Here is a 72,089-nt window from a genome sequence, read left to right on the forward strand (position 1 = left end):
GCCTCCCGCAGTTTGGTCAGACTCATGTTGGTAGCTTTGAGAACACTGTCCAACCATCTCATCCTCTGTCGTCCCCTCCTCCTTGTGCCCTCCATCTTTCCCAACATCAGGGTCTTTTCCAGGAAGTCTTCTCTTCTCATGAGGTGGCCAAAGTATTGGAGCCTCAGCTTCAATGCTATTTTGGCCTCTCCTATTTTATATCTCAGTGGCTGTTTGGCTCCATTGAACTGCATGATCAATTTGCCTTTAAGTTATGGAAGGAAGATTTCCAGTTATCAGTTGATCTATATGTTCTGCGTAAGTTCCCCATGCCATTTTGTGTGGTTTTATTTCTACGGTTAGCTAGCTTATGTTTATTTGTCATCAGGGTCTATCATGCATATTTTGCCTTTTCCGTTTCTGTTTGTGTAAAACTGGATGCGTCAGCAATTGCTTGGGTATATTACAGTCATCAATCAAGGCATTCTCCAGTTTTCTATGCGAAGAGAAGAAACAAGTCCATAATAAAATTATTGGGAGCCTAATTGAATATGTTTCCTTACTGTCGACCCACTTTTTGGAAGGCCTTGGGATTATTCTCCTGTAACAATTTTCTAGCTGTTTTGCTCTCCCTATCTCTGATCTGACTTGTGGGAATCGCAAGATGGTCGAGACACCTGCTCGCACTATTGCTATAATAACTCACATGAAGGGATATTCGCAGGTTCGTAGCCTTTTCCCAAACTGAAAATCAGATTGAGCAAAAAAAAAAAAAGCCTTCATGCCTGCATACTTTCACAAGCAATTTAGAAATGGGGACAATCTGATAATGATAATATATATAAATCACTTTTAAAAAGTTGTAAGAAAGGAGCCTCTACCTAATTAACAGTGCCCGCTCTGCTTTTCCACCCTTATGCAAAGTACTTTTAAATCAGAGGGATTATGGTATCAGTAATATCTCCACTGACTCTGGGGTGACATTAAAAGCTTATTAAGTCCTGCACTGTTGTGCCATTATGGCACTCTTTTAATCGCCTGAATGATTCTGTGTATTTCTTCACCTTGTAGCGAGATCATTGCCTTTCACCATTTTAGAAGAGAGCTTTTGCAGGGTGTGGGACATTTCCCCCAACCCAGTCTTTCCTGAGGATCCATGAGCCTTTTTCCTCACCCATTGTAGGCCACTTACCTGAATGGTGAAGTCTGCCATTGCAGGAGAACTACTGCAGTTATCATTGTGAAATTTGGCAGGCTTTATCCCCTCAGACTCGGTGGCCATGCCTGCAGATTGCATCTGGAAAAAGAATAAAATAAATTTACAGACTTTTCCTTTGTTTTGTTTTTAAAATAAAACTTTAAATGTGTCCTGCACAAAGAACCCTGGATTCAACTGCCTGTCAGTGGACTAGGGAAACTAGGCTAGTTTCCTAAATGTTTCCTGGTGCCTTCTTCCTGAAGCCCAGGAAGCTTCTGCTCAGCTTAGAGAGAGAAGTGTGATGCCCACACATGCAACATCCACACCCCCATCACCCTTGCACGCTGGTGGCTCTGGCCCTAACTGTTCCCCTATGAAAAATTCCACCTCACACCACTGCTGGCTATCATTTGGTAGGCTTAGTCTACTCTGGAGGGGCTGCTATGTCTCTCCACTTCTGCAAGAAAGGAGAAAAAATGTTGTGGTTGGATTTATTTTTCTGATTATTTTGAACGGGGAGAAAGTAGAGCTTTGTTTTTAACTGACCTAATATGGTCTGAGATAAGGCGCCAAAGTGGAAAGACACAGAGAAGATTCAATACAGATTGAGCTGTTTCCCAAACCTAAAGATACAAGTCAAATCTTGTGAATTTCCACACACACACACACACACACACACAGAGAGAGAGAGAGAGAGAGAGAGAGAGAGAGAGAGAGAGACCCATCCTCCATCAAGGCAAAGAAAAATTATTACCACACAGCTTGAATATTCCTGAGGATCACAGGAAGAGGGCTTTATTTGACCCCTTGACCTGAAGTTCTCTAGCTCTGCGATATGTGGTAAAATGATACTAACGACCAAGTCACTTAGGACGAAAGGGTTCATTCCAGGACAGCATGGGCTCAAAGCAGGATTCTTCTTCCCATCCCAGTAGAGCAGCCTCCCCCAACTTGGTGTCCCTCAGACGCTGCTGAATTTCAGCTCCAGCCAGCATGACCAACGTTCGGGGGAAGGTAGGTGTTGTCCAAAACATATGGAGGATGGCAGGCTAGGTAAGGCTCCCTTACACAGATCCCTCCCACTGTCACAAGCAGCACTACTTGTCCCACTCTTCTGTTGATAGGATTCCGCTTGCCTCTCAATCTTCATTTCAGGAAGAAATGGAAAAAAGGGGAAAGCCTGGTATTATTCCAGTAAGTACCTCAGTTGAGATTTTCCCTAGCGTTAAAGATGCAGACATATTTCTCCTCTTCTTCTTTTCAGGTTAGACATATGTGTGTACTTGGACTGTAAAGATTGTCACAGGCATTATGCTATTACTACTCATTAGGTTTTAGGTTTTTCAGGTGGGAATCATGACTGCAATGAGGGAGGCAGGAATAATTTATGGGCTTGAAAGTTTGCCAGCTTTTATTAATTCATTCATAACTCCACACATTTGAAAACAGTGCCCTGGGCATTTGCTCATACAATTCTGTGTTTAGCTCCTAAGCAGAGTTATTAAGTCTCCGCTGTCCAACAGCTGTAAGAGAATTCTCTATTTTTATTGATTTGTTTGTTCTCCAGTGCTTCCAGTCGGCAGGTAATAAAATAGGGCATTGAAAAGGTGCATTTACAATGAGCACCTAAGATGGCTGGGAATTATTCCAGGTCCTCAGTATCAAATCTGAATCTAGGTTATTCAGTCCATTAAATTATCATTTAAAGCTAAATCAGCAGTATAAGCATAAGGTACATAAAATTACAATCTAAGAAGGCTAATTAACTGGACAGCGCCGGGTCATAACTTTTAATATGTCATTTCGAGTAATAGCCCTCCCATTATGCAATTTAATTTTCTCCCCTCCCTATTTTCTCTGAATGAATCCTTTCCGTAGGCTAGGGCAAGCGGTCAAAAAAGTAAAAGCATCAGCCCTAAAATTATTGCTCTTTCATGCCTCCATTGTAGCGGCCACAAGTACTATAATTAGTGCTTAATTTAATTCAGCATGATTCCCCCCTCAAAAAATAAACAACAGAAGAGTTGGGACACAGTGTGTTTGTGTGCTTTGCGAAAGATATATTCAGACCCGCTAAAGGAAAACATCAGGACTTCTCTTGCAGTTTGCCTTCTGTGGATCAGTTCTATTGTGTGCGCTAAATACTGCTTTGAGTGTGATAGTGGGGCAATAAAGACATCACAGAACCATAGATGGAAAAGGGCATGTTTCTGAAAAAATAAGACCCAAAGTCTGCCATCTATAGGGCTGCCATACATCTGTGCTTTTGTGAACACATCTGGGCGGATTTTTGCCGAATTGGCATAATGTCCAGGAAAACATGGACATATAACTTCGCACTGGATGTTCTGTATTGGGAATATGTCAACCCTAGTCATCTAGTGATAGAAACTAAAAATGGGCAGTGCAATGGATGTTGTACAGTGGGCTGCACATTCCAATCATGCAAAAACGGGATTGGGGTGTTCTCAACTGCTCATAGCACTGGGAAATGTAATTCTTGATTGAGATTGTGTCCAAAGGATCCAAGTAAAAGCAGATCTGTAGAGAGGAAACAGTTATTTGCTTATTAAAATGGCTGTATCTGCCTTTTGAACCATGTTGCTCTGCAAGGTGGCAGAAGAAGAAGAAGAGTTTGGATTTGATATCCCGCTTTATCACTACCCGAAGGAGTCTCAAAGCTGCTAACATTCTCCTTTTCCCTTCCTCCCCCACAACAAACACTCTGTGAGGTGAGTGGGGCTGAGAGACTTCAAAGAAGTGTGACTAGCCCAAGGTCACCCAGCAGCTGCATGCGAAGGAGCAGAGACACGAACCCGGTTCCCCAGATTACAAGTCTACCGCTCTTAACCACTACACCACACTGACTCTCTTAACCACTACACCACACTGGCACATAAGCAAAAAGGTCATATTAACACATATTAAAACAAAACACAATCAGAAAACAAAATATTCCCACGGACGTGATCTTTTGCTGGGACAACATGCCAGTGCACTTGCTCTGTCAGTTCAGCTCACGCTTGCCCGGACCACAGGTAGGAATGTTTGAAATCCTATTTTATTTTATTTTGAAGAATTTGGCTCTCTTAAGAAATTGCTCAGTTATTGTATTTGAGGAGCAACTTGTAAATTGCCTTTGAAGTTTGTTGAAACAAAGTTCAACAAACCAATTAGGGAAAACCTTGGACATTGGTGGACTTGCAGAAAAAGTGAAAGGCTATTGGGAAATGACCTATATGAATATATATATATTAAATGTTTAAAGTGATGATGCCCAAAGAAGCTGAGACCTTTCTCAGGTATAATTGAACTAGAGCTTCTGAAGGAATTGTTTAATTTATTTATGTATGCTACGACAGCGGCAATAATAGTCTATGCACAAAAATGGAAAGAAGAGGAAGTCCCAATGAAAGAAGAATGACTTAAGAGGATGGTGGAGAATTCTGAGATGGCTAGATTAGCTATGAGAATTAAAGAACAGAATGAAGGAGAAAAAATCTTGAAGAATAGAAATATTTTGTAGAATATTTGAAAAAAATATTATGGTTATGTTAAAATGTATGCAGGATTTGAAGTATAGCAGCTGATGAGAAGTGGTAGTTTAATCATATAATGGGTAAAATATAACTAATATTGCAGCTTTATAAGGTAAGAAAAGAACACCATAGAAGGGTGGGTGGGAAGTCAACGGATATTAGACGTATGTTCTGATGGTTGTTTAAATTTACTCACACGTAAGTTCCACTGAGTTCTGCCAGGGATGCGGGTATAGAACGGCAGCTTTAAGCAAAGTTTGCCTCTTTCTTCGTGTCCCTTTTAAACAGCTCTCCAACCGGAGGTCTGCTGTAATCCAGTTAAGCCTTGTGAATGCAAGTAAGCAGTGTGTTTGCAGCTGTTTATCTGGCACACACTTTTTTGTATTTTCCAGCTTACAAGCCAACCAACCATCCACAAACTGAAGCACAGCTGTCTATGCCCCATCATATGTTTATTATTTTTTTCTCACAGTGTTTGTTTCCATGGTGAGTTGGCATCTTTCTCCCTCCCTTGATATGAAGACTTTTAATTTATTTTTTAAAGAAGATATTGGGAGACAGAGGAGAAATGCTTACTCCAGCTAGTTTGCAGAGGTAAAAGTTGAAGATCTCTTAAAACAGATGTTACCAAAGTGCTCCTAGAATCCTCTGGAATCACATTAATGCCCAAAGGTCCTGCCCTTTTATCACATATCTCATCCATTTTACTTGGAATCTGAAATAACAGATGCCCTATTGAACACTGCAGAAGTTCGCCAAGGCTGTGTTCATTTACAGCACAAAGAAGGAGAATTCCTCAGTGCAGAATCATGCATGCTCATCTTCAACATGCTGCCTTCAATCTAGATTTATTCTATAACCTGCCATCCATAAGGATGAGTGTGGTTGCTTGAGACAAGTTTGAAAACTCTCCTCTTGATTAGACTGTCCATGCCCTGTCTTCCCTGCCCATGTCCCAGGTGAATCAAGAAGGGGGGTGATAATTGAGATCTTGGTATATGTCAACCCACAATGTATTGGGGGATGTATGGATACATCCACCATTGCTGGTACTGCCTCCATCTGTTTTCACACTAGGGGTGTGGGTGGGGAATGCCAAACCAATCTGAATCAAGCTTTTGTGTGACCAGGCTGGGGCAGCCCCAGCCCCCAGGAATCATAAGAAAGGAATAAAGACCCTGACAACGTGTTATGGAATTAAAATTAGTCTACAACTTTATTAAACTTCTGAATGTAGGAAGACCTTGGCTTAGGCCTTGGGCATGTATCCCTCCAACCTCTCCGGCCGGGGGAACTGGGGCACATCAGGGTAAACCCACCCCATATCCCCCCCCCACAGGGTAGTTCACTGACAACTTTTCAGTGTATGGCCAGTGACACCCATATTACAACCCCTTTAAGAGGGGACCCTGGAATTCCTGCTAGTAATAAAACCATCAAGATTAGTCTTAACTGTTTCATTATCCTTGGCATATATGTACAAATGGATTTCCTTTGAATCCAAATACATATATTTGTGATGCTAAATAAACGTTCCGTAACATTAGCCTTCGTTTACGGTTATGACTTGCCGTTGCCGTTTCAGTCTGTATTTACAAAGTGAATGTTATTGCTCCTGTTTCATTTTGCTTCAGTCAAACACTCCATTAAACTGGGATTATTAATTGCTCTGCTGCTGCTATAAAAAACAAAGTGATTTGTGCATGTAGGCATTCCTTAGCTTTTCAATTTGGGGTGTACACATACATTCTGAAATGAGAGGGGGCAGGGTAGGAGATGACCCACTGCCCTTGCAGAACAATTCAGAAGCATTTTTTTTTAAAAAAAGTTATTTCTAAAAGTCTAATAATAGCCAGCCGTACACTCATTGTTTTTACATTGGCATGTGATCATAGGAACCCCCTGGCCCTACTTGCACACAATCATCACATTATAAAATGCCACCATTTTTTTAAAAAAATCTCCTAATAATACTTGTATACATTCCCTGCATGGTCCAGCAGCAATTGAAAACCTGCAACTGTGATTGTGACTGAGCCACGTTTTATTTAGGAAGATACCATATCACAGCTGGAATTACTTGATACTGAAGCAGAAGGTATGGAATCATTATTACTGCTTGCTGTATTAAAGATTTTATTCTTTCAGAGCACAGCCCCTGGTTTTTACACTTCAAAATATTCATATGCTTGGATTTAGAATCTCTTTTAAGATCAGGGCTACTCCTATTGCCTAAAGGATTGGTTAAAATAGACAAGCAATACATTTAAATCATTGTTCTGGTGAAATTCTGGGCCATTGTTAACTCTGTCCTTTGTTGTTGTTGTTGTTGTTGTTGTTGTTGTTGTTGTTGTTGTTGTTGTTGTTGTTGTTGTTGTTGTTTTATGTTGCCCCTTTGACGTGGTTGCTCCAGCCAATCTGGATGGCTTCCAGCAAAATATAAAAAACACAATAAGACGCCAAACATTAAAAACTTCCCTATGCAGGGCTGCCTTAAGATGTCTTCTGTATTTCACATTAACAAGGTGAGCTTGTGGAATTTGTTGCAACTCTCAATTCCTTCTGTTTCTTTGCGTCTCCCTGCACCTTCTCTCTAATAAAACTGTTGTGAAGCAGGCAGAGAGCTGGCAACATCCTTGGAGCAGGGATGGGGAATCTGTGGCCCTCATAGCTGCCAAGTTCTCCCTTTTTTTAAGGGATTTTCCCTTATGCTGAATAGGCTTCCTCGCGAGAAAAGGGAAAACTTGGCAGCTATGGTGGCCCTCCAATTATTGATGGGCTTCAACTCCTTTCAGCCTCAGGCAGAATATGCAGTAATCAAGGATGATGGAGTTGCATTCCAGCCACATCATCTGGAGGCCCACAGATTCCCCATCCCTGCCACGAAAACTTGGGTTGCCAGCTTGACAATGCAATCCCAGGGGGTAGTAAGAAGTCCCTTTGCATTCAACGGGGCTTACGCCCAGGTAAGTGTTCATTGAATTCTAGCCTCAGGGGCGGCTATGGCATGCTTGCTGTCAATGATCAGGTTTCCCAAGATGAGCCATTAAAAGAAAAAAATATTTGCTGAGTAATATATATATAATTGACTTCTCAGGAGAAGGAAACAGCATATTGATTTAGTGCTATCATTAATATCATTCTAGTACGTTACCATTTGTCTGCCTTATTAAAGTGCAAGTCCATTATTAATCGCTATCTACCTTCGATGGTATGGTAAGGCGGTGAGTAAAGAAATCCAGCGCCTTGTCAATGAAAAAGTAAAACGAAATCTGAAAACACATAAGGGAGCCCTAATGTGCTGTTAGCATTGATGCTGGATGTCTTCCTCATCTTGCACAGTATACAACTGTCAGGTTTTCCGTATTCTTTTATCGGTCTTACTATTTCCCCCTGTATCCAGTTGCTTAGCAGAACCAAATTGATCAAAAAAGGGCCATACTTTATAGTTGGCATAAATCCATATTTAATTTCATCAGGAGGAGCAGGTGTAAGTATTTCAATGTACCTCTTTGCCCATAAATGTCATGATAAAGAAAAATGGGAAGCATCTCGTTAGGCTCTCCAGAGCTAACCACCTGGAGTCTCTCTCTCTCTCTCTCTCTCTCTCTCTCTCTCTCTCTCTCTCTCTCTCTTTCTCCCTCATATATACACAAACACACAGATATATATGATGCAGTTTTATAGACAAGTGTTTACCATTAGCTAAGCCCTCAAGTCCAATGCCCTTTGTCCAAAGCCTACACAATATTCCACTGTCTCAAGCATCAGTCAGTTAAAATGTCCCATTCCTTTCAGCTTAATTTGGATTGCGTTGTTATTTTTGTTTTTGTTTTAGTTGAACCTTCGACCACTTAAATGGCCTGTTTGTTGTTTGAATAACAAACAAGCAAGAAATGAGAAATGAATCAATGCCATGCACAATTGCAAGCAGGCCAGCCCACACAGTGAATAAGGCACAATTGCCCACTGCCAGCACAAGCGCAATTTGATAACATTTTTTTTTAAGAACAAAGAGAAAGAGGTGCCAGAACTCACCAGGAATGCTTCACTTGTTCTCTTTTAATGGCAATGGCATCCACCTGAAAAAAACAGCCCTGCAAGTATCTCAGGAAGGAAGGAAGGAAGGAAGGAAGGAAGGAAGGAAGGAAAACAGAAGTAAGTAAGTAAGTAAGTAAGTAAGTAAGTAAGTAAGTAAGTAAATGCATTTGTGGCTTGAAATGGAAAGCACCCATTTCTACTGGGTTTGAATTAATAGCAAAATAACTATTTTAAAAAAATTGCTTTCACAAAAAAATACTTATTTGCCATTGAATGATCTGATAAATGTTCTAGACATTGGCTCACTCCTGCCTGCCTGCCTTCTTTTCCATCCGTAAATAAGAAGGTGTCACATTTCCTCAAAGGAGATGGCTATAGGAATCCCCTGCAAACAGCTGGGTACCCATTTATCATTTGACAACAGAATAGATCCTGTTATGAGGTCATATAGACCTCATAACCCACCTACATTCAGCAACCAGGAATGTCATAACCAGGCATTGGAGAGACCTGTCAGGAGTAGGCATGGACCAATGGTGCCAAGGAGTATGGGAAACAGCCTTACTAGAAAAACTAACCAACAAGCTGAAACTGGCACGGGGACAAATAGAAGAGGATGCCTTCACCCCTGTATGGTTCCCCTTTATCACACACACACAGCCCAACAAGATAATGACAAAAATTTACCACCAGCATACAAATCAGTATGGCTAACCTGACCCAAAAATACCCACCCACCTCACTCACACATGAAAACAAAGACCATCATAGTCAATCACAAATGAACAACTACACCCTTGGCCAACCCAAATCTCTCTCACCATGAAAAGAACACAAGCGAATAAAGGAGTACCAACACAAACAAAGCTCACATCAAGCCCTACATATATTAAGCAAAACATAAACATTGACGCCTACTCTCGCCCCCAACCACCCTCCCATCCCCAATCTACCTCGTTTTCCCTCTTTCTTCTTAGTGTCTTAACAAATGAAACTGATTTGCAAAAATGATACATGTTAAAATATGAGTGACACTGGACACACCTTTGTAATTCAAGAAATCTTTAATAAAAAATATTTTTTAAAAGAAAAGAATAGATCCTGGATAGGACCAGTCTGCAAATGCTAGAGATTTCTCTCCACGGCATACATATTTGAAAGTAACCTGCCTACAAGAAGAAAGCTAAGCTCCCAAAGAAATATATTCTAGCCAATCTTTCTATACTATATTTCTTCTTGCAGGGAGTTTTGGGGTATGTGTTTTTTAGGGGACTGTGGCAATATGCTTCCCCCCCCCCAGAAACAAAATTTACAATTATGGTAAAATATTTTTGGACACACAAACTTTTAAACATTTTTCTCTTTATTGGCATATTTTTGTTTTGTTTTATATATGGCAATATACTAACCCAGTTAGTTGGAGTTGGATTCTTTTATAGCATCAGCTGAACCTAGAACAGAGGCTGTGCCACTTAATATGTTGACAAGCTTTTCTTAATGATGGCTGAGTGTCATGTTCACAATTAAGGATCCCAGAAGCTTCTTGTGACAGACTGTAATGGAAACTTGGAGGAAATGGAGTAGGTTTTACTGCTTGATTTTAAATGAGAACGAGGAGGAGGTGTGTCCTGATAGTCAACTATGGGTGGAAAATTAATAAAAGAGGCTATAGCAATCAAGGTACGCCACCTGCGCAGGACAAGTCAGGAAAATAAACATTTAATTTATGTTATGCTTTAATTTGTACTTAGATTAGATATTGTGGGTCAAATGTTTTTCTCAAATATCTTTTAGGTTATTGATACATTCATGTAAGCAGTAAACACCTGTCCTTTTTGGCTTGGCTTTGTGGCATCAGCACACCTCAAAATAGTCCACTTGATTCTTGCTTTGCAAAGATAAGGACTGGAAGAAAGCACTTGGTGATACTCACAGGCAATGTGTAAGTGGATAGGGCAAAGTTTTCAAAGAGTCCTGCACGATTGGGGGGAATCCTGGGCGTGTCATCCACCAGCCACCCAATCCGGTCGGCTGGGGTGTGTGGCCTGCCTGATTCAAGCAGACCGCGGCAGGATTTCTCCCTCTTGCCCTGCTCCCAGCTACTCCGGTTTTTCGCCCAAGGATCGTCGCTCCGAGGACGATCCCCGCCACCTTCAAATGCACGTTTTGCAGCTCTCTCTACAATGGGCTGAAAATGTGGCTGGCAGCTGGAGAAAAGGAGGGATTAAGGCTCCAATATCTCTCTGAACCCCAAGGAGATATAGGAAAGTGATGGCACGGAGGAAAAGCCGGGTGTCGGCAAAAGAAACTGCACGACGCAGAGGGCTTTGGTAAACGCTGACAAACCGCCCCAAGCCAACAGCGAGCCCAGGACTGAGGCATGCTCAGGACCAGATTTGCATAAAAACAAGCTTCGGAAAGGGAAAACCTGAGCGGTGAAACTGCTAGAACAGGGGTTCCCAACAAAATTTTCTCGAGGACCCCTCATCGAGCCGCTATTGTGACAAGGACCCCCATTAATTCCTAATCCTAAAATTAAAAAGTGAGAGCCAAATTAAGAGTCTTTTATATACGTTTTTTACAGTTACAACAGAGTACTCCATCAGTATACAGTTAGTTTTAATTTTCAGTTCTTAATGAGATGAGTTAAATCTGTCCTTTGAGTTCATTATTTCTGAAATATTAGGTTCCAAACTTGAAACTTTCACTCTGAAATCTGACTGCAAATCTCTACCTGCCTACTAGTCAGCAGAAAAAAACTTTTGGCTCCATTAGCACCTTTTTATTAAACAATTTTGGCTGAGTGAAATATATCCAGCGCCGTGGTGCGAAGATCCCTCCGGCGCCCCCCCAAAAAAAAATTCCCAAGAATTGACAACCTTTTTTAGGCGGGGGACCCCCAAAGTTGTTGACCATTTTTAGGAAAGGTTCCCAAGAGAAGAAGCTGACAAGAAGCAGCGGGTGGAAATTAGCAAATGCTAAGGAAAGAAGGGGTGAAAGAGAGAGGGAGGGAGGGAGGGAGGAAGGAGTCAGAGAAAGAAAGAGAGGGAGAGAGGGAGGGAGGGAGGGAGGGAGAGCCGCGCCCAAGCGGCTCTTGCTTTTCTTGCTGGTACAGCGAGCTGGGAGAAGGGACAGACTGACAGGAGCTCCCGTCCACCACCACCCCTCCCAGCTCGCAGCAAAGCAAGCGGAGCAGGCTTGGTAACTGGCAGCAGGGGGGAATGGGGCATCCCAAAAGTGCTCCTCCTGCCTTCCGTGCCTGCGTTCCAACGGAAGGCAGGCAGGGAAGGCAGGCGGCTCAGCCCGGGAGAGGCTGTTGCTTTTGCAAGCAGAGCTGCAGCCTCTTCGGGGCTAGAGTGCCTGCGTTCCGTGGGCTCCTCTAAAGCAATTACCGTACTTCGCTTGCTTTAAGGAGAGGCAACAGAAGGCAGGCAGGCGGCTCAGCCCGGGAGAGGCTGTTGCTTTTGCAAGCAAGGTGACAGCCTCTTCGGGGCTAGAGCGCCTGCATTCCATGGGCTTCTCCCACCCAGTCACCCCTCTGTGCAAAGGGGGCTGATTTGTAAGGCGCCCGCACTGCTCCCTCACTGACAGAGGGGGTAAGACCACCACCCCAAAAAACAGTGGCCCCCTCTCTCTCTGGGGGTGGGCGGTGGAATGGGGTGGGGGAGGGGAAGGCGCAGCTGCCGAGGTGAAGAGGCGACCTCGCGCCCGCTTCAAAGCCTCCCACCGGGTCCTGAATTGAGGGAGCAGGGGCGCCCAGCAGCGAGTCCGCCGCCCTCCGCCGACTCGGGAGTCTCCTTGGGTCTCCTCGGAGGAGGCGGAGCCACGCCAAAAACTCCACAGAACAGCGTCTGGAGCTGCTGGCCACAGGCAGGGAGAGGGCGGGAAGGAGGCAAGCGAGCTCTGGGGCTTTCGGCGTGGTGCCTCCTCCTCTGAGGAGACCCAAGGAGACTCCCGAGTCGGCGGAGCGGATTGCTAGGGGTGCCACGCCACGGCAGCAGTGTGTGGCGCGCGCGCCGCTCGGTACGCACATCTTGGGGAGGTGATCTTGTGGACCCCTCTGGCATAGCTCACGGACCCCTGGGGGTCCGCGGACCACTTGTTGGGAACCACTGTGCTAGAAAAAGAAAGTATTTTAAATACCTGTTTAAAACTGGAGGGGGTGTGTGCTTCCCCTGCCTCCCCAGTAAAATAATATGCTATTTCACAGCACCCCACACAAGTTAAATAATATCAAGACCAACAAATGAAACCGACTGACAGGTGAACAAAGAAGTCACTAAGCAGGTAAGTTAAATAATTAGTTTTTGGTTTATTAAATACAGTTATATATTACAATTATACATTTGTGTTATTTAAACCATAAATATCGTGAAATTATGGTTTTTTTCTCGAAGTGACACACCACCCGAGTTATGCTCGGTTTTTTGGCGAATTTTGACACACCAAGCTCAAAAGGTTGCCCATCACTGATCTAGCAGATCCCTTTGCTGGGAACCAAAGGGTTGCTTCTGCTGGCGAGAGCATCCCCTGAGCAGAGTTGCAATGCTTCTTGTGTGGTGAGGCCCTGTGTCCACCCTTAACCCCAAGATGCAAATAACTAGACAACACACAGCATAGTGGGTTTTGGGATCAAAAAGGCCACAACTTTATTGGTTAGAGATGTGAAAGGCCATAGGCACTGAGGTAAGCAACGGTGTATGTCATTCCCATTCGTCTGCTGGTGAAGGGTGAAGCCAGTGGGGGAGGGGGGAATGCCCTATGACTTACATCAAATTGGGGCATCTCCCAAGCAGTCCCCATTGGAGGAGTGGTATGGCCCTAGCCCCCACCTGGGCATCAGACAGGAGTCACTCCTCCCGGATCCTTTTAACAGGATACCCTTACCTGTGGAGGGGCAGGCGGAGGCTACAACCTTCCCTCCAACCAAGGCTTGACTTACCCAATGCTTATCCGCCTTACGAAGTTGTGGCGATTGCTATGAGGTAGGCGAAAACCCAAATGGCGGAGTCAATTTGCCAGATGGGAAAAATTCCTGCCCAGCCCCTGAATACGGCAACCAACTCTGTCCATAGCAAGGTCATACCACTGGTAAAACACCCTAATCTGAGGGTGGGTGGGTGGGTGGGAGAATTGGTGTGGCGAGAGAGAGGCCGAAAGACCCTGCTGTCCAGGTATTTATCCATCCTTGGGCATGGTGCTACTGGTCAGTTGGCACCGCACCATTGGCCAATTTGGCAGTAGGAGTATGATTTGGCCAACAATAGGCCACTTCACAGGGGAGGCGTGGGGCCTGCCTGCAAAGCCATCCGCCTGAGGAGGGCAAACAAACTTCCAGTGCAGAGTGGGTGACGGGTGACACTCTCCATGTCCCTCTTTTCTCTACAACCCCTGAAAAAATGCAGATCCTCCAGGGTGAGGGGCAGCACAGTGAGCTACATGAATAAGGGAAACTGGTGAAAATGGCCTCTCCCGCTTCCATCAGTAGGATTCTCCCCTGGATCTTGGTCCTATCTGTGAACCAAAGCCCATCAATTCATGGAAGACTAGGTGGAATCCAAACCTTTGTGTAGTATGGACTGCAGGGATTATAAAATACTCTTCGATAACAAGACTTCTGCTTTAGCTAAGCAGTCATGGAGGTCATAAGATCTCAGGTTTAAATCCTGACCTGTGTAGCTGAAGATGGTCAAGTAGCATGGCAGGAAAAGACTTCTTGAAGCTTTGAAGAGCTGTTGTCAGTTGACATTATTGAACCAAAATAGTCCCAAGGCCCACATGCGTTTCCTTCCCATTCCTTTCAGAAGCATTCACCAATGTTTAGGCACTATCTGAGAGGTTCTAAATATTGAATAAGTGTATTGTGGGGATTCTTTGCTGTCTTGTGAAGACATATTAGTGATTCTTATATCTGCTATGTGTGCTGCTAAGGGTACATCTTAAGGGTTTTTTTTATTACAGTGAATATTGGTGAAGGGAATTCTATCTACTAAACTACGATTGCGTCCTCTATTCATTTATTTTAACTAACAAGACCTTGGAGGCAAAACCAGCAGTTGAGAGATTGTGGGATCATCCTACTCAGCAGTAAATCTACGGCTCTGCAAGAGTGATGAAAATTGCTTCTGAATCATCCCCCCAAAAAACATTTCCCATCAGTTAAGGGGAGATAGAACATGGTGAGTGGCCACTGATAGACTTATCCTTCGTGAATTTGCCCGGTCCTTTTTTTAAAGCCGTCCAAGTTGTTGGTCATCGGTGCCTCTTGTAGAAATGAATTCCACAGTTTAACAATGCATTGCATGAAGAAGTGTGTTCTTTTGTCTGTCCTGAAACTTCCATCTTTTCTCTTCATTGAATGTAACCAAGTTCTGGTATTATGAGCGAGGGAGAAAAACTTATTTCTACCCACCTTCTCCACGAGTTCTGGCATTATAATTGGAACATGCCCTGCTAATGAGGCAGAAAAGCAAAACGCTCTTTTGCACGGGAAGAGAAATTTTCAAGAAATTTTGAGGGCAGGTATTGGCACAACACTAATCTGAGCCAATCAGACCTGGGGTGCTTTGTGCAGTCCTGGACATCACACTTTAAGAAAACAGACCAGAAAAATGCAGTTTTCTCTGGACTCCTTTGGAGGAAGGTGTGGGGTGTAAAACATATTGATGATGATGTGTTTTAATGCTATTTTCATCAACATGTGCATTTTTATGAACATGTGCATTTTTATGAACACTACACCTTAGTATATGTTTTTGTACATATTACGGTATGTAGCTGGAGAACTGTAGTGCAAAATTCAGAAAAGTGTGAATCTTGAACAATGACTGTTTCAGTTTATGTGTAATTTCAGACAGTGCAAATTAAATAAGTTCACCCTATTTATTGAATTAAATTTCTCGCCCATCCCTACCCAAAACTAAGCCATCACTTTTTATTCTTCTTATGAAATATCCTTAGCGGAGCTATTCCTATGGGATTTAGCTATAACCTGTCATCACGTGCTGAAGATGAAAAATAAGGCTTCTTGTTGTGACTGCTGTGCACTCATACTACAGTTCACGTGTTTGTATAGCATTTTATACAGTTTCAAGGTGCTCTTAGAATTCATATTTTCATGTATGCTTTTGTAGTCCAGTAGAGCAAGGTTGCAAACCTTTATGTAATGTGACACATTTTCTACTCAGGGAAAATCTCTCAGGAGCCTCAGGTGAGGCTAAGGTCAAACTGTTGGCGGCCTTCTTTTTCTTTCTGCCACCCCTTTCTGCCTGACTTTCTCTCACATCCCTTCTCCCTTTCTTTTGCTCTCTTCCCCCCTTTAGCTTTCTTTCTCCTTTCTCTCATGGTGTTTCCCCTTTGGTCTCACATTCCCCCCCCCAAGCCTAAGTGCTATACTGGGGGTGGATTTTGGAGTGCAGCAAGAGGATTAAATCATTTCTCCAAGCTGACATCCCACCCAATCACCCGAAGAATGAAAGGAATTGTATAAATGGAAGCTCTATTTTTTTTGTAGGCCTGGCTGCTAGGAGGTTGGTTGGGTGTGGCTGAGCTTTGGCACCTGAAAGCTGGATTCAAAGGCCCTGTGGACCACATCTGGCACACGGACCAGCACTTCCTTGACCTTGCAGTAGGTGTGTGAGAGAGAGCAAGAGAGATTCAGAGAAAGAACCCATCCTATATATAACTCATGGGATATATTGCATTCTCTTATTTCTTCTGTAGATTAAAACCACTTTATGTGGATTAAAACCATAAAAGTCTCACTGGTGTTGGCTATGGCTTTTACTCCTAATGTGTGTGGTTAGAGTGTTGGACAATGACCTGGGAGACTAGGGTTCGCATCGTCACTCATCCATGAAGCTTACTGGGTAACCTTGGGCTAGTCACTGTCTCTTAGCCTAACCTTCCTCACAGCTTTTTAATGAGGATAAAATGGGAAGGGGAGAACCATGTTCACCACTTTGCGATCCTTGGGAGAAAATGTATATAAAATGGATGAATAAGAAAATGAAAGGAATCTTACACTAAGTGGATGTGATAGTGTTAGTAATGGCAACAAACATTTATTTATCACCTATTATTGCTGTTGGTCTAGAAATGGTTAACATTGGTCTGTAAAGTGGTCTATCTCATCCTTCTTTCTCCCTATCACCCAAAAAGGTAACTCACTATTATTCCCATTTATTGGGGCTTATTAGGTTGTTTTTGTCATTTTGATGTTGATTATGTACTTTGTGGTTTTATATTCTGATTTTATCCTGTGAACCGCCCTGAGACCCGTGGGTATAGGACGGTATATAAATAATAATAATAATAATGCTGAACCAACATACCAGCTGGTAGTTTCACAATGAATAAAATATGTAGGAAACTAAACTACTGCTGTTAAATTTAGACTAAATGCATGAATTAATAAACCACTGTGTCTAATGATAGATTTTTAAGCAAGATGGTCCCTGTGCAAAGGAAACACGGAGCTGCAGACATAGACATGTAATTGTACTGGTAAGATATGTGCCCCCAATCCTATGCACACTGTGCCAGAAGTAAGCTCACTGTGTACAGTGGGATTTACTCACAATTAAATGCACATAGGATAATAGACTGGTTCTGTTGTCTCACTCAGCTGTGGACTGCAGTGGACATATGAGGGACTCTCTAAGTACTCAGATCATTGTGGCCAGGTATTTCAAGATAAAGAAATACCGCACACCTGAACATTTTTAAAGCATCCATGTGTAAGTAGTGTATGTTTCATATTCCACTACCACACTCGTCATTTTCCAGTTATTTGGAAAATATCTGAACCATAGTAATCATTAAGCTGTCCAGTCTTTTCATTCTCACTGCTGCATTGTATACTTTTCATTGTTAAGGAATGGATATGAGCTAACATGCACAATGGGCATAAAGAGAAGTCCTGGTGATGTGCTGACGGATCCCCCCCCCTCTCCTCTGGGAATTGGTCTTTGAGCATTGCACCAACTGGCTCATCAGGCTCTCCTTCAAAGCTCTTGTCAGGAAAATGGTCAAATGTTACCCATCATTGTCAAACCCTGCCTTTGTTTTCAATGAGCTCGGGGAGCCATTTTAGTTCTGGCATGCAGTGATGCAGAAGAGCATGCACTTTTGTTACCGAGGCTCACTTTGGTTCCTGAGGTCAATTACCTCACAGTTGCCAGCTTCGCAAATTCTTCAGTCTTCTTCCACTGAAGCATCATCACCGCAAAAGAAGACTCCCACGCTTTCATGTATGTCCTTCCTTATCCCTATGCTTCACTGCCAGTCAAAGACCCCTTTGAAAAGAGTGAATTAAACTGCCACAGCGACTCTCTTCAGGGAGTACTTCCAACTGTTTCCCCCTCCATTTTGGAGAAAGGTGCACTGGTGTTCTTTCTCCCCTCCTCTTCCCCCCCTCCTTTTAAAGAAAATCTCTTTCAAGAGAGGCCTGGAGGCATAATACTTGATCTGCCACAACTTCAAAATATGCTACTCTATGGGACCACTTCTCACAAGGAATAATAAGATATGGACAGCTGAGTACAGAACAGATTCCGCGTCAAATACGAAGGGCACATATGTGGTTTTAAATGATGAAATGGGAGAGGGTGTTATTCTTTCTTGCTTATTACTTCTGTGAGCAGGACCAAAAGGAACTAATGAGAAGCCCAACGTATCTCATGAAATGCAGCCTTCATCTAATTTTCCTACACTTTGTCAAAATCTCCATGGTTGCTTTATCTAACAGGGACTGTAGTTTGTTAAGGGTTGCTGGGAATTGTAACTCAGTAAACTACAATGCCCAAAATTCCTTGAGAGAAACAATGTGTTTTGGATTATACATTTGAGGTACACTGTGTACACAGCCTCGTTCGCTGATCACTTTGCATTTACCAGTAGCAGTCACACTGGCCATCTGATCTGGACTGAGGCCATTATGGCTGGACTGAGCTGGGCTCCGATTCCTTGAAGGTTTTATTCCAGTGTGAAAGAAGCTTCCATTTTTGTTTCATTCTCAGAACACTTTACAATTTATTTAGAATTTTGGTGGGGGTGAGATTTTACATTTACCTTACTGTTGCGTTTCGAGGTCCCCAAACCACCCCTCAAATAATTCACACCACAGACAGAATTTTTGTTTTGGGGTTTTGGCATGAATTTGGCCACAGCTTTATTAAAATACAAAATATGTGAGTGGTTGCGTAGGCATTGGTTCACCAACTGTCCCCTAAGGACAGAACTAGCCTTAAGTCAGCAAGGGGAAACCCTACAGGGAGAGACAGGGAGCCGGGTGTGCTAGCCCTCCCCTCTCCCTTCAGGCTCCCAGGGGCTCTCGCGCGGCCCTGGCCCCCGACCGGGGGTTACGGACATTGCATATTGAGCCCCTGTATTCCCGAACAGAATTTCCCCTACACATAGGCATTAACTTGAAGGGCCAACACAGTCAACAAGACCCCTCATACAACCAACAAAATAACCAATGCCTAACCGCCAACCTTACAAGTTGTGACTATTTGCTATGCAGTAGGCAAAAACCAGATGGCACCAGTCAATCAGCCAAATGGAAAAATTCCTACCGGGCCCTTACAAAGCAAGTGACCCCATGATAAGCACAGCAAGGTCAACAGAGGCCTAAACATAGGGAGGGAGGGCGGGTGATCCGAAGTACGCAGTCAAAGAGGAGGAATAAACCACGTGCCTGCCTTTTATACCCCTGGCTGTCCCTCTGAAATTGAAACATGCTTTTCTCCCCAACAACAGCCTGCGTCCAATCAGGACAGTGGCCAACTCAAAGCCCCCACCCCAGCAACTCAGGGGTAGTTTTCTAGGCCCCACCGCAACACATGCTCTCCATGAAGGAGAACCCGCATTGTGAAGTGGCTAAGGGTGGGGCATGTCAACTTCCTTAGTGTTTGGAAAATGAGCTAAGGCTGAGTCTAATGAACCACTGCAGGTGATTCAGTATTCAGGCCAGTTTGATCTGATGAAAGCTGCTGGATTGTTTGCTTTTGATTCCAGAAGTAATGCACACATGTTCCGAAGGCTGGAAATAAAACAGAGGCACAGACTGATAGACTAAACATACAAATACGCTTCTTGGTCTCAGTCTCCTTCTTGCAGATGGATGTTCAAGTCAGAGAATATAGCAGGAGTCAGCAGAACTCTGAGTACTTGTCCATTGCCTCAGGTAGCTGTGTGCCTTACCTTGCAGAAGGCAGCCATCTGTTTGACGGGCTATCAGAGGACCAACCTGTATCTTAAGGTTTGTCTAGTCCAAGTTGGGTTTATAGATAAAGAACCTTAGGGAGAGAGAGGAGGGGCACTGACCACAAGGGCCATCCAGTCCAACCCCCTGCCAAGCAGGAAACACCATCAAAGCATTCCTGACAGATGGCTGTCAAGCCTCCGCTTAAAGACCTCCAAAGAAGGAGACTCCATCACACTCTTTGGCAGCAAATTCCACTGTCGAACAGCTCTTACTATCAGGAAGTTCTTCCTAATGTTTAGGTGGAATCTTCCTTCTTGTAGCTTGAATCCATTGCTCCGTGTCCGCTTCTCTGGAGCGGCAGAAAACAACCTTTCACCCTCTTCTAGGAAAGGCCGGCAGACTTTCCATTTTGTTTAAAATTGCTTCTATGGCTTAATTGCCTACTCTGAGTGTGGAAAGGAACAACCACAATTGACATCATTCACAAACTCCTACAACTCACATGAGCCAGCTCATTAGTTCTTGCTGAAAACAAACAGAATGCTTTTACTAAGTAGTAGATTGATTGTCTCTATTTTCAAAGTAGCACAGCACAGACATAATTAGCCCATTATCCTAAAAAATAAATAATTCATTATAAAAGAGAACAAACATAATGCCACAATTGTTAAGCTTTCTGGATAAGACCAATATGGGTGCTCGGCTGATGTAATTAGGGCAATTGACAACCTAGCTTTGAAGAGAGACAAATGTATATAAATCAATCCACTCCTGCACATACCTCCAGCCGTTTTTGGTTTCCCTCCTACCCTTGTAACTAATTATATCATGACCTGTAATGGGTGTCAAGCAAAATGACCAGCAGTGATATTATAACCTGGGGGGGGGATCTGACACCCCATCCAATGTGATATTTCACACATAAACCCACATCTCCCCTATTCAGGGGCATAGGAAGTGGGTGGGGCGGTGGGTGTCATCCATGGGGTGTGTGTGTGACAAAATCAAAGAAGTGGCAAAGAACTATACAGTACCTTAAGGTACTACCTTAAAAGGGAAAGCCACAAATATTTTGGGAGAGCACCTGTTACCTTTCACTAGCTCTCATAAAATCATAGAACTGTAGGGTTGGAAGGGTTTTCAATGGTTACCTACTCCAGCTTCCTGAAATGTGTACCCATGGGAACCTGAAGCACCAGGAGATGAAAAGTGATAGTCAAGAGGCTAAGGCCAGGGTCCCCAAACTATCATGTGGTGCATGAACAGTTTCCCTCAGGGAGACATATTTGATGGCATTTACTCACCCTGAGGGTCTGAATAGTCATCATATGTACAGTTAGGAAGAAAGACCACTCCCCCCCAAACACCTAGGCCAGTGTTGATCCCATAGAATCTTAGAGTTGGAGGCATCTAGTCCAACCATCTGCAATGCAGGACTCTATTTTGCCCACCATGGGACTTGAACCCACGACCCCAAGATTAAGAGTCTCATTCTCTACTGATTGAGATGTTGTGCAGATCTTAATTGCTTCCAAGAGGAGCCAAAGTGGTGCTGTTCAGATGTTGCTGGACTTCAGTCCCACCATCCCTGAATATTGGCTGGTCTTGTTGTGGCCAATGGAAATTTGAGACCAACTACATCCATGTTGGCAATATTTCTGGCCTTTTTTAAAAAATGTAAATTTAAATAATTTCTTGTATATTGCCAAACGAAATAGGGAAATAAGAAAGAACATTGTTCATGTATGGGATAACGGCAGCCAGAATCTTAGTAGCAAGAAACTGGAAAAATACAACAATACCTAATACAGCAGATTGGCAAAGCCTAATGGTAGAATACCTGCAGATAGCAAAGGCGACAGGAAGGATAGGAGGACAAACAAAATAAATAGTCTATAAGGAGTGGAGAATTTTTAAAGAATACCTTAGAATACTTTAAAAATACTTTAAAAATTACTTTAAATACTTTAAAAATTATGGTATAAAAGGAAACCTTTTGGCAGAACTAGACTGACTCTTGTATTGTATAAATATAAGTTCGTAGGGATGTATAACGAAACTATACAAGAAATATGTAACTGCCGTATAAGGTAATCAATAGACAAAGTACAGTGAGACTAATTAGAAGTCATTTTTAACTTCTTTCTTTACAAGTTTTAAAATTATTTGCATTGTTGGGTGTATAAATGATATTGTTATTTGTTTGTTTTCTTGTTTGTTTGTTTTGTTTGTATACTTGTTTGTTTGTTGTTTGTTTTCTTCCTTTTCCGTTCTATAAATGTACAGTATCTATTTTAAAACAATAAAGATATACTACTACATCCATGTTGACTACAGCTGGGTTAAGCTACAGACAACTGGGACATGGTCATCTCGCTCTTTTGTTAGGATTGGACCAGATAGGTTTTCAGTCCTTTCCAATACACTACAATCCTTCCTGTGATTTGTTTTCCCCAAGGCTGACCACAGCAACACTGTCAACAATGGAAAATGATCTTTGTGTAGGCTGAAAATGACCATTGTGTAAATGTCACCTCTTTTTTGCATCATAGTTTATAAACATGTGTGGTTTATAGCTCTGTTTACATTATGCTCGGTTTTTAAGCCGTCAAGAGTTTAGCTGATGCTCTGCAAATGTACAGTAGGTTAGATTATATCAATAGGTTATACATAAAATATTGGATGATAATTACCCAAAATTCATTGAGGACTAAGTATATCTATGTCAGGCATCCCCCAAACTCAGCCCTCCAGCTGTTTTGGGACTACAACTCCCATCATCCCTAGCTAACAGGACCAGTGGTCAGGTATGATGGGAATTGTAGTCCCAAAACAGCTGGAGGGCCAAGGGGATGCCTGATCTATATGGTTGGATCTAGACTCAGTTAGTTGATCTCAGATTCTATTGAAATCAACGGGACCTAAGTTAAGTGAGTCTGGACCCCTCTCTCAATGTAATTTAGGTTATTAACATCCAATCGGAATATACACACATGAAGTATTTCACTGTATGTTTAAATGACTCGTCGGATGGCCGTTCTTTTAGAAGGCAAATGGTTTGGTATCACTTGGTATTCCATTTGCTGCGTGATATAAACTTGCTCAGTGGCTTACAAAAAGAAATTTCAAAACAGACTGAAATCACTTTCTCCCCTTTGGGAACAGAAACAATTCATATCATTACACCCAGAGCTATGTTAGCGGTTTAGCACCAGATGTTCCTTCCCTGTTTACGGGGAAAGGGGGAGGAAATAGGCAGATGTGGAAATGGGCTGAGGTAGCTATGAGGAGGGAATAGCAACTGCGCTGTATTTTATAGCTCCTCATTACTGTGGAACTCTCTGTCAATGAATACTGAGTTTTGCACAAAGCCGAGATTGCACAAATAATGCTCACGGTAATTTACTATGCTCATAGAGGTTTCTATAATTCATGGCAGAGTGCTGCAAATTTCAATAATGGCCTGCTCAGCATTAACCCCCACTGTGGCATTATCCTCATGTGACAGGAGCTGGAACAACCCATCACTCTTGCTCTTATTTTGACAGGGATTGAGAAAGCCTGGCATTTGTTATGTTGCTGTGAATTTCACTTCCTCTTCGCTAGCTAGTTAAAGGCATCAACCAGCCCCATAACCTACAACCCATCACTAGGTTTTAGGACTCGTTCCAGTCCCCACGCACAGGCTGCTAAAAAAAAAACTCAGGAGGGAGTGTGTGGAATTAGAGACGTGACAGATTTTGCCCATCTTATCAAAACTCCCACCTCCTCTGTGAAAAAAATGGTCAGGTATTTTACTTGAAGACGGACATTTCAAATTCAGTTTCACTTTAGGTGAATCTGAGCATCTGCTTGGTTTTGACGTTTATTGAAAACTCTCCTTTCTCCCAATGCCTTCCTTAAAGTAGCCAATTTATTTCCGCAGGTTTTAATTCCTGTCAGTTTTTATGCTCTAATACTATGATCTGCATTACTGCATTTATACAGTATTCTGTTTCTGTACCTGACCCCTTTCATGCTGGTCTGTTTAATTATTTTGTGTTTTGTATTTTTTGTATTTTTTTTTCCAGGTGGAGTCAGCGGCGTAGGAAGCCGCTGCGTTACCCGGGGCGGCAAATTGCCCTGCACCCGGGGAGCAGGGCGTCGCTACGTAACGATGCATGCGCATGTGCACTACGTAGAGTGTAGCGCCCCCCTCCCCTGCAACTCCAAACCCGAGCCTCCATCTCCAGCCTCCTGGTAGAAAGCCTTGCTCGGTGCGGCGCATGTGCCGCACACTACCCTGGAGGGGGGTGACACTCGGCGTGCCCCCCACAACTCCCAAGCTGAGCCTCCAGCCTCCCGGTAAAAAGGCCGCTCGGCGCAGCACAGCGCAGTGCAGCACAGTAAGTGGGCTTTTTACCGGGAGGCTGGAGGCTCGGCATGGGAGTTGTGGGGGTACGCCGAGTGTCACCCCCCCCAGAGTGGAACCCGGGGCGCACCGCCCCCATCACCCCCTTGCTACACCCCTGGGTGGAGTTGGTTTTTATATGCTGCTTTGTGAAGGAAGTTCCTCAAAGAAGTGGGGTATACATTTGTAAACAAATAAAATAAAACTTATGGGAGTGTGGACCACACACACCCAAATTCGCAAATATTATCTAAGATTCATTAACCTTCCTTTGAAATTCCATGGATATTTTTTCTAACAGGTTTCAGTGTCCCATGCTCCTGTGTTGTAGTGTTCTAGATGGGGGATGTATCATATGAAAACTGCATGATATGTACATTGCCACAACTGCAAGGAAGACTCTCCCATCACAACCACATTTCCATGGCAGAAGCTCATCCTGGCAAGGAGACACTGCGTGTGATATAGTTGTCACACATGGTAAGGTACTTTCAGATTCATGCCTGCCTCAGGACTGCTCTGCATACAAACAAAATAATGGATTTCACTGAAGCCGCACTCGGTCATTCAAACTCTCCCCTCCACCCCCACCCCCCAGCCCTGTTATTTGAAGGAAGCCCCATTCATTCCACCAGGCTGTGCAACTGCTTTGAAAAGGCTCCCTGATTTCATAAAATGGTTACTCATTCAAGCCCAGCCTTTAAACAGATGGTCCCACCTGGAGCAGTGAAAGCTGTAAAGGGGAAAGCATTTCCCAGATATTATAGATGGTGGACGTAGCTCAGTTTTAAAATATGTATGATACATTGCGCACATAATAAATACACTTTTATTACAGAACAATGCTTTGTATTATTTAATATGGAAATGTATTATGTTCTACAAGGGCCTTGTTCTGTCCTGAACAGAAATTGAGATTATGTGAGAATATGACAATGTTGGGTAAAGAAGTGGTTTTCTGATGCCTGTTATGTGAAAAACCCTTTGCCAAGAATATCCTTCATAATAAACTAATAAGGGTAGGTCACCAAAAGCAGTGCTTTTTCATCCTCTATTTTTCTGGATGCTTGAATGCCAAGTATTATTATTATTATTATTAGTAGTAGTAGTAGTAGTAGTAGTAGTAGTATTTTATTCTTTTAAAAAACAAAAAAACAAAAATGCCTCCATATGCCAGTGTTAGTGCAAATGCAGCTGTTTGGAGGCCTGCAGCACATTTTATTTGAAATGTTCATTAGCTAAACTCAGGCAGCTGCAGTTCATTAAAAAAAAATTAGCGTATTAAATGGAAAATAGCAAGCTGTGATGAAAAGGTGAAAACAAGTACTTTGTCTATAAAATACCTTTGAAAAATCAAATTATGAAGAATTGCCCCTCTATCCCCGGGGCAACGAGAGTGTTGCCTGTTACCATAAACTCTAGGGGTTCCTTTGGGAAGTGGGAGAATGTGCAGCACTTTCTCTCTTTCTCTGCCTGCCTATGGAGAAACATGCTGGAAAAGGCAAGTCTCACAGCTGAAATATTGATGCTCGGCCCCAGACTAGAGCTGTAGTTTAAGCATAAAAGATGGCATTAGAATGTTTCCCAGTCACCAGGTGGTGGCAAAGACATTGTGATTCACACAGGAGGAATTTGTTAGGCTAGAGGCTCATCGGGACTATCCCAGAAGGTATGCATCTTTTTAGGGGGTAAAATGTTTTTATTGAATATTTTCACATAGGGGAAACAGATAACAAACAAACAGATAATAAATAACAGCACATCACAAGGCAACGTCGTAGAAGCACCACAATGATGATCATCAACCTGCTGAAATGCAGAACAAACAGTACAAGGACTATTCAGACCCAAGGCTCCATATGTTGTATTTAATGAGAGCTGAACGATGTGTATGGACCATAACTTTCGTCTCTCCCTGTGCTCAGTCCTCTGAAACCTAGATCCAGCTATTAAACAGTCACAGTGGTTTGCCTGATGAAGTTTAAAAATGTAGATACTTTGTGACTTTGTTCAACTTTTTCCTCTTCTTTCTTTGAGTTGTCCATTTACTCCCAAACTCCTGGTTCAGTATATTCAGCATATACAGGGCTGGCCCTACTGTTAGGCAAAGTTGGGATGATTGCCTCAGGCAGAAGATGCTATGGGAGGGGGTATCCCCTCCCTGTACTAGCCTGCTATCTTCAGGTGCAGTAGAGGCTACTATCACTTCACCAGGGTTGAAGCAAGATTCATCTGCCAGTCCACTTAACTTCTGGGCATGGAATGTGGGGAATACCATCTTGTCCTTTGCCTCAGGCAGTAAAATGTCATGGGCAGACCCTGAACACATTTCATGTTTGGTGGCTGTTTGCACGTAGCCTGAAAATTTTCTCCACACCCATACAAACCTTCTTGTTGGATTGTTGCTCAAGGAGAAAAGAGCTCCAGTTGCACATGAGCTGTTATGTGTGGGATGTGATACATAAGTAGCAGTCAAGTACAACATTCCTCATTTGCCTAGAGTGGACATGCAAGGGGGATGTTTGTTCCAGCCAGTCGAAAACTTCCTGTTTCCCCCTGGGCTGGAGCATCCTTCCTCCTACATGTGACTAGAGGCACACAGCCATCTCTCTCCTTTTGGACTTCATCGTTGGACCAGCAGTTTTTTTAGCCAGAGATGCTCTGTTGGCTTTTAGCCATATGGAGATAGACTCTTTGTCCTCTGTTGGCTTTTAGCAAACAGAGGACAAAGAGACTATCTCCATATGGGATAGACTCCCATGTATAACCTCTGGTTAAGAATTTAATTTGTTCCGGAGGTCCGTTCTTAACATGAAACTGTTCTTAACCTGAGGTGCCACTTTAGCTAATGGGGCCTCCCGCTGCCGCCACACAATTTTTATTCTCATCCTGAGGTAAAGTTTTTAACCCGAGGTACTACTTCCGGATTAGCGGAGTCTGTAACCTGAAGCGTTTGTAACCTGAAGCGTTTGTAACCCGAGGTACCACCATATATCTGTAACTAAGTCTGTATTCAGGGATCCATCTGTGAACTGATGCTGCTGCTGCTGCGAGTAAACTACTTTTATATATCTTAAATAAGATTGTGGCGTGTTTATTCTTTTAAGAGGGATAATAAGGGGACTTGCCCCTCGGCTTGCCCATTCTTTTTTGTACATTCTGAATCGGTTTGGAATAAGCTTCGATTAGGAGCATTGATCTTTATCTATAATGCACTTCTATTCTTATCCACATCTGTAAAAGACTAGTTCTATGGAAAGTTTACTACAAAATGAAAGATGTGGCAATTTTACCTGTCATCTACTCATCTGCAACTAGGTGAGTCTGACCTGTGTCTCCAGTTGGGCTCAGATCCTCACAGATCTTAAAACCCTAAGTGTTATTGGCTTTTAATTGGACCTGTTCAGTTGTTATTGCTCAGCACATGGATCAGCCCAAGCCTAATCCAAAGTCTATCAAAAGGGATTTACCTCTGAGTAAACACAGTCATGATTGGCACTGGTGTACCAAAGGAAGGACCAAGACTAAGCTTGGAAATCCTTGCTCCTAAGTGTAAGGAGGGTGAGAGAGCAGTTGCCGGTGCCCAGCTTGTGCACGCGTGGGGGGAGCATTGTGGATTCACAGCAACAACAGTGAATACCAATCATATCTCCTGGACTGATTTCTGCTCTGGACATGAGATAAACAAGCAAACATGGCAATTTCTGCCTTCATTTTTCTTTTTGTTGGAATTCTACTACATTACAGAAGGACACTGTGGGCTGTTTCACATATCAGCTCCTAATTTGGTACATATGAACATTGGGATTGTAAGCTCCTTGGGACGGGGATAGTTTGTTTTCTACTTGGTAACATACAGGTGGCATTTAAAAACAAACGATTTCCAGTTGATGTACTATTGTTATTGTTATCATCAGCCTTGAATGACTCCTTTTTAAAACTGCCTTGATAAAAGTGGTTTCAAAAATGAATAAATTAAGGCTGATCAGTGCTCTGAAAAAATTGAAGCATAAAAGATATCGTTGGTGCTCATAGATGCAATGGGCTACTATCATAGATGGTTTCAGAAGGGAGTTACTCAATGATATAAAATAGGCCTATCAGCTGTGACAACTAAATGGAAAATTCATGTTCAGAGACAAGTCCAGATGTTGGGGACATATGACAGGGGAGAGATATTGCCTCATGCCCTATTTCCTTGCTTCTTAGAAGCATATTGTTGATCACAAGAAGTTGGACTATTTACTTATTTATCTAAATCCTTTCTTAGTCTGCCCTTTCTCCCAATATGATTCCAGGGCATGGTACAGTAAAAAAAGAAAGGGGGGGTAACTTCAATTAGAAACTTCAAAATATATAAACAGAACTACAGAGCAGAAGAGCAGGTGAAATCAACTCAGAAGCAAATATGGCAACATTGAGGGGGGAAACCAGCCACATTCCTAAGGCTCCAATAAAAGCCTACTGCAGGGGTCAGCAACCTTTTTCAGCCGTGGGCCAGTCCACCATCCCTCAGACCATGTGGTGGGCCAGACTATATCTTTTTTGGGGGGGGGGAGAACAAATTCCTATGCCCCACAAATAACCCAGAGATGCATTTTAAATAAAAGGACACATTCTACTCATGTCAAAACACGCTGATTCATTGACCGTCCCTGGGCTGGATTGAGAAGGCGATTGGGCCGCATTTGGCCCATGGGCCTTATGTTGCCTACCCCTGGCCTACTGGGATAGCACAGTTCTCAAGCAATGAAAACCCATCAGTGCCAGTTATATATCAAGGAGGGGTGCCACTGCAGAGTAAGCTCCTTGCTACATAACAGGTATCTTTTGGATGTGGGCCAACCAGGCAGGCCTCACCTCCTGTTCTTAATAGAGGGGCATATTGGTATAGAGGAGACTAGATATTTAGTCTGACTTTGCAGTGCCTTTAAAAAGAGCCTTGCTGGAGCAGCTCAAGCCCCATCTAGTCCATATATAGTCTCACAGTGGCCAACTACCAGTAGTAGCCTATGGGAAGAGCATTCTCCCTGCTTATAGTCCCAGCAACTGATCCTAAACTCACAGAATAGCTGAGTGGGAAGGGACCCTGAGGGTTGTCCTACAATGCAGGAATCTCAACTAAAGCATCCATGGCAGATGACCATCCAACCTCTGCTTAAAAACCTCCAAGGAAGGAGAGCCCACCAACTTCCAAGAGAGTCCAGTAAAACAGTTCTTACCATCAGAAGGTTATTCCTGATGTTTAGCTGGAACTTCTTCCTTGTAACTTGAATCCATTGCCTTCCTCAACAACCTAAATAAAGTACAGTCAACATGACCAGAAGTAAACACAGGCAGGTCAGGTGTGGAGCAACTTCCCGTGCCTCACCACGACAATAGAAGAGGTTGTTGGCAGGAGCTGGGAGGAGGCGTAGCCCAGAATATGAAGGGGGCAGGAAAGCTTTGGCACATCTCCCATCCCATTCTCACTTAAGGTCTGCAGATAGTAATTGTCCAGGAGGGTAGTACCCTTTGCTTCAACAAGCGACAAAGAAAAAGGGGAAATGTAGGAGTGTCTCTGTCTTGATGAATTTGAGAGGCAGTGGTGAGATTGTTCTTGGACCAGGGTGTCCTAGTGGTGAGAAAAGAAAGGAGAGGAAAAATGGGTTTACACAGCAGGAATCTGTGAGAGGAGTCATGTAATGAGAAGGCTCCTGGGCACAAAAGGAAAGGACCCACTAGGCTTGCTCTGAAGTAAGCATTCTCTGAGGATCCTCTGGAAACAAAGGAAGGGTAAGGTAAAACCTAACAATATGCTTAAAAACTGGGGCAAAAGTGTTATTTTTTTTAGCACTTTTAGACTTGCTTTAGAGGGATGCGGGTGGCACTGTGGGTTAAACCACAGAGCCTACAGCTTGCAGATCAGAAGGTTGGCGGTTCGAATCCCCGTGACGGGGTGAGCTCCCATTGCTCAGTCCCTGCTCCTGCCAACCTAGCAGTTTGAAAGCACGTCAAAGTGCAAGTAGATAAATAGGTACCGCTCCAGTGGGAAGGTAAATGGCATTTCCGTGTGCTGCTCTGGTTCGCCGGAAGCGGCTTTGTCATGCTGGCCACATGACCTGGAAGCTGTACGCCGGCTTCCTCGGCCAGTAAAGCAAGATGAGCGCCGCAACCCCAGAGTTGTCCGCAAGTGGAATTAATGGTCAGAGGTCCCTTTACCTTTACCTTTTAGACTTGCTTTACCTGTGGCAATTTTTATTTCTGAAATTTGCATATAAGTAGGCTCCTTCAGGTAGATATGTATGTCAAGGCATTAACAGATTCTATTTTATAGAACATTGAGGTTTATAGCACCTGAACTTTCTGTTGTTGTCATTGCTATTCACTTTATTTAAAGAGTTGTTCTCATGCCCCTTTAATTATCTGTGGTTTTGAAGTTTTTGAGGGCAGTTCACACATTAGAAAAGGGCCTTCCTGGGATGCATCATGCTTCTCCAAGCCTGCCTGCATTCATCCAGAATGATGCAAACTAGAATTTTCCATGCTATTGTTCTCCATATGAATGCATCACAAAGACAGTTGTGGGGCTCTTTTGTAATGTGTGAACTAACCTTGGATCTCACAGTATGAAGGTCTGTGTAACAATATGCTATGATTATCACTCTCTAGATTTCTGATTGCCATGACTTCTGCTTTTATAAGTCAAAATTCTCTTGCTAGACTTTATGATGAATTGCTATTGGCAGCACCGTCACAAATGCTACTCTTGGTTACCATGACCACTATATTGCTTGTACATCAACTGCAGTTTCTACTTGTGGAGAGACTAGGAAGAGACAAAAAACCTAAAGTGAAATTCAGCGGCAGTGCAGTAGCTGAACACCAATCTCCAGTTTCCAGTTGTTCCCAATTAATGGTGAAAAGTCTCTGAAGACTTGTGGTTGCTAATAATAAGTATTTCTGCACATTTGTTTCTGTATAATATTCTACAGTCTATGCTCTTGAATGCCCCCTGGCTTATTTTGGGTTTTGGGGACTGAAACTGAGATACAACTTATTAAACCTAAAGAGATAATAGTTTTTTTTTAACAATATCTGCGAACATATCACTTTACAACATTTGCAAACCTACTGCTTACACTTCATTGCTTTTTACATTGTCTCATTTGGGGGTGGGTGTCAAAGAAAGTGTTTAATGGGTTAATTCCACGTGAGTTTGTAATGCTGACACATTCTGCACAATGAAATTGTCTGAACCTGGTGGCTGTCTTATCTCTGTTACTGGGCAGAATTTGTCCGTAACCCTGTGACACTGTTTTGTGCTTGAAAAGTGTGGGAGATCGGAGCAGAGGAAACGGATTGGAATCATGGCAGAAGGCTGAACACTTTGTGAAGAGCTGCAAGAACTTTGGAAGCAGCTGAGCTCAGCACCTTGGGACAGCAAAGAACCCTCTCTGGGATCAGAGAGAGAGATACCTACTTGTAACAACTCTATATAGAGTGTATGCATATAGTAGTGTATGTTTGTGTAAAAGTGAAGTGAAAAATGAACTCTGCTAAACAACTGTTTCATTTGGTGAGCTTAGCTACTTTACTGAAACTTCCATGGTGCATACACGCAGAACATACCCAACAGGCTCTCACAGCCCCTCCTCAACTAGCCCAACCACCACCTGATCACTGTGGCTGCTGCCTGTTTGCTTATCCTCTGGTCAAAATTGCCATCTCTGCTTAGAGGAGGCTGCTGGTCCTTCTCCTTGCCCCTGTCACTGCTCACTCACTTGGGGATGGCAAGCGAAAAGGTAGCAATACCAGGAAGAAGCAGAACAGTAAGTTCAAGCTTAGGGTTGGAGAGGAAATTTATTTGGTCCATGTTTCATAGTTGACTGACCTGGTGCTCCCATGCTTGTTTGCAGATTGGAACTTAATGATTTGAATGTACTGTATTGATTTCATGGATCCATAGTCCACATAGGATCAATGGGCTGGGGCACTGCATTTTGGGTAACTTTGGGTGGCAAGTGGCCTCAATCCATAGAAACTGAGCTTAGTTCCCATTCAAAAGTGCTGCTACTTGTCCACTACTGAAGTGTGTTCAGGGGCCTGATGGAGGGTAGTGAGCAGCACCATCATCGAGGTGGCAGTGGCAGAGAAAATCTTATGGTTGACACTGCCATAAAGAAGACAGGGCTTACCATGGTTTGGATGTGTGTTCAAATCTGTAGTTTCAGTTTTCTAAATTTCTTGTTCTTCCAATCTAATAATAATAATAATAAATTTTATTTATATCCCACCGTCCCCAGCCAAAGCCGGGCTCAGAGCAGCTTACAACAAGTAAAAATAGCACAGTGTACATAAAATCACAGAGTCAATTAATTAAAATACATTCTAAAATCAATTCAGAATCAAATTGGATTCTATGAGGATTACAGAAGGAGAGAGGGGGTCAGACTGTACCTTGGCCAAAGGCCTGGTGGAACAGCTCCATCTTGCAGGCCCTGCAGAAAGATGTCAAGTCCCGCAGGGTCCTAGTCTCTTGTGACAGAGCATTTCACCAGATCGGGGCTACATCCGAAAAAGCCCTGGCTCTGGTCAAGGCCAGCCTAACCTCTCTGTGGCCTGGAATCTCCAAGATGTTTTTATTTGAAGACCGTAAGGTCCTCCGTGGAACATACCAGGAGAGGCAGTCCTTTAGGTGCAAGGGCTCTAGGCTGTATAGGACTGCAAAGGTTAAAATCAGCACATTAAACCTGATCCTGTACTCCACCGGGAGCCAGTGCAGGTGGTATGGCACCGGGAGAACGTGATCCCATGGCAAGGACCTCATAAGGATTCTCACTGTGGCATTCTGCGCCCGCTGGAGTTTCTGGGTCAGTCTCAAGGGCAGCCCCTTGCTCAGTTCTCCATATTTCCAAAGCAGCTTTTTACTTTTTACTTTTAGGTCAGCCCTATATCTTAAAACGAAGTTGTGATGCAATGCTTCCCAGTCTACAACTTTGGGACAATGGATGCTTATCACTTCCACTGGGTGGGCGGCTGTTGCTGATCCTCATGCTCAGTCGCCATCCTGGGGCAGTAAAAAAAAAAAAACAACAACAACAGACCGCACATGGCCAGGCGGCTATTGAGGGAATTCCCCTTAACCTAGTTGGCTCGAGTTCCTGCCAGCTGCTGCATTTCAAATTAGCCAATGAGTGGCCTCCTCTGAGGGATGTTCCTCGCTGATTGAAAGGGCATTGGCTGCACACATGCCCTGGAAGTCTGCGGAGGGTAAAAGCTGGCAGCGCCTTCCTACCTCAGTGCAGTTGTTTCAAGATTAAATTTAAAGAGCCAAATCCTTAACCACACAAGATGTGTGCTCCTTATAGGCTCTGCTTTAAAAGCACTAGGGCAATCTTAGTCAATGAAACCAGTCTGAGTGTTGTGATAAAATAAAGGTGTGGGAATTAAGAAAGATCAATGATATTATACTTTTTATTATCTTTTCTTTGTCTCTTTTGGGCGTTGATGGATTAGAACCACAGAAGTTTTGTAAACTTCATGTACACAACACCCTCTGCCCTGCAAATCCTCCTATTTTACAAGACCCTGAAGAAAAAGCAGTTGATGAAAAGACAGCAGGCTTTATTCTACCCCAAATTTTCATCTTGCCATATAGCAAGGATGAGCAGCAGGCTTTGGGTGCCACAAGATGGAGCTTTTATGGCAATCAGAGTAGGTAATCAATCAACTTTGCTGTGTAAACACCATGGGATGAGGTTAGTGGTGGTAAGGGAGTGGAAAGGCTCTTAAATCTGCCTCTCCTCCCACATCATTCCAACTGGGAGCAGAATGAGAGTTTAATGTTGTTTGTACATGATTTATTTTTTGCTAATTGTGATTGAGTCCCCCCCCCCCAATTTTCATTTCATTACATCACACAATGTTTTATGGCCCACTGTTATAATGCATGGCATATCAAGTGCCCTGTTTACATGATTTGAGTCAATCACAGTTAATTTGGCACAACACATCCTTTTTGGATGTCTTTAGTGTGTGGGCGGTCTTATAATTACCATTACATTGGCTCATGAAACCAAACCAATTATGCTAGTAAAGGGGAAAAGAGATAGTTTAGCATGTTTTGAGGGCTTTTTTGCAATGGAAGGCCAAGATTTGCTTTAATGTTTGTGAGCTGCTCAAACTGATGCATCTGTAATCAATATATCGCACAAGCAGGCGCTACGGTAATTGCCTGGGATTTGTAACAGTAGAGCAAACTTTTCTTTCTTTCTGTCTAGCTTGTTAAACAGTTCTCTTCATGTATTAAAAAGTAACGCAGGAACTGGCAAGGGATATTGTACTATTTTGCAGTGTTGCCAGCAGTAAAAAGCAAATTGTGATGAATCAGCAAGGTGTCTATATTGCTGCAGGACCTGCTGTTTTATGTTGTCCTTCGGGACCACCTGTTAAGCTGAGGTCACTTTTGAAAGTTGAGACTAATAAGGTATGTTGCTCAGAGAAATACTGAATGGGCATTTTTTTTGAAACACACATCAGGAACATAAAGGAAAGGGGAGGGGGAACCCTCACTACACCACTCTTGTGATGATAGAGATCCTGTAGGTCTGTAAACACATGAAAGAAAAGTCTATGTGTGAGGCTGTTTTATAATAACTAGGTTGCAGAGAAGGAATGCATGAATCTGTCAATTTCTGTTTCTTTCCCCATCAACCTTACCACATGTCTGTATTAGTTGGTGGACATATCTATCAATTTATAAATATGTATTTTTTAAAAAGTAACCGTGGAAATTCATCAGCATTCACAAGCAGAGGCACCAAGTTCTATGTGGCATTGAGTGGGGATCATCGAATGCATGTGATGTCACACATGCAAGGCCCTCTGCCACAGTGGGGGGGGGGCTCAGTTGGGCCCAGCCCCTCAAGATTGGGGGGCTCAGCCTTGTCCACACATATTGGGGGGGGCTGAACTGGCCTCAGCCCCATGGAGTTGGTGCATTTGTTCACAAGAGGCATGTTTCTACCCTTGTCCATTCTAATTTACTGGTTGTATTTCAAGCAAACACATGCACATGGGCAGATTTAGGGGTATTGGGGATATTCTACCAACTGCTGATATGCAGAAGAGATTACTCTTGCCTTAACATAATGTTTATGTGTGTGTGTTTAGATATACAGTGGTGCCTCGCTAGACGAACGCCTTGTAAGACGAATTTTTCGCTTAATGAAAGAATTTTTCGAGCGGAGGTTGCCTCGCTAGACGAATTCGTTTTATGAAAAATTCGTCTAACGAATTGCAGTTTCCCATAGGAATGCAATGAAATTCAATTAATGCGTTCCTATGGGCAATAAAATTAAATTTAAAAATTCAATGCATTCCTATGGGATTCGCTAGACGAATTTTTCGTTATAAGAATTGACCCATGGAACGAATTAAATTTGTCTAGCGAGGCACCACTGTAGTGTGGAGGATAAGGCTATGTATATACTTCCATATCATTGGCCTCCTAATGACTACTATTTGTTGGGGAATCATAAACAGGAGATTTTTGAAGCCTTCATTTCTTGGGCCTTCTTGCTAACAGGAGGTGGACAGAGGAACCAAGAGAAGCAAGGTAACCATTTAAACTATTTGTATGCTTTTAGATAATAGTCCTAAATATATGATAAAAGCAAAAGCATATTGCTGTATTTCTATTGATTATTTATTAAGGCTTTAGTTTTATAGCAGGCACCCCCAAACTGCGGCCCTCCAGATGTTTTGACCTACAACTCCCATGATCCCTAGCTAACAGGACCAGTGGTCAGGGAAGATGGGAATTGTAGTCCAAAACATCTGGAGGGCCGAAGTTTGGGGATGCCTGTTTTATACTCTTATATTTAACAATAATTCCCCCACCAGTTTTCCCTTTCTAGTACCCCTCCCCATACCCAAACATCCCAATCGTCCAGGGTGAAGTTCAGTGTGCATCCTGAGACCTCTGACAATGCAAAAAATAAAAATGGTAGACTAAATAAAAATAACTGGAACAACAATAGCACCAACAACAATAACGTAAGTAATAACAGTAGAGGTTTTTTAAGGGCAAAAACTACTACAGTGGTACCTCGGGTTACAGGTGCTTCAGGTTACAGACGCTTCAGATTACAGACTCCGCTAACCCAGAACAGAAATTGCGTGGCGGTGGCACGGCGGCAGCGGGAGGCCCCATTAGCTAAAGTGATACCTCAGGTTAAGAACAGTTTCAGGTTAAGAATGGACGTCCAGAACAAATTAAGTTCTTAACCCGAGGTACCACTGTAGTTAAAAAGAAAGAAAGCAACAGAAACAGTAGATTTCAGTCTTTCTTATTACAGTCAAAATTGAGTTGGCTTCTCCTGTGCTTGGTAAAAAATTAGTGAAGGCTAGTTTCCATACACTAATCTAGATACTCAGTTCCAGCAATGAGTGCCTTAACTGACCTGCAAATACACTGAAGAAGCAGTTCTGTCTTTGATTTGATGGAGCAGCTCTGGTTCCCTAGAGATGATTATAACTTTTTATTAGAGGCGGGGAACAGGTTTGCATCAAGTGCTGTACTTTCATCTAGCAAATTCAACTCTTGCCCCATTTCAGGTTTGTACATATAGATGTCTCAAACAATGTTTGATGAATGCACTAACGCATCTGTTTAACCTGAGTTTATCAGGGTTTCCCAAACTTGGGTCTCCAGCTGTTTTCGGACTACAACTCCCATCATCCCTAGTGAACAGGACGAGTGGTCATGGATGATGGAAATTATAGTCCAAAAACATCTGGAGCCCCAAGTTTGGGAAACCCTGATCTATATTATTCTGTAAGTGATTAAGTTTTAATGATTATATAAGTCAGGACTGATCTAGGCTAATATATTTCCTTCTTGCCATTATATGAAACCATTGTTTACAAGAGGATAGGGGAAAACTCTAGAAGTTAGTAGAGGAGAAGATAAGAGAGACTGGATTAAATACATGACAGAACTGGGCTGTATTGTCAAAGTACCGTATAAACAACAAAAGAAATTCCAATAATGAAGAGATCAGAAACAATTCAAAATCCTTAATATACTTACTTTGAGACTTTATAATGGGAAGCATTTTTAGAACATTTGAAGCATGACAACAACACTGTGCACAGTGTTTTTCAGCAAGCAGTGTCGTTATATGCAAGGCAAACAAAGAATGAATGAGTATGTGCTGGCAGGTTTCAGTCTGCCAGAAACAATAGTGATTCAACAACAGAATTGCAAATGGAGAAAAGGAAGGTTAATGCACGATTCGAAAACTAGGAGCAGCTGGACCTGATTTATCCTTGTCTTGAATCCAAGGAATCCTGCAATGTTTATTCAAATTGCAATAATGCAAATAGCAGATGAAGATGACTACTCAAGGACATTGGCATATTCCTGTGTGCCAGCACGATTCCAACATTTTCTTTTTCAAAAATCACAAGATAAACTAATTTTTTTTTACCCGCTACTATTGCAGTGTAATCCTCCGCATGTTTACTCAGAAATAAGTCCCACTGCGATTCAATATGGCTTACATCCTAGTACAAGTGGGTTAAGTTCTGAAGCTTCAACCTCCAAGTTGCATATACTCTTTCAGGTACTTTATTGCCAATACGTATGGTTAATTGACATACTGTATATATACAATCTGAGCCTACGGTGATGGGCATCATAGCATTAACACCCCAAGAGGGTATTGTTCTCCCATAGCCTTGGCTTTGGATTCAAGCAGAAATCAACCATCGTGCTCTGACCCTCTCTCCAGCTTGCTTACTTTACCAGACTGAAACGTCCCGTCCCCCCCAGTCACACCCCAGCTCCCAAAAATTCTACTTCAAATTCTGGCTTTGTCTTCTAACTAACACAAAAGTGGAGGAAGGGGCCCACTTGCCACCTGACACAGAGCCCCCTTCCTTTGCTTTCTCAATGGCCCATTATCTTTAATGGCTCCTCTCCCAAGCGATTACCTCAACAGGAACGGCTATACGTACAGAATTGAGGATCCCCTCTTTAGAGACAACTTTGTGGAAACACGTTTTTAATTATTAGCTAACCCTTTGTCACAGATTACCCAATTATTATCTAGCCCAATGTTTATGGTGTGATGAGTTCACTAGTCCTTGGGCCAGTAAAATACATGCTAAACTTTTGCTTTTTGGAATCTCGCCCCTAGAATCTTTGAGTTACGATCTTACCACGGCAAAAAGATTCATCAATCAAAGTTTGGATGATATAGAGATGCAATGCAATCTTATGCTTGGTCGGGGGGGGGGGGTCATGCTCCTCTCGTCATTTGGGCGTTATTCCTGCATCTCATGTACCGACCTATTTATCTTCTCACCCTATTGCCAGCCATCGTTTTGCTTTTATTAAAGCATGTTTTAATGTTTTTCCTTCCAACGTTCTTTTGCATAGATTTTCCAAGGGTCGAGCCTCGGTTTTGTGTTCGTGCGATAATCGTTCGATTGAATCCCTCCACCACATAGTGTTTACTTGCCCTTTATATAGTGCTGCTCAGAGAAACCTCTTGAGTCCATTAGCCCCAAAACTGGTCGGGTATCTGGCAGAGGCACAACTTGCCTTCTTATTGCAAGACACAGACCTGTTTATAACCTTGCAAGTGGCAAAATTTTTAACTTCTGTCCTGTCTTATAAGAGACGTAATGGTCTTCTATACAAAAATTGAAACTCTTTTATTATATCCTATCCCTCATTTTGTATATTTCTCAAATATTTTATTTCTATCCATATTGTATTTTATTAATTGTAACTCAATTACGAGTGCCTTGGTTGCTTCTGTATTTTTATGAGCTTAAAGCTGAAATAAACTGATTTGATTTGATTTGACCTCAACAGGAAGCTAGCCTGGCTTATTTAGCTTTTAACATTTGCTGGGGTCAGGGATTAAGTGTCTGGCACCCACAAACTCCTAACCCTACTCTAACAAAGACATTGGAGTACATGAGTGGCCACTGATTTATTTAGGTGCCCTCCACTCCACCTGTAAAAAAAGGGACAAAAAATGCATGTGAAACAATGCCCACCATTTAGGGAGGGGTGTCTTTGCCATACCACAACTCCCCTCCAAAGACAATTCAGGGTCGTATTGAGTTGGGAAAAGCCCATGTGTGGAGCTGAGCCAATCTTCCCTGGTGAGGTGCCAAGCTATTTAAGTAGGCTCCTCCCCAAATCTCACTGCCTTTCTCTTTTGCTATATGGGACCTCTTTGCAGTATGGGCTTTGCTAGCTGTCTGTTTTAGGAGATGAGGAGGCATTTTGGGGGGGAGCCTCTGAATGGCTTTTAGGACTCACTCACTCCCAGCACCCATCCTACTACAGTTGGGAGTTCAGATGGAGTTGCATTTTTTGATTGGTTCAATTGGCTGTTAGTCTGGATAGGAAAGTAACTTGTAAGATCTGAGAAAATTATTGTGTTAATGGCACTCGTAGGTCACCCAAGGCTGGCTTGGCCTTGGAATGTTTTTTGGGGGGCTTGGCACACATGATGGGGAGAATGGCAGACTGATGTGGCCATGCCATGCTTGTCAAGTTTGCATGCCCAAGGTTCTCGAGGCGACGAAGGACAGTTCCTTCCAGTCCTTTGCCACAAGGAGACAGGAGGGCCTGTAGACATGCCTACAGGTGGGAAGGGAGTTTGTGCCTCCTGTTTAGGACTATATTTTGATTTAGTTATTTGGTTGATTTACTTGCAGATCCTCCCTGTTTTATTTGAATAAATATAACCTTTCTCTCCAGGTGATGTGTCCGGCGTCTTTATTGCTGGTGTGCTGGTAATGAGTTAAGACAATATTCTGTAATAGTTTCCTTTGTCCCTGCAATACATGTGTAAATGATGTCCTTTAAAAGCTGTCAAAGTGTCATGGGAAATGAAGAAGGAGGTTATTAAATTCAAACTATAAATATTGTATTCTTTATTTAGCTCTGGCACCTTCCATCCTTTCCCCATGAAAGTATGGTCCGATTTCTGGGATAAAAATATCTCATCCTGTGGCAATTGATCTTGTGTTGATGACTTTGTCTGATATACCCTTAACATATTCTCCCCTTTTAAAATAGACACTTATCATATATACCCATCTAGGTTCACTTTAAGTAGAGGCGGAAAACATCTCTAGCTGAAGATCTTTGCTTCATCCTTTTCAAAACGCTACCTAGGTTTTTTTTTCCAGCTTCTTTGAATTCCTAATGCCGCAGCATCTGCTGTGTGTTCTTTTTTTAATAAGGTGACTAGAATGTCATACTTTATTCTAACTCACCATTACTAATCCCGTATGTGGTGCTAGAATAATTTCCGCCAATTTATATCTAATGGCTCTGTGCAATCCAGTACTTCCATTATTAATTGCTATGTACAAGGTTTTAGAATTTATCAAGAGACGGCACAGCAACCTTACGCTCTGCGTTTTTAATTTGATATGTTCCCTTGTGAACCTATTTTGCCTTGCCAGTATATCACACTTCCAGTGAGCGTTGCTATTATCTTGGCTTTATTCATTAATACTGTAATTTATTATTATAGTCCACAAAGGATTTGCTATTAGAATTTGAGCAGTATATATAGAGAGAGAAGTTTTCAATCAAGTTGGGTCAAATGTGGAGCAAGTGGGTGGTCCCCATCTCCCTGGTCTCACATCCCCTCTTCCTCCCTCTCCAGCAGTGCTTCTGAGTGGCAGCTCAAATAACCATAACTAACATGTGCTGGCTGGATTGTGTGAAATATTATCATATATCTGATAGCCTTGGGATATGCTTACGGATTTGTTATCAAGTAAGGACCATGCATCCTTCAAGAATGACAAGATTTCCAGTTAGATCACAGCTACTTCATCTGCTTCTAAAAAGCTTGCAGAGCAGAAATGGCTATATCTTGCATATTAGTCCAATGTAATGTTTTGAAAGCATTGAAGAAACGGGTTGCAGGATGAAGTGTGAACATAATAAGGGCCAGATTCCTCACCACTTTGGGACAGTGTGCACTATATAGATTTGAAGACATGTAGAAATGCTGCGCCAGTTCATGGGCAAAACTGGGAATGTATTTCAGAAAATGTCAACTGTAATGGGGAACGACTGTTGCACACTACCTTACTTCCTGTTGAGATTCCAGGGCTCACCCAGGGTCATGTTTCCTTTGAGAGTCCAGACACAGCAGAGGCCATAGCATTTTGAGATATATGGTTTATTTTGCACCTTAAGGTCTTCTGTGGAGAGGGAGAGAGTTCACAGCATTATATCTCAAGTGGGGCTGCATAGCAGCACAGCATTACAGTCCAGTCACTTCCATGTCTCCTCCGCAGCCTCCCAAAATGGTTCTGCCCTTCATGGAGTTCTGCCTACTTCCTTTCTTCCTCCCAGAAAACCCTTTGCCAAAACCCAAAGTCTCCTTTCTGTCACCTCACACACCTGCCTGTTGCCTTAGTAACTTCTCTTTTGCACAGACCTGGGGGATTCCTCTTGAGGTGATAACGACTGTCTATTATTTCATAATGACCTAGTTTGCATAGGCTACACCCAGGGGAAACTGCTGCAGCCTGTATTTTCCCCTCCAATATCTCAAATATTAGCTAGATTCTGACATTCGTTAATTTATTGGGTTCTGGGGAGTTTTCCTCCCCCAAAACTCAAAACAGTATTATGACTTCCACAAATCAAAGAAGGAAATGAGTCTCTTCCTCCAAATCCCGTATTTCCAGGAAAAGAGATACTCTGTCTTCTCAAGATGGGGTGAGGTGGCAAGTACCTTTCATGTTGATGAAATAAGACAGCAGTAGCAAGACATTCAAAACCATGACTAGAAGTATCAAAATATCGAGTGTCTGGTTAGATTAATTTTCATCTATCAAGGATGGTGCTTAATGTGTGAAGATGCCAGTCACAAGTTGACGAATATAGTTTTTAAGACATGCTTTCTTTCCTCCTTGTCTGCATTTGAGAAAATAAATGAGTTGTGACAGAACAGAGACTATGGACAGCCTTTACCATATAATGGTTTGCTGAGGATGGATAATGCTCCTTTAGGTTATTAGCTTTGCATTTTATGATAACATAAAGTGCAGTAGTTCTGGAAAAAGCCATTTGTTTGAACAATTACCGAAGTAGCATTGCAACCTTCAGCAAGTAAGCAGAGATTACCTCTGATATATTTAAAAGTGCATTATAGGTCAGCTAACTGAACTCTGCATGACAGGTAAATAAAATTCAAAGCATCAAAGCTTTAGGAGAATTCTGAGTACATATATGTGCTTGCTTAATATTCTCAGAACTTTTGAAAAATGAGGTGCCATACTCCTACGTTTCCATTAAGTCCATTGTTGTTTATTGCATATAAATGTAATAAGTAGCAAAAAAAAATATTGAAATAGGTTGACATCAGTAGAAATCCTGATCGTTTTAATTAATCCATCTAAGGAATTTCATGTACTTCTAAACTCAGACTACATTTGCTCAGTCAATTTAGTTTCAGGTGTCCATTCAAAATTCTATGACATATACAGCCAGCCAGGATGTTTAGATGTTCTTCCAGCTATATGCAGTGCTATTTTTCTAGAAGAAGAGATGCCAGAACTCACCATGAACACTTCCCTTATTCTTTTATAATCGCAATGGCGCAAGTATTTGTGTACAGTGAAAAAAAAATCTTCCTACCACCATCCTTCTGTTCACTCCAACTTGGTTGTATGCTTGCTTATATAAAGGACTTTGTTTTGAGGTTTATGGCTGGTTCCTAAATGATTAAGCTGGGGGGAAAGGCAGGATAAAACTGCACACTGAGCAGTCTTTTTATCTCTCTGAATTCTATACAGAGAATTTGTCAGCTAAAAAAAAATGCCTTCTTATTAAATTTAGGTTGGGAAAACTCTTGAGCTTTGCATTCATGGAAATCTAATTTGAGCAGTATGCTGCCATTTTTGGTGACAGAAAAAAAGGGCTGTGTTCTCTCTTTGTTAATGTTTGCAGTGCTAAATTGTACTGTGACATGATCCCCAAGATCTGAATTGGTAGCTGCAGCGGAACACTGAGTGATTGGAAGGGCTGTAGCTGAATGGCAGAGCATCTGCTTTGCATGAATAAAATCCCTGGTTGAATTGCTGAGATCTCCAGGTAAGGTTGTAAAAGTCTTCTGCCTGAGCTAGATGGACCAATGGTCTGACTCAGTATAAGGCTGTTTCTAGGGTTTCCAGACCCCTAGGAGTGACCCAAAGTCTCCAGGCTTGTGCAACCCCCAATGGCAGAGGGAGGGCTTGAATCTACAGGTGGGAGAGAGCATGTGTGTGTATGTATGTATGCATGCATGCATGCATGTATGGATGGATGGATGGATGGATGGATGGATGGATGTATATGTGCATGCATGCACACATGCACACACGTGACTGTGCAAGCTTCAGTCCAGCAGGAATCGGCAGCAAATCATTACATAGATTATTGTGTGTGTGTGTCTGTCCACCTCTCCTCAAGCAGTTAACCTCAATCTCTGTAAATTATCACATTGACTCTCAGGGAGAAGGGGGTCATCCTTTCTCTCCAGTCCCACACCCTCCAACATTTCTCCAATGAAAATATGGACATCCTAAGGAAAAGTGGTAGATTCTAGGATCAAATCAGAAACCGGGACAGCTTCTCTAAATCAGGGCATAGCTGCCAAGTTATCCCTTTTTTAAAGGGATTTTCCCTTATGCTGAATAGGCTTCCTCGCGAGAAAAGGGAAAACTTGGCAGCTATGAATCAGGGACATCTCTGGAAAATAGGGACACGTGGAGGGTCTGCAATCGCCTCCCAATTCACCTGCACCTCCAGAGCTCGGTGGTGAGAGGGAGCACAGAGGAAGAAAAAGTACTGGGCTGCGCTCAAGAGGATAAGGTAGTTACGAGTGCATGTGTGCCTGGTGCAAAATGCAGGGGTGCAGAAGTGAGTAGAGCACATGAAAAACAGTAGCGGGAGCTGAGCCTTTGGCTGCCTGCAGCAACTCCTGGGAGGCCTTTTATCCTTTCCAAGGGAGTCTGAGGAGGCAAGGACAGAAATTGACTGAGGGACTTTGGAGTGCTGAGAGGCAAAAATGGAAATTGGAGAGTCTGAATTGGAGGGAGTATTTGTTATTTATTTTCACTTGAAGTGGAGACTAGATGGGTCATTTCAGGGCGAAGCGGGTAGGGGCTGCTTAAGCCATAAACAGGTATAGCAGATTCCATGCACAAAGGGAACTATGAAGAATGAGTTCCCATGGCTCTCAGTGTCTATGAATGTTGTGTGTTCAGACCCAGAGACCTCCTCCCTAAATAACCACACATTTGACTCAATTTTTAGTTTTGGTTTTTGGCAGAATTTAGGCCACAGCTTTATTGATTGCAGAAAAGTGAGTGGTTGCATAGGCTCTGGTTTGACTAGCTCCCTACACCGTTGCAGGTGGCGCTGACCCAGAGCTCTATCATAGGTCAACCAAGGGTGAACACCTGAGGTAGGTGAAAAGCCCGGGAACAGACTCTGTCCACCCCCCCAGATGCTCCCCTGGACTCAGGCACAGGCACAACCCCCTCTCGGGGGTTGATCAAACCACGTTGAGTCCCTGGATTCATTTAACAGAATACCCTTCACATAGGGATGGCGAGACTGTTCTACCATCCCTATCACCTGAACAGCTCTTGCTGTTCTGATGCATGAGCCAAAAGAGGAAGCTCTGAGTCACGTGCATAGGTATATATAGGTCCCTTGATATGTTTAGACGGTACCCCATTGGTCAGATTACACCCAGCAACAAGGGACCTACCAATCAGGTGTTGTGGCTATCCAATAGACCCACCTACAACCAGGAGGACAGTCTCCAGGTCTCACTGCAACACGTGCCCTCTTTAGGCAGGACATGCTCTTCAACACATGTTTGAGATAGGGCTAACACCCCCCACTGCATTAGAGAAAACATGATAGGTTTTTACATTAGGACAAATATGCTCTAGACTAGGCATCCCCAAGCTTCGGCCCTCCAGATGTTTTGGACTACAATTCCCATCCATAGCTGCCAAGTTTTCCCTTTTCTCGCGAGGAAGCCTATTCAGCATAAGGGGAAATCCCTTAAAAAAAGGGATAACTTGGCAGCTATGTTCCCATCATCCTTGACCACTGGTCTTGTTAGCTAGGGATCATGGGAGTTGTAGGCCAAAACATCTGGAGGGTCGTAGTTTGGGAATGCCTGCTCTAGACCAATTTAATTTCCATGTTATTTACCTAACATCTGAAAGTTTTAGGCAAAATTAGCTAAGTTCTCCAAATTATTCTTATGTGTATAGAGAGGGGGTGTTCACTCATCATTGTTTGCATCCTATTCTGTAATTAGCATAGTGATAAAATGTAGCAGTGGTTTCAGAACTATGTGTAAATATAGTTTAAGTAATACTTGAACGCCAAAATGCAGTTAATTATAACATTCATATGTGTCTAGCTGTCATTTTCTATAAATACAGCTATTATAAATGCACTTCAATGTGAGGAATAATTTTGCAGCAATATTAAATGTTGCTCTTTTTTAAATTGTAAATTGGAAGAATTTCAAGAAAACAACTAGTCTAAAGCAATACATATACCAACATTAATGCATTTTGGCATGCAATGTAATATGTGCAAAGTTTTCCAACTTGTACTGCTCTCCTGCCCAGCCGTTACTCCTCTTGCCGAGAACCCAAGTATAATTTATAGAATTAGCAGAATCATGATATACCACATGACTCTGCAGTTTTAAGGGCTTAAAAGACAATTAGATGAATTCATTGAGAATATGACTATCAACAGCTTAGTGGGCACAATGCCTGCCTCCATTGTGGAGGCAATATGCTTCCAAATTCCAGTTGTTGGGAATCACATTTGGGAAGAGTCCTGCTACACCTAAGTCTTGCTTGCAGTCTTCCCATTGGCATCTGGTTGGTTACTGTGAAAGCAAAGTGTGGGACTAGATGGGCCTTAGGTCCTACTTGTTGGAGATTCATTCCCCATGTCTGCAGTCTTGGGATTGTTGTCTATTACATGATGATATATGTTTTTCATTCCACAGAGTGGGAAGTGATGGAGACAGGATGTTTGTGTTACTGGGTTTCCTGAAGTGGGACTATTGTCCTTTGTTCTTTCTCTTTGCTGCCTGATGCTAGAAAGAGAGGGAGCCATGTTGCAGTGCTCTCTGTGTGTTTTTATGTAAATAAACGTAGATTAGCCAAATGCTGAGCTACTGAGGTCTGTTACACAATTGCGCAAACTCTGCAGATCCGTAAGTGTGCTGATGTCAGTTGGCATCAGTCACTGTGATGTTCGAGCTGGAGAAAACTTTTGAAGCTCCCGAACGATTGACCAGGAGGGAGGGAACATGCCAGTCGGGCATGTGTCTCTGCCAGGGTCCCACTTGCGAGTAAGAGATCCTAACACTACTGAGGTCAAGAAGGACCAAGTATATACAGTGGAACCTCAGTTTATGAACACCTCGGTTTACGAATTTTCGGTTTACGAACGCCGCGGACCCGTCTGGAACAGATTAATTCACTTTCCATTACTTTCAATGGGAAAGTTCACTTCAGTTTATGAACTCCTCAGTTTATGAACAGACTTCCAGAACCAATTACACCCATGCTTCGGGGTTAAGTACGCTTCAGGTTGAGTACTCCGCGGACCGCCTGGAACAGATTGATCCACTTTCCATTACTTTCAATGGGAAAGTTCGCCACAGTTTATGAACGCTTCAGTTTATGAACAGACTTCCAGAACCAATTGTGTTCATAAACCGAGGTACCACTGTAATGGAACTGTCCACTTACCCCAGCTCAATTGGCCCAGGATTTGAATAGTCAGTTGGTGGGAAAGCCTGCCAATCTGGGGATTCCCCAGCTGCTGGCCATCTAATCCCTGTGTTGCTCCTGGGAGATCAGAGCCTGCCATGGCAAGCCGCAATAGCTGCCCACCCTAAAACTGGGTGAGCAGCCATTGTATTAGCATGACTTTTAGTGTTGGCTCTGGCTAGCGCACTTTTTTAGTTGAATTGGGCCATATATTTCTGTTTAACTAAATATTAAGGATTAATTGAATCAATTCTGTGGTCTTCATGTAACAAGTGTGCACTGTTACAAGGGAATTCCTTGCAATCTCCATAATTCTCTACACCCCCAACCCTTTCTGAGATTAGTTACTCAGATATTTCTGTATTTATTTATTTTTAAAAAAATCTCAGTCTAGTCTTGATGCTACTTTCCCTGGAACTCATTAAGTAGGAATTCATCTCTAGCTACTTCCAAATACTACATCTACGTGCCCCTGTTCTTTTTCTTCTTTGTTACAATCTTTGTTACAAGCACAGATCCAATCTTTGTCCAATCTTTGTTACAAGCACAGATCAGCAACACATGGAATTTTATGTTCTGAAAGAAGCGACCTTCCGACTGACAATTCAGTATATCCACTGAAGGACCAGATACAGAATGCCCAAATGACTGAAAATTAACACATTAACAGAAGTTTTCAATAATTACACAAAAGCAAGAAGGATGTAGATGCAGTGAACTTCAATGTAAAACTAAGTTAAACCTAATGAAATTGCATTGATTATTGTTACTATTATTTACTATTGTGCCATACAGTCTGAGTCGATGCTTGCTAAGGACAAAGGGTCTTGACCTTCAACCTCACCCCTCCTGAAACTTCAAACACTCTTCCACTTTCATTTCAATTCCTGGGGGGAAAGACCAACTTCTGGCACTTGAATCTTATAAAAAAGTTATGGAGTGTGAAGAATATAGAAACTGGCATGATTATCAAAAAGTAATTCTTAAATATGACAATATGTGTTAGATAATTTTTTGTGTTTGGTCAAAGAGAAATTATTTTCATTTCTCACTGAAGAGGACATGACATACAGAAAATTAAACAGAAAATGTCTCAGTCTGGTTGGAATTGAGACAAGCTTTTTGCCCACTTTTTTTTTGTTGCTCTCTAAATCCTCTGTTCAGTTCTTGTCTTTATTTCCATTATAACCCCCACAAAAAATAAAATAAAACATATATTGAATTGGCTTAATTTCAATCTTTATTCTTTTTTCCCTTTAGCCACACATTTGTAATGTCTTGTGACATTTCTCTTGAGCTGTTATTATTTCTGGTGTAACAGACTTCAACATACATATTAATTTGGACCACTTAGTCCTGCAGCAATGTTTTATTTTTTGAATCAGGAACCAGAATAAATTAAGATCCTCTGCTGCTGGAACTTCATTGATGCTCTTGAGCTTGCTTGCGATATTAGTTTCAAGTTAGTGATTAGACCTCCAAAGTGTGGGATTTAGGGGTAGTTCAGGAGAGGGAGTGATGAGGAAAGGATTCCAATCATTTTGCAACAAAAGGCTCAGAACTAATCCAAACATTTCTTGACATTCTTGGGAAATTTCTTAGCCGAGGCAATATTGAATAAATCCAAGGTGGTTTGTCCATCTCTAATCTTCTTGTCAGAAGTCTCTATTAGTAATAAAACACTATGCTTATTACATAGAGAGCTTTGCAAATAATTGTGTCAATTTCAGGCTGTGAATTTATTGTTTGGCAATGTAATCAGTCAAAACCTTTAACTCATTATCTCTATTGCTATATTCACCTTTCCTTCTGCTTAATTAGTCACAGTTTTTAAATTGCCGCTTAGTAGCTGTTTCTCCAAATACCTTTCTGATCTTTTACAATATGTGGACAAAAATAATTTCCACTCCTCTCCTTCTTTTAAGTTGCTTCATTTCATCAGAAAGGCCACCTTACTCCAAGTTACCTGTTTTATTTTGGAACGATATATTTAAAAACAACCCTCTGTGGGATCCATCCCCTCCTTCCACTTCCACTGCCCATATGTCACCCTGCTCAAGCTGGCCAGAGTGGTCTTATTTCTAAAACAAATAAACAGAGGTCAAAGAAATTAATACACTTTAAATGTAATGTGCAGCTCCTATTGACATACAGAATTCTGAAAGATATCATCAATGAGAATTGGATGTTGCAAATCAGTGAGTTTCAGTGCCTCAGTTCATATGTCTGGTGGTCCCTGAGGCCACTTGCAGGCAGCGAATGTGTGGACATGCCTTCCCTGGAGGCTTTTAAGCTGAGCTTGGATGACCATCTGCCATGGCTGCTTTAGCTGAGATTCCTGCATTGCAGGGGGTTGGACTAGATGACCCTTGGTGTCCCTTCCAACTCTACAATTCTATGATTCCATGTCATATTGCCAGACCCAGCACCATATGCATGGAAAATGTCTGACATACAAGACTTCAGTCTCAACAGAACAAAACTTGACAACTTCTGCCACATACCTCTGTTTATGTTCCACAAGAATTAAAATTTCGCTCCCATCTTTGACTTCCTTTAATGTCCTTTGGGGATGGCAGGGGCACCAGTCCTTTCAATTTGAATATAAAAACTTGCTCAAGCCTCTCTTGTCTGTCATTTTTAGTTTAGACTCAATTTCATTCAGGATTTTTTTATATATTTAAAGAACGGAAAGTGTTTCATGTGGGCCAATGACCTTGATTTCTTGTCTACTCTTTGCAGGCCTACCTGAAGAAAGCAAATCTTGAAGATGAACTAAACTACTTTTCATCTTCTCATGTGAGTGCCTCAGAAGCTGAGATGGGTCATTTGTTTGTCTTTCATCTCCCTGATGCAGCAGCACTCGAAGGCTGACCTAACTTTAGGCTTATAAGATCTGTGATGTCTTTGTTCTCGCTTGTTTTAATTCTCCCTCAATATGATTGAAACTAGAATTCAAAAGCCAGCTTTTTATTATGATTGTCACCTCTGACATCTCTTTTGAACTTCACAAATTTGCAGACACTGTTCCTATCTGTCACCGCAGCTTAGACTTCATATAGCAAACCGTTAAGCTTTGCTCTCTCATTGTTCCATCTGTCACTTTGGTTAGAGTGGTGCGAATCTTTAATGCATGTCCCCCCCCCCAAAAAAAATACTCCGTATGTTTTAAATAGACCACTTCAAATTCAGTTTAATTCTGACATGCAGCAGATCAAATTATATACTGTGCTGCTCTAGATACATTTTGAAACACACCCGGAGATGCAGGGGAAAGAGGAAGATGAGAGTTCCCAGCATTGTCCTGTTTCCAGAGCTCCAATTCCCTACTTGATTTGATCAGATGGCATGATTTCACTTTATGGTACCTGTTCCCCTCCCCTCCCCCTTAACAGAAACTGGCAAATTCTCCCAATGAAAATAATTTCAGAGCAAATCCTCAGCGTAACTTCACTTCTCGCAGGGAGGGAACTACCAGAAGGTCCTCGGAGCTGGACCTCAGTGTCTGGGCTGAATGATGGGGCTGGAGACACTCCTTCAGGTATAGCGCGTTCTGCAATCAGGGAGAGCGCGGGTTGTGGAAGGGTTAAAAAGACATCTCCAGGGTTGGGGGTGGTGTTGGATGAGAGGGAGTGAGTGCGATAGGACCCTTCTGGGCTGCTGGGGTAAAAAGCATGTAGCAATTTTTGATTGACAGGAACTGACCCTTAAAACCTCAGCGTCCAGCAGTTAGTTTCACTTTTCCAAAGTGCTTTGGATCTCCCTCCCGCCCACCGCCTTTTTTCTAATGGTTTAGTCTGACATTGCTTTGCCTTTCATGGGGTCGCTTGCTTTGGAAGGGCCCAGAAGGAATTTTGCCATTTGGCTGATTGGCTGTTGCCATTGGTTTTTGCCTACTGCTTAGCAAATCGTCACAACTTGTTAGGTTGGCAGTTGTTGTTGTTGTTTAGTCGTTTAGTCGTGTCCGACTCTTCGTGACCCCATGGACCATAGCACACCAGGCACTCCTGTCTTCCACTGCCTCCCGCAGTTTGGTCAAACTCATGTTCGTAGCTTCGAGAACACTGTCCAACCATCTCGTCCTCTGTCGTCCCCTTCTCCTAGTGCCCTCAATCTTTCCCAACATCAGGGTCTTTTCCAAGGATTCTTCCCTTCTCATGAGGTGGCCAAAGTATTGGAGCCTCAGCTTCAGGATCTTTCCTTCCAGTGAGCACTCAGGGCTGATTTCCTTCAGAATGGATAGGTTTGATCTTCTTGCAGTCCATGGGACTCTCAAGAGTCTCCTCCAGCACCATAATTCAAGGTTGGCGGTTAGGCATTGGTTAATAATTCTGGTTGGTGGAGGGGTCTGGGATGGAGGTGCCTACCCCTCCTTTAAAAGCTGCTCCACATAGAAGTATTCCGTTAAAGGAATCCTGGGGCTCCAGGGCTCTAGTCCATACACCCCCACAATGGGCAGGGCTGGGGCCATTACAGAGCATGAGCCTTGGGGAACATTTCTGGTCGAGGGGAGAGTGCCTGGACACAGCTACCTCCTCTCCCATGGGGTGTTTACTTGACTTCCCTATACGGCTAGGGAAGTCGGAGCTGATCTGTTCCAGGCACTCCAAAAACAAATATTGAGGAGCCGGGGGGGGGGGGGAGCTGCTATGTTTAATAGGCCTTGAAGTATGCATAGCTTCAGGGTTTTTAAAAAGTGAGGTGTCTAATGAGAATAATTTTTAACCGCTGCACTCTGTCAGACAATGAATGATAAAGCAACACACAGTCATAAAGGCAATAAAACAGAATCTGACCCTGATTCTGAAGTTCACAATGTTAGGCTCTCTTCAAATGTCACAACTAGCAGTTCAGAGATGCTAATTCATGGCACATAACTCTTTATGTTTTCTACAAAAAGGGGAAAGCAGGATGTATTCCTGATTTGTCAATAAAGAGCACTGATGGGAGGTCTAGAAAGTGAATTCCAAATACTACCCATTTTTTTAAAAAATGGGAAAGTATATATTTGAAAATTTAACACATATAATTTGGCAGGGTTATCCCAACCAGACAGAGATTTGCTGCTGAATTCTGGGAGCTTGTTTTGATGAAAACCAAGGATAAGAAATAGTCCTTCAAGAAACAGGAACACAGACTGACAGAAACTAGGTATGCCTTATCTTCCAAAATATCTAGATTTAGCACTTCTCTCTTGGATCATAAACAATGCAGAAGCTTCCAGAGAGTCAAACTCTTCCAAATAGGGCATGCCCCCCCCCCTGCCCCAAGCCTGCTGCTTGTTGAGAAGACTTTTCTGGCTGGAAGCAATCTTTAGGATTTTGCTGAAGTTAATGTTTTCCTTCTATAAGAACAATGAGTGTTCAATGTTTGATCAGAAATCTGTTGGAAGCATCGCTTAGGAGATATGCAGAAGTCCTTCACATCCCAATCACTTCTGCTTCTTTCCAATTGGGACTCAGCACTAATATTGAGTTCTGTCTTTCAATCTTTCTCAAGAGCGTGTTATCTGAAGTGTTCATAGCTAATTGCTTTTCTGAAGATCCAGAGTGTTTGCACTCACCTTATTTAGGTGTGATTCTCACAAAATCCCCTTCATTTATTCAGTATCATGGTTACTTGATTAATTGGGATAAGGATTCCATTTATTCCATCACAAAACATTTTCTACCTGGACATTCTCTCCCAGAGCATTTGTCTGTCTGGGCATGTTTGTTCAGAAACATATGCTGTGCTGAGGAAGTTGGAGCTTCTCCACACATATATTGAATGTATGAATATGTGGAATTGTTCGAAATACCTACAAAAGAGGAAGTAAGCTCCTTGGTGAGAAATGTATGTGGATAAATGACAGGATATCTATGATATAAATATGGTGAAGGGCCTTACAGGTATCCCCCCTTCTTCTTTTTCTTTTTCTATATTTTGTGGGTGGGGGGGTTAAATATTCTTGTTCTGTAGATTAGCTTGGTACTTATTGTATTCATCTTGAAAATTGTTAATAAAAATATTTAAAACAAAAAGAACATCCACAAATGAGGTTTGAACAGAGCTTCTTTTGTGTAATCATAGCATTTCTTATCATAACAGTTCTCATGTTATCTTTTCATGGAAACTATCTGGAAACAATAAAATACAGTGGTACCTCGGTTTACAAACACAATTGGTTCCGGAAGTCTGTGCTTAACCTGTAGCGTACTTAACCTGAAGCAAACTTTCCCATTGAAAGTAATGGAAAGTGGATTAATCCGTTCCAAACGGTCCGTGGAGTATTTAAACTGAAGCGTACTTAACCTGAAGCGAACTTCCCCACTGAAAGTAATGGAAAGTGGATTAATCTGTTCCAGACGGGTCCGCGGAGTACTCAGCCTGAAGCAAACTTAACCTGAGGTATGAGTGTAATTGGTTCCGGAAGTCCGTACTTAACCTGAAGCGAACTTAACCTGAAGCGAACTTTCCCATTGAAAGTAATGGAAAGTGGATTAATCCGTTCCAGACAGGTCCGCGGAGTACTTAAACTGAAAATACTCAAAGTGAGGCGTACTTAAACCGAGGTATGACTATAGTACTTGTGAGGGACAGGGGATATCAGGAGGTACTCACTGACAGACTTAATGTGTGCTCTCCCCCTCTCTGTATTTTAACACAGTTTATTTTTGACTTTTACAGTCTGTAAATTTATTGTTTCCTATGAAGGGTTTGAGTTTCCCAGCTTGCATTGTTCTTTGCTCTGTGCCATAGGTCCTACGCTCCGAACTTAGGAGGGGAAGGAACTCTGGTACCAGGATTGGGAAAGTCCCCTGCTTGAGACCTAGAGACCTGCCTTCAGTCAGAGAAGTTCATACTACGTACGCTGGATAGACCAACAATCAGACACAGTATAAGACACATTACCAACCTAAAGAGCAATAGATAGCCAACAAATGGGAAACACGTGTTTCATTTCAAGCTAAGAAGAGCTAGTTCCAATGTCTACCATTGTTTCTGCAATCTGAATCATTGTAATAGTAACACTGTAAGTAATAACAGCTCGAGGTGACCATTTCTTTGTGGAATGATTTTTTTCATTATTTTGCATTGACAGGCAATTTGCACATATGAACTCGGGGGGGGGGGGGATATATCTCTGTGGTGTTACTGTTCCAGCAAATAAAGAGATTTCTTGATCTTCCTATAAAAGCAAAAAAAAATTTATTATCCTTGCCCTCAGGAGATGAACACCAAAATCAAACAGTTGTCAGAATTACACTAAACTATGATCAAAAGGAAATGGTACAGTTTTCAATCAGAAGAAAAAATGAAAAGGCAATGAATGATAAAGAAACTGCATTTTAGGTCTTAAAAGTACAAGTAGTGACTTGCAGAAAACTTATCCATTCTGATTAATACTTAGGTGACCATCTTTAAACTTCATATTGAGTGTATTTGAAACGATTTTCTAATAATGGTTTCCCAGTCCTTCGGTCCTATTAGCTTGCAGAACCTTCATGCAATATTCATGTTTTAATCTCCTAGAAGTAGACTGCCTATAATACACAAGCTCATTTTCTTTTCAAGTTCTCAAAACAAATCTTAATTCCCCACCCTGTAAAATGCCACACTGCATGAAGTGTACTTCCTGCTTAGAAATTATATCGAGAGTGGGAGAGAGAGACTCTAATATGGGTTGTTTTATCACTCAAAATGTTCTCCACATTGCAGATCAGCTGGGAAGGAGCCCAGAGGTGAGCTCAAGGCCATATTCAAATCCAGAATAGCATGAATTTGGCTACCTTCCCCTCAGTATATCCTAAATGCTTGGTTTCCATATATACAGAATATGTTGTTACTATTCTTGGTAAGTGAGAGCCAGTGTGGTGTAGTGGTTAAGAGCGGTAGACTCGTAATCTGGTGAACTGGGTTCGCGTCCCCACTCCTCCACATGCAGCTGCTGGGTGACCTTGGGCTAGTCCCACTTCTCTGAAGTCTCTCAGCCTCACTCACCTCACAGAGTGTTTGTTGTGGGGGAGGAAGGGAAAGGAGAATGTTAGCTGCTTTGAGACTCCTTAGGGTAGTGATAAAGCAGGATATCAAATCCAAACTCTTCTTCTTCTTCTTAAGGTCTGATTCACACAATCATTGTGCATGTCACCACATATTTTGATGGCAAATGTGTGAGAACTTCACTGATGCACCATTGGCCCAGCATACACACTTGTCACATTTGTTGTGATGTTTGACCCGATCTTGGTCCTGAAAAAAAAACAAATAGCATGAGATGTATGCTTAAGGGATGTGTGAATGAAGCAATTCTCACTCCTTGACAGCTTCCAGTCTCACTTTCAAAAGCACTATGCATTCAGGCCTTCAATCAATGAAATACTAGAAAAATGGTGGTTTGCTCCAGATTATGAGGATCTTTCGGGAGGGATTCCATTACATGCCAGTTTGCACAATTACAGTGCTTTGTTGCATCACAAGAAATCCACTTTTTTAAAAAGCACACAGATGTTTTGTCGTTGGCAAATTTGGCAGGGAAAATGCACTAAAATGTGTGGGGTAAATGACAGATTAATGGGAATTTGTAACAATGCAAGCAAACCGTGATGAATTTTCATTGTTTTATAACTTCCCTGCAACCCCCCCCCCAAAAAAAACAACCCCATCGGAGGAAATGCTTGTTATAGACTTAACATCCATGTAAGCATTCTGCAAGCAAATCAGGATGAATGCTCAATAAAATGTCTATCTGAAGGAGCCCATAATTGTCCCCAAATAGGTTACTGATAGTTCAAAGGGTACCTTGGCACCTGAAACGTTATGAAATAGCAGGCTTTCAGTGTGATGGCATCCTGGAGGTCAATCCATATTGAAGATCTGTCAGAATGAGGGAGTTGGGTTTTCCTGGCTAAGCCAGGCAGAATTTATGCCAGCCCCAAAAGAGTGAGACAGGGAAAGGGAAGACTTACACCTATTCCAAATCCTGTTGAGCTCAGACATGTGACCTAGGGCCTAATCCTCAAAACTTGAGCCTCCCAGAGGCTCCTGAACAGAGTGGAATAGGGATAATTTATGTCTAAATTATGCTGACCTACGTTATGTCAGCTTCTGTTACAGTTCTAATTGCTCTGCTCCAGTTACAATCCTATGCATGTTTACTTGGAAGTAAGGCTCAATAGGGCTTAATCCCTAGTTAGTGCATCTAGGATTGCAGCCTTATGGTTGTCTCCAACCAACTTCTACTCACACATTGAAATTAACTGACCAAATTAGTTATGTTAATGAATTTCAATGTGTCTACATTGAGTATGCCTAACTTGGGATGCACCCTTAGCCAAGCAGTATATAAATTTAATAGATAAATAAACAATAGAAATGGACAGACATAGTTATCGTTTTATTGTTGTTGGTAGGTGTGAGGGACAGGGGATATCGCGAAGTCCCTCCCCTCCTGAGTTCAAGCCCGTCCCCGAGCAAAGGGGAAAGCAGGGAGAGTTCCGATTCCAGTGGGGAAGCAGGAAGTCGTGTCCGAGGCTCAGGCAAGGTAGAGGAGCCAGGGTCCCAGGTGGGACAGGAAGGGGCAAGCAAGGGGGGAAGACCCATCCCTCCAACTCCAGAATTACGCAGGAAGAGGAGGGGCAAGAGGATGGGTCTGCCAAAGCTTTTGTGTTGGAGAAAGACGCGCCAAAAGCCATTAGGAGGTTCTGAAACCGACTGACAACATCGCTCCGTGTAAATAGCAATGACTTGAGCACTGTAAATACGCAGCACCAATAAAAGAATAAAATGCAGAGCTGCGTAGCGTCGTTACTCTGAAGTAGTCCACTCCGGCCACTGTGACAGCAACCTCCTAATCCTTTTTGGGCTACTTCGGAGTTGCCGGGATGAGCGTGTCCGAGGCGGAGAAGTGGCGGCAGATCGCTGAGCAAGCCCAGCTAGAACTGCAACAGCTGTCGCTGCAGGCGCAGGGAGAATTGAAGGCAGCTAAAGAGGAGACTAAGAAGGTCCAGGACGACCGGCTACAACTTGCGGAACAGGTGAGAGAGCTCCAGGAAAAAGAGCAGCATTTAAGGGCGGTGGCGGTAGACCTCCAAAACAAGCTGGATGCAGAGAAAAACAAGGCGGGAGGGGCTCCCCAAGTCCAAGTGCTGCCAGGAAGGAGAGCAGGGACCCTTGTAAGCAAGTTCAATGGAGACCCGAAGGAGTTTCAGGGCTTTGAGACTGAGATCGTGTATGCTCTTGAGCTGCACCAAAATGAGTTCCCCGATGATGAGCACAGAGTAGCGTTTATTGTGGAACATCTCACCGGAGCAGCCAGGGAGTGGCTAAGACCATTAATCGCAACCAAGAATCCTTGCATGAAAAATGTCCAACAATTTCTAGAAGGTTTGAGGACGATGTATTCGTCCGATAGTCATTTGGACCAGACTAAGGAGGAACTGCATAATTTACGCCAAGGAAATATGACAGTTCGCGCATATTGGGCGAAATTCACCATGCTGGTGCACAGACTGGGGTGGGTTTTGGATTCGCCTCCCATGCAAGCTGCGTTTTACTTGGGTTTGAGCGAGGAGGTGAAGGATGAACTCTCGAGAGGTCCAAAGCCCAGTACTATGGATCAGCTGAGCAAAGCAGCTCTGGCGGTGGGGGTGAGGCAGGAATCCCGGTGGAACGACAAGCAAGCGACGCGCGCAAAGCGGGCTTGGTTCCCACGGTCGCAGGAGAAGCCACTCCCTCAACAACCCTTTCAGGCCACGCCTGGAGCCAGCCAGGACCAGGAGCCCATGCAGATTGATAGCGCGCGCGCGCGGGCTTTTCAAACCCCAGCGGCGCCAAGACGCAAGGAGGGAAGGGGCGGGAATTGCTTTCTCTGCAACTCACCCCAGCATCTCGTCAGAGACTGCCCACATCGCAGGGAGTGGCAAGGAAAGGCGGGAACGGTGGTGCCCTCCCCCACTGACGCAGCACCACAGCAGGGAAACGGGAAAGCCTGGCTGCAGGAGACAAGGGGCAGCAGCCAGGCACAGTCAGCAGACAACAGCCCCAGCCCGCCCACCCGCACGGAGAGGTGCAGAGCCAGCCCACCCCTCCCAGAGCAGGAGTGGTTCTAGAAGTGACGCTAACGCTCCCAAATGGCTATCCCCTGACGGTCCTCGCCTTAATTGACAGTGGGGCGTCCGCCAACTTCTTCTCGAGAAGCTTTGCAGAAGAGCACCAAATCCAGCTTTTGCAGTTGGATTTTCCTCTGCACGTAGCAACCATTGACGGCAGGGAGCTGCTGGGAGGGGCCATCACACATCAAACCCCCCCCATGAGAATGACGGTGGGAAGGCACTCAGAGACACTGGCGTTCAACGTCACCACCATCTCAGACCCCCCCATCGTCTTGGGCATGAGCTGGCTGGCGCGCCACGACCCCTCCATCAGTTGGCACCAGAGGTGCATCACGTTTGGGTCAGACTTTTGTCTGGAACATTGCATGCAGCACCAACCAGGGGAGGGGCCTCCGATAGCCACGGTGGCCACCATGCATATCAAAGGGGGTGAGGCAATACCCAAGCAGTACTGGGACCTGCAGGAGGTCTTCAGCGAAGCGGAGTCCGACCACCTACCCCCGCACAGGCCTTTTGACTGCCAGATCAACCTGGTGCCAGGGGCGACGATACCCCCAGCCAAGCTGTACGCCATGTCAGACCAGGAGCTGGAGGATCTGCGCGCTTTCATCGACAAGAACCTCAAGCGGGGGTTCATAAGGGAAAGCAAGGCAGCAGGGGGCAGCCCGGTCTTCTGGGTGGACAAGAAAGACACGCAACAGCGCCGTCTTGTGGTGGACTTTAGACGGCTGAATTCGGTGACAGAGCCCGTGGCTTTCCCCATGCCCAGAGTGGATGATCTCCTGACAGCGGCACGCAGGGGCAAGATTTTCACCAAGCTGGACCTAAGGGGGGCGTACAACTTGATCAGGATCCGGGAAGGAGATGAATGGAAAACCACGATGTTCACGCCTCTGGGCTCTTTTGAATATCTGGTGATGCCCTTCGGTTTGCAAGGGGGCTCAGCATGCTTCCAGGCCTTCATGCACCACGTCCTGGGGTCCCTCCTCTTCAGGAAATGCTTGGTCTTCCTAGATGACATCCTTATCTACTCGAATGACCCAGTGCAGCATGTGAAAGATGTCAGAGAGGTGTTGCAACGCCTGAAGGAGAACCACCTGTATGTGAAGCTGGAGAAGTGCAAGTTTCACACCAAAGAGGTGGACTTCCTGGGCTACAAGCTGTCAGACAAGGGGCTGGCGATGGACAAGGACAAGGTGCAGGCCATCCTGGACTGGCACAGCCCCAGGACGCGCAAAGATGCCCAACGCCTACTAGGCTTCGCTAACTTCTACAGGAAGTTCATCAAGAACTTCTCTCGCGTTACGGCTCCCATCACGGACTGCCTGAGAGGCAAGCAGAAGTTCAAGTGGACACCAGAGGCGCAAGCAGCGTTCGAAAGCCTCAAGAGAGTGTTCGCCTCAGACCAAAACCTGTTCCATGTGGTGCAGGACGCGCCCCTACGCATTGAGACAGATGCTTCTGAAAAAGCTGTGGGCGCAATTTTGTTGCAACTGGACGCCAACAGGGAGTGGAGACCCTGTGCCTTCTTCTCCAGGAAGCTGACACAGCCTGAACGCAACTACACAGTGTTTGATAGGGAACTTCTTGCGATCTACGCTGCGTTCCAGCACTGGCGACACTTCCTGGTGGGCGCGAAGCACCCCATCCAGGTGTGCACAGACCACAAGAACCTGGAGTTCTGGAGAACTGCCAGGGTGCTCAACCAGCGGCAGATACGGTGGGCGGAGTTCTTCTCGAACTTCAACTTCTCCATCCACTACATCCCGGGGGAGCAGAATGTCAGGGCGGATGCCCTCTCCCGCAAGCCAGAGTACATGGAGGAGGAGGCGCCACCAGCCCCAAGGCACATTTTCCCCCCGTCGGCATGGTCCTGCGGAGCAGCAGTGGTGAGCGAGGCAGAACTCACAGCACTGACGGCAGCGGATGAATTTGCCAACCGCATCTTCAGAGAACTGAGAGGGGGGAGGGAGCAGGCAAAAGACTTTGCAGAACGCAGAGGGCTGCTTTTCTACAAGGGTGCGCTGTACCTACCCACCACCCAGCTTCGACGTACGGTCCTCAAGCAGATGCACGACAACCCTACAGCGGGGCATTTTGGAAGGGACAAGACCACTCACCTAGTCATGAGACACTTCTGGTGGCCAGGGGTGAGGGAAGATGTTCGAGACTATGTAAGGGGCTGTACCACCTGCCAGCGGGCGAAGGTGGTCAGAGCAGCGCCACCAGGGTTGCTGGAGCCCTTAGCCACACCACACAGGCCGTGGGAAGTGGTGTCCATGGACTTCATCACAGATCTGCCTTCGTCCAGGGGTAAGACTGCAGTGTTGGTGGTGGTGGACCTTATGTCCAAAATGTGTCACTTTATACCGTGTGCCAGGGCAGTCTCGGCAGAAGAGACAGCCAAACTGTTTGTTGATCACATTTTCAGACTGCATGGATTACCTTTAAGGGTTATTTCGGATCGTGGCCGCCAATTTGTTTCCAGGTTCTGGCGGCGGCTCATGAACCTCCTGCAGGTGGAGGTCAGCTTGTCGACGGCTAGACACCCGCAGACCAACGGACAAGCGGAGAGGGTCAACGCCATTCTGCAGCAGTACCTGAGATGCTACGTCAGCCAGCGGCAAACGGACTGGGTGGATCGCTTGCCACTAGCAGAATTTGCCTACAACAATGCAGTGCACGTCTCCACAGGGGTGTCGCCCTTTAAGGCCAATTACGGGCGCGACCTCAGATCTTTCCCAGAGAGGGAGAGGGAGGAGGAGGAGGAGGAGGGCCCACAGGCTGAGGATTGGGCAGAGGAACTGGAGACGGTGCACCAGCAGCTCAGAGACCACTTGGAGAGGGCCAAGGAAGCGTACAAAAAGGGGGCAGATCGCCACAGGCGACAAGGGGAGGTCATCAGGGTGGGGGACAAGGTGTGGTTGTCCTCGGAGGGCCTTCCCACCAGAGGGAGGTGCAAAAAGCTGGCACCCAAAAGGCTGGGCCCCTTCACGGTCACGCAACAGGTAAACCCGGTGGCATACAGGCTGGCACTGCCAGAGGACATGAGGGTGCATCCAGTGTTTCATAGATCGCTGCTGTCGCCGTACAGGGAAAGCAGCAGGCTCCGAGACAGCGAACAAACCCCCGAGGGAGGGGGGGAGAGGGAAGGCAGGGAGCAACTCAATGAGGCCACGGCCATCCTGGATTCAAGGTGGGGGGTGGGGGGACTGGAGTACCTCATGGCATGGGAGGATGCTCCACCGTCCCAGAATGAATGGGTCCCAGCCACTCAGATACAGGAGGAATTCTTGGTGGAAGAATTTCACGCCCTCTTTCCCCACAGACCCAAGCCCTGGCACATGGAAAGGGAGGGGGAGGAGGAGGAGGCACGGGAGAGCAGCTCACCATGGCGCTGGGAAGCGGAGTTTGAGGAACCAGAGGATGAGGTATGGGTGTCACCGAGATCCACCCAGTCAGAGGAAGGAGCAGATTGGCAGAACGTTTTTACCCCCACCAGCTCTGACGCCACGGACTTTTTGGGATTCCCGTCCGCCCAGGCGGAAGGGGGGGGCTCGCAGGACTGGGGGGAGGTATTCACACCAACGGGCTCGGAGAGCACTGAGTTCTTAGGCTTCCAGTCGTCACCGACACATGGGGGGGGCCTGGGGAGGGGTGAAGGAGAGCTTGGGAGGGGGGTGGATGTGAGGGACAGGGGATATCGCGAAGTCCCTCCCCTCCTGAGTTCAAGCCCGTCCCCGAGCAAAGGGGAAAGCAGGGAGAGTTCCGATTCCAGTGGGGAAGCAGGAAGTCGTGTCCGAGGCTCAGGCAAGGTAGAGGAGCCAGGGTCCCAGGTGGGACAGGAAGGGGCAAGCAAGGGGGGAAGACCCATCCCTCCAACTCCAGAATTACGCAGGAAGAGGAGGGGCAAGAGGATGGGTCTGCCAAAGCTTTTGTGTTGGAGAAAGACGCGCCAAAAGCCATTAGGAGGTTCTGAAACCGACTGACAACATCGCTCCGTGTAAATAGCAATGACTTGAGCACTGTAAATACGCAGCACCAATAAAAGAATAAAATGCAGAGCTGCGTAGCGTCGTTACTCTGAAGTAGTCCACTCCGGCCACTGTGACAGTAGGTCTTTTAGCCTGCTTAATATCAAAATAGAGCTCTAAGCATTTAATGAGCATAGAAATCAGAGGCACAAACATTAAAATGTAAACACCCATAAATTGGGTACAGAGTTAATCAAGCCATTAAAACATTGGAATATAAACATCCATAATTAAAATATGCAATAAAAAACCCTAACTCAGCATCTAAAACAGAAATCTTGAATAGAGAGATCAACAGAAAGCCTGTGTAAACAGGTGGGTTTGGAAAAAGCCAAGGAAATGCCAACTGAATGGACTCTGTATTATGTTGGTGTGTGATAGAAACCTTGGGCTTTTGCATGGCTGGAATGTAACCAAATGTACAAAGGTAAGAGTCATATTCATTCTTTGCCCCCACATTTGCATCTGGCCCTGTCCACCACTGGTATGTGGCCGCACCACTGGTATGTGGCCATTCTTTGTGCCATTGGAGCATAAACCTAATCATTAAAACAAACCTCAAATACTGTTTTTGATAACTGTTAGATAGCCCCTGAACCCTCACACATATCCATGTAATGGTTTGCAATAATCTTACCCTCTGCATTCCCTGTGAGTTTGCTGCTAATGCAGCCATCCTTGATCGGCTGTTCTCCAGATGTTTTAGACTATAACTCCTATCATTCCTCATCACTGGTCATGCTGGTTGAAGCTCATGAGAGTTGTTATCGAGTTGTGGAAGGCTATGTCAATGCCTAGCTCAAATAATCACCTGGCAGGGCAGCAGAAACTTTCTTGGTCTAAATTCTCCAAATTTAAAGATACGTGGTGCAAAAACTTCCACCTCTATTTATCTGCCATTACTCAGGCTTAGTCTCCTTGGAAACGGCTGCCATCTCTGCAAATTTTATCCACTTTTGTTAAAAGTGGTAGATATATTATTATTTCTTCCCCCCATTTAAATAAATGGGAAACACAAAAGCCTACTTACTGTGTCTAGTGGGAGGCAGTGTTGTGATTTGGCACAGCTGCAGGCGATGTGGTGGTAGGGATCCTCTCATGCCAATGAATGAAAGACATTGGGTTGGATCTGTAGTCTTGCAGAGGTGGTAGCTCGGAATAGTAGCCCCAGTACATTGGTCAAATTTTCAGGGGTCCAGGGAGACGTATTCTGTCCAAATGTCCAGACGGGGGCTAAGAGGTCATAGAAACTCTCTAAAATGGCATCTTGGAGGGATTACTCAGACCCCTGACAGTTAAGTCCAGTCACGAACGACTCTGGGGTTGCAGCGCTCATCTCACTTTACTGGCCGAGGGAGCCGGCGTTTGTCCACAGACAGTTTTTCTGGGTCATGTGCCCAGCATGACTAAGCCGCTTCTGGCAAAACCAGAGCAGTGCACGGAAACACCGTTTACCTTCCCACCAGAGTGGTATCTATTTATCTACTTGCACTTTGGTGTGCTTTTGAACTGCTAGGTTGGCGGGAGCTGGGATCCAGGAACGGGAGCTCACCCTGTCGCGGGATCCAAACCGCCCACCTTCCGATCGGCAAGCCCTAGGCTCAGTGGTTAGACCACAGCACCACCTGCATTCCTTATTCATGTCATAGGGCAATTCTAAAACTCAGAATTGACCCTGAAGGAATAAACACCCAGCAGATGGGTTGGGTGATTCAGGATGCATACCTAATGCCTCTGCCAAAACCTACTGACATCTGTAATAAATAAAGCCATGTTATTTTTATTGTCATTATTTTTCCTTTGCACACCCCATTCCCCAATGGCCTGGGCTCACTGCTCCTGGTCCCACAATGAAACTGACACCATGAAGTGGGAACCAAACACAGCCCCGGGAGCAGCACAACAAGTCAGCTGCAAATTTGAACCAAATATTTATTTTTCCACAGCCCTAATAAAAATAGAAAACTGCAATTAGTACTCAGAACCTGTTTAACAATAGCCAACAGACTGAATATTAGGCAGCAGCACATCAAAATGAATAACGAAGACTGGTTGCTTTCTGTATTGCTGGTGAAAAGTTTCTTTGGAAAACAAAAGTTAAAGGAAAGCTTTTTCTAAATAGAAATTATTTGCAAAGTAGAGGCCATTTTATGACAGCCATATATATATTTTAAAGGCAATGCCATTCTAGAGTCAGTGTATTCCACACAAATTTACAAGCAGCTTTCTTAGATTTATTTGGGTAAGAGGAATAATTATCTCAAGTTTACTATCTTTTTGAGTATTACAATAATTTGTACTTTGAGAACTAGCCTGTAAATTCTTCACTCTGCCAAACAGTTGAGGAGAGAAAAGAATTTTAAAAATTTATTCTGTTCATAAATCTTAGCGGATAGGAGAGCATACAAAGATTTTTCCTCATAACAAATAAATCAGTTTGGGGTTTTATTTTTTTAAAAGAAACGAAAGTAGCGACCCAAGTAATCAAGATATAATTATTAACTGCTGTGAGTTTTAAACATTCAGTCTGTAAAATGATGGCATATGCTTGCATTGTAGAAGAACTTGAAACCATATTATAAAGTATAAATGGAAATGAACAACCTTACATTTTCAATGTGAAAACATTCACAAATAGGTGAAAATAATAACTCTAAACCAGTAACTTCCAGGTGTTGTGGGACTCCAATTCCTCTCCCAATCAGTCCCAGCCAGCATGGCCAATAGCCAATAGTGTCAATCGTTCAATAGCGACTGGAATTGTGAAGCCCAACTCTCAAAGATAGTCATCCCTGCTCAGACCTTTGACAACTCTGTTAATATGTTCAATTTTTTAAAATAATAATAATAATTTCATAGGACCAGTGTAGTGTAGCAGATTGTTAGACTAGAACTGTGGAGCCCATCTTCAAATTCTTGCTTAGCCTTGAAATGGAGTGGGTAGTCGTGATGCTTTTGCATCTGCCTGCCTTGAACCTTACTGCATCTTCCATGGCTTGAAATGAATCATACCCTCATCTCTTTTTTGATATGGAGGACACAAAGGAGCCCTTAAACTGGTATGGAGGGAAGCCAGGGCTAATGGAACTTTGCTATTATATCAGAGTGCATATCACTGATATAGCACATATTAATTTGGTGGTTTCCCTTGAGGTGACCTTATCAGCAGTCATTTCATTGCGGATACTGATGTACATGCTGGTCCTGTAAGACAGGAGTGGCTCAGTCACAGTTGCGGGAGGGGGAGAGGGGGCCCTGCAAACACATTTTCTGTCCCTCTTCTCGATTTTGACAGCAGCAGCAAACAGGAGGGGGGGGAGTAGTGCTGGGGATGGCAAAGCGTGCCAGCCTGATGCAGATGCAAATTGCCCCTCCCCTGTCATCAGATCAATCATTTGAGCAGACAGGGAGCAAGAACGCCCTTTCCCATATGTTCAGGGGTATTTCAGTCTGGTTCTTCCATTGCTGAGCTATCACTAATCGTGCCGTGGTCAGTAAGAAGCCTACTAATTTGCTGTGGTGCCGGGTGGAGCCTAGGTCTTTGTCCAAAGATAGTAGGGCTAAGACAGGATTTGGAGAAAGGGGTTGGCCTCATTCCAAAAGTTTTTAACATGGGAGCATCCCCATTAAACATGAATAAATGAACCAAGCCTTCCAACATGAAAGGGGAAAGGGAAGGGTTAATTTTTGCCAGCCTGTCTGGTGTCGAGTGCCATCAGAGGATGACCTTGAGTGAGGCCTATTCTGAGTGAGCGGAAATAATATCTGGGACACAGCAATGTCTGAGAGTCTTACCAGACACAGTAGGGCAATTAAAGGCAGAACCAGTTGAGAAACCTTCCAAGAAACTGTACTTTTATTTGCATTTTCACTCACAACCATTTATAAATATCTATCAAATATGCACCGAGCAAATGATAAAGAAAGCCTATTCTTCAAAGCATCATGTTCTTCTGAAATAAGTGTGAATTTGCCAAAATATTGTCTTGAGGACTAGAGACATAATAAAAAAACATTCCATGTAATAAGTCAATACATTCCACTGACTTTCCACACCTTAAAGTGAATGGGAGCTCAGTTTAAATGAGCAGTCAGATCATACTGACAACTTATTGAATGCTGATGTCTCCCACGTATGGTATGCTCATGAGGGCTTAGGTTCCAAAAAAATAAGTGGATAGCAACTAGTTAGTTATTTGTTATAAATATAGAGTCTTTAAAAATGCTATTAAAGTTCACAGCAAGAATATACCATACGTACCTCCTTTCATGATATCCTGGGAGGTAGATGCTTCAGTCTGTTTCCTAAATGTACCCTGTTGCTAGGATTTAGGACCAAAATAAATTTCTGAACAGCCTTTATAAACATCTTCGTATAAACCTGTAGATAAAGGTATACCAAACCCCACCCTAGCTCTGCTTATAAATATGCTATTGCTACCGCTGTTCCCTGACAATTTATTCCTTTGCAGTTGTGTGTCCAGAGTCCATTAATATGAGATGTTGCAATGATTAAGTTGTTATAAAATTGGAAAGTACAGTGGGTCGTGCCAAAATATAAAGGACTCTGAGAAAATGCCACATTAATTTACTGAATTAATCCCTATTAATAGAGTGTTTTTAAAGACACTGATAATTTGGAGTCAAGCAGCTCATTAATATTTTAAATCCCAGAGGTTGGTATAAAACTAGGCTAATGAGTAAATCCCTTTGCCAGAATTGGAATGCAGGCTCCTGCCCTCTGAGAGTTTTGAGTGTTTTGTTTCTAGCATCCATCAGCGGAGAAGTGTAGATAGAATTATTCCAACACCCTCACTTAATTAATTATGTGAATTATCATGCACTCCTGTATTTTCCTGTTTGAATGCGTAATTTTACATTTATGAATATGCATGTTGTGCTGCTTGCCAGACTGCCCATTGCAAAGGAAGAACTGAGGAGGAGGATTGTGCTTTCCATGCATGCTCATGGAAAGGGAGAGAAGGAACTACAATACAAATTGTGGAACAACAGATTTTGAGGTGATTCTCCACGTGTTTTAACAAAAAACACAAAAAAATACCAAATATTCCAGATATGGAGACATTTGGAAATAGAATGCCAAATTGGATGAATTCAGGTAAACTGTTCACACAGTCTATCAACAACGATGACAAGACTGCACAAACTATCCCTATCCATGGTGCCTGCACACTCCAAATAGCTCTAGATGAGCCTGCTGGATCAAGTCAAAGGTCCATCTGCCCCAGCATTCTGTTCTCATGGTGGCCAACCAGATGCCCATGAGAAACCCAGACACAAGAGCACTCTCCCCTCCTGATATTCCCAGCAACCGCAGGGGAGACAGAACATAGCCACTGTGTAGCCCTTTATAGCCCTGTCCTTCGTGAATTTATCTAACCCTCCTTTAAAGCCATCAAAGTCGACGGGAATCATTACCTCTTGCGAGAGCCAGTTCCAGAGTTTAACTGAGTTGAGTTGGTATCCGTGTGTCTTGGGAGACAACGGAAAGTGTGCGCCTTCAGGGGTAAAGTAAAACCATCGGCACTGTGTAAAGTGCATCGTATGTTTGTCCCGAATATTTCAACTTTTCTCTATCTGTTTTCTCCAGTTGGATGAGGACAGAGTACTGGTTCAAAATATATGGATGTGCCACATTTTTGAGCCATTGCTCAGCCTTAGAACACCTGAAACAATGGCGGAGAAGAAATCACTTCATTCTTTCCCCTTTTAACTGAGGATTAGGTACAGTACATATATTACCATCAGCAGTGTAGGAGTTGCTGCAAGGTAACACTTGGTGACAACAATGCAGCTGGGGTACATGGGTCGGTTGTCATCCTTGCCAGAATTACTGGTACTGAGGAGAGGGTGATAACTCAGAAGCCCCATGGTCCCACATCTAGCGACTGTGTTCTACTTTACCAAAAAAACCCGCTCTTTATTTTAAGGGCTGTCAGAGGACTGTCCCCTATTTAAAGATCCAGTGATCCAAGTCTGGTTTATAGATAAAGAACTAGACGAAGCCTTTTAAATTGCCTCTAGACAACAGACAGTTGCCCAAGGCTACCAGATGCATACATTACAGATGGGGTGAGTTTTCTGCTTCAGGCTTCCTGAAGGCATCTAGTTGGCCACTGTGAGAGCAGGATACTGAATGGGCCTTTGGCTTGATTGAGCAGGGTTCTTACTATGTTCTTAAATTCTCCAGCAGTAAGCTGCATCTTTGATAGATTTGAATATATCTGACTTTTCACCACCACCATTTTTAAGGTACATCAGCATAGGCTTTCAGATGGTCTGTCCCCCTAATTTTAACAAACCTTTCTCCATACCTTCCCCATGGCCACTTCTCATCCTGTTTCACATGCAGTACACCCTATTTGGCACTCTATGTTCAGTCGGTCATATTTCCTTCTAATCTTCTTATACAGAACCTGAAATAATCAGTCGTTGTTAATGCCCCAAATATTATGTAGCTATTTTAAGCACCAGAATGATAAAGCATTAATCCAAGATGAGATAATAGAAAAGGAAAACAAAACCTCCCTAACCATAACAAATTCAGGCCCATTCCCAAAATGATAGATAGCCTCTATACAGTAGCCTTGCCAAATCCCTAAACCGTACTAATTAGCTGTGTTATCTTAATTAAGCTCAAACTCATTGGACACTCATTGCAATAGTTCATTTTGCAGCTTCAGGTTTCGGTGACATATTTATGATTTTTGCTTCAGTCCTTGAGAGGCTTAGCTCTCCTAATCCACACAGTGTGTTCTTTCCTTTGAAAACAAATCCTTTATTTCGTCTTTTAATCATTTTGCAGTTCTGCAAGGTCGAGACTATAAAACCTCTCATTACATACAGACATATTGGAAGACGTGAAGGAGGTCTCTTGTGGAAAGATGTCTGGACTGTGTGGCCAGCCTGGGCCAAGTCGTTTTGCTGTCTGAAGGGAAATGGCACAATTTATTTATTTAAAATATTTATATCCTGCCCTTTGCCTCACCTCTGCCACTGCTTTATTTAGTACTTAGTACCCAAGGCCAGTGAAGTCATTTTAACACCTGAGGTAAAAAAAATCCCATAAGCCCCTTCCTACCTTCCTGGAGGTAAAAAATGCCACAATAATGAATTAAATAACTAATATTTTGCTGTGCTTTCATTGCACACAAAATTAGCAGCCTAAGATGGCCTCTTCATTCTGTCTGATGGAAGGTGCAGGAACACAAAAGAATTAGGAAGCTGGGATAGCTACAAAAAGGGTGTCCGTTTATTTTAAAAAGATTAACCTTCTAAGCAAAGATTACAAAAGAGCTATCATGTGCAGACCCCGTACAGATCATGTTGTGCTGCCACAGTATTCTTCCCTCAGAAATATAAGGTTCTGTACAGCAATTCACTGAAAATTACCACTGTTCAATGGTGATGGTCGCAAATGTGTTCTGTGCAGCTAAGGAATAACAAGGTGCCTGTCTCCAGAAAACTTCTTTTTCTGTTTGTCTTGGTGTTCCCCACGCCACCCATTTATTGATTTATTTAGCTGCACATTTTCTCCATGCCAGCTGTAAAGGGAATTGCATCTAAAACTTTATGTTGCATCCCCCGCTCCCTCACAGCCACACACCCACCCACACCCAGTGAGGCCTCTGGGTTAAATGTTCATCTTCTGTCTCAGCTGAAATGTGTTGCTTGTAGTTAGGGCAACCGTGTGTCCTATTTTGCAGGGCGCAGTTCTCTATTTAAAGAGCTATGCAGTTAACTTTGGTTTAGAGATAAGGAACCACAAGAAGGCAGAGGCAAGGGCCTTGAAGTAGTCCACCCAGAGTTAACACATGTACACAAAAAAAACCTGAACAGCTACACAGGTCAGTTGCTTACTGCCTTCTATGATTCTACTGAAGCACATTACCATGCCAACACTTGATGCCAATATCCTGAACTTATGGCTTCATATGATGAACAGGATGATGTTGCAATGAAGGAGAATTGAGATAGAATGAGGTAATGTATTATAGAGAATCATACCAAATAAAGTCTTGGTGTACTGAGCATGCTCAAGATTGCGGTAAAATCTGACCAATCACATGGTGCCCCCTTTGTCTAAACTGGTATCGAGTACGCATGCTCCCCAACTGTAGTAAAAGCAGAGCAATCACAGGGTTAAGTACCTTATAAGGAAGTTGGGTGAGAGAAGCTGAGCGTTTTGACTGGATAAGGAAATTGAACTGTATTAGAATGTATGAAGGAACTGTATTGGAATGTATGGAAGTTATGCAAAACATATATAATGGTATGGAATCCATTGGCGAGGGTCCAGTTTTTGGGGAATTATCCCACTGCACAGAAATAAACTACCTGGGACTCCTTTTTCACTCACCATCTCATGTGGGTTTTTTTTTTTTTTGGCTAATTCAGGCATCCCCAAACTGTGGCCCTCCAGATGTTTTGGACTACAACTCCCATGATCCCTAGCTAACAGGACCAATGGTCAGGGATGATGGGGATTGTAGTCCAAAACATCTGGAGGGCCGAAGTTTGGGGATGCATGGGCTAATTCATGAGATAGGGCAGATTTCTGCAACAGCAATGCAATGTAGCTAAGCATAAGCTTTGGACTGAATGTTGATGAGGCAACTGAAGCAAACTTAGTTCAGAGGGAGGACACTGGCGCCTGAATCAGTGAAAATCCCCGAAAAGTTTATGAAAGGGGAGATCAGCACTGCGAACGTTCACAAAAAGCAGTGAGCACTTTTGACTCGGTCCTTTCAGAAGCATTTCCCCACCCTGATAGCAAACGCCATTGCTATAAACCAAAGCTGCACTTCCTCAAACACATTCAGACTGCGGCATGCAGCTTTATCACACAGCACTGTAATTGCAGGTGCTCCGTCGCACGGCACTTTCCCTCTTGCAGAATTATATGCTTGGTGGCCTTCCACTGTGGCTATAGATTGGTTTCTATAAAGCGGCTGTTAAATGCTGGCTTCTGAAATGGAGGCAGGATTGGCCCTGCAATCAGGCAGAGGGAGGCAGCCTGTCAGGTAGCAGGTGCTGGATGGGAGGGTTGGAGAACAGTGGCAAAGTGTTGGAGGACACAGCTGTGGGTACCACACAGCCTGCCCTGCATCTCCTAAATGAGCTTGCAACCCTGCAGTGAAATTTCCCTTAGTCAGTGCTGAAGTAAGTTTCAACTACGAATCCATCTCATTTTTTTTGGGGGGGGGGGGGTTAAATCAAACAGGCAGGTAGCACCCTGCCCCAGGGGCAGAGCTACCTGCCCCGGCACCTGGAGTGGTGCAGGGGTGGAGCTAGCTGCCTGCATGGCGAGCGTGGGGGGGGGCACCGCTTGCCACCTGTGCGGCGAGCTTCCCTAGCTGCCTGCCACCCGCACGGTGAGCGTGGGGAGGTGCCCTTAGCCGCCCGCGACAGCATCATCCCTAGCGGTCCACCACCCATGCAGCGAGCATCCAGGGGCACCACCCGCTCAGCGAGAAGGGGGGTGGTGCGGCGATGTCACCCGCCCTTACGGCTGACACCCAGTGCGCACCGCACCCACCTTCCTCCGCCAGTGCCCTGCCCTTCTCCTCGGGCAGCAAAATGTCCTGGATCTGCCCTAAAGGACAGCAACTCACAATACAACCCTGTGTGTGTCGCCTCAGAAGGAAGCTTCACTGCTCTCCAGATTCAGAGCAAGCATGCTCAAAGAAGGAACTAAATGTTGAGTGGATACAGTCAGGGGAGAAGGTTTTGAAAACATC

This window comes from Zootoca vivipara, chromosome 11 (genome assembly GCF_963506605.1).
Source record: "Zootoca vivipara chromosome 11, rZooViv1.1, whole genome shotgun sequence".
NCBI classification, from domain to species: Eukaryota; Metazoa; Chordata; class Lepidosauria; order Squamata; family Lacertidae; genus Zootoca; species Zootoca vivipara.